The sequence below is a fragment of the Adiantum capillus-veneris genome, chromosome 15 (assembly GCF_014529385.1).
Source record: "Adiantum capillus-veneris isolate H3 chromosome 15, ASM1452938v2, whole genome shotgun sequence".
NCBI lineage: Eukaryota > Viridiplantae > Streptophyta > Polypodiopsida > Polypodiales > Pteridaceae > Adiantum > Adiantum capillus-veneris.
In genome coordinates this window covers 38755264-38827352 of record NC_140945.1, presented here as the reverse complement: position 1 = coordinate 38827352, position 72089 = coordinate 38755264, and the positions used below count along the sequence as shown (strand labels likewise).

The window sequence follows — 72089 nt, the reverse complement described above, 5'->3', positions numbered from 1 at the left end:
ATCTACATGCAGGCACATTGCAAAGGTGTACTTGCTACCAAAAAATCAATTTACTTGATCAATCACTTATGAGCACCAAAAATTTGGCAAGAAGCACAATACACATACAAGATTAGATGAAACAAAAATTGATCACAAGCACATTATCATATAGTTGAAGATTAACTAGAGTGGACAAAAATGTAATGAACCAAGAGTGCTTTCTATTCAAGTAGTTTCATTACAAAGTTTGTAGCTTGTCTACAATAATAGCTTGGGATGTTATGTACTGGATCAAATACATTGAATGGAATATAGACTGAGGCAATTGCTATGCTCTTAGCAAGGCTTGTCTCATCATTGATAACTCCATGGACCTCCATATCCACAAGTATACACACCAAATAAAAACTGTTTAGAATGAGGTTTTGATTGGAGAAGTCGCACTTTCCACTTGACACCAAACCAAGTTGAGCCCAAGCATCCACTACAATAACATCCTGTAATACAACAAATATGGTTTTAGCTACTATATTTTAAATTAGTATACATTGTTGAGTTATATGGATTAGTTCTTATCTATAGCATGCACAACCATAAAGGTACTCGAGAGGCATTCAAGCGGTTGCTTTGCAAGTAAGCTGGATAAAAAAATACGTTCACAAATACCGTTGTCAAAAAATATGAACACATGCAAATTAAAGAGGACATATCCATAAGATGACTTAGGATTAGACTTACAATGAGGTGCAAATTGGTTTGAAGCTCTCTGCAAGTGGATCTCACGTACACTATACGCATGTTGAGTGATGGTCACCATTCCAGATTTTGTTTTGAAAGCCATCAGTCTTCACTTCCAATGGCGTTCCAGTATGCCTCGACATTGTACTCCATGAGGACCAACACTGAACGGTTGCATGTAGACCCATGAGCCTTGCTAAATACCTGTGGAATCCATTCCACCTTCGAGCTCTTTGTGTTGTGCAGTATGACCTTTTGTATCTCCAACTTGGGCCGTCTATGCGTGGTATGGGTGGACATGCTTGAGAAGAGGTCGGGTGGCCACACAGTAGAGAGAGATTGGGAAGGGGGAGGGGGGTGAGGGTTGGAGAGAAGGATAGTGAGGTCTACACAGTAGAGAGAGAATGAAGGGGAGAAAGGGAGAGATAGAGAGGATGGAGGGTGAGCTTTTGGCTATGGTGGGATAGTGATGAGCTTTGGGCTATGGTGAGCTGCATTGTGGAGAATGGAGGGGTGAGGGGAGGGAGAGATAGAGAGGATGGAGAGAGCATTTGGCTATGGTGGGGTTGACTGTAGAGAGAGTGAGGAGAGGGAGGGGGGACAACTGAAGAGGAGGATAGTGATGAGCTTTGGGCTATGGTGGGCTGCACAGCACAGAGAGAATGGAGGGGGGAGGGGAGGGAGAGCTAGAGAAGGAGAGTGAGATTTTGGCTATGGTGGGGCTGACTGCAGAGAGGAAGTGAGGGGAGGGGAGGGGAGGGGGCAGGGGAGAGAAGATTGTGGGAGAGAGGGAATTTGGAGAGAAAAAGTGACTTTTTGATGTTTGGTTATGTTTTGGGCAATTTTGGAAGGGAAACGGTCATTTTTGAGACTTTTCAAAAATTTCAAATTTTTAGGGTTTTTTGACCTGCGCAATTTTTCTTTTGGGGTCCCTTTTTGTCAAGGGTCCCTCTCTAAGCTTTATGACACCTCTTTCCCCCTTTTTACCCCCCCCCCCCCCCCCCCCCCCCCCCCCCAGTCCACCTCCCCTTTCTCTCTAGGAATCAAGCATTGAAGAGGGGGACAAATAGGCTACCCCCCTATCTCTCCTTAGGCTATAGGTGATATCCCAAGAGCCCTCTCATTGGTCCGCCACTAACCCTTCCCTAATCAAAAGGGCCCTAGGAGAGTCCATATTTTTCCTAATGGCATTATCGCTATTTACCAAAATAAATCTCAACCAAAGATTAGCTTGGCTTGTGTGCCAACACACAAAAACCTTGCAAATATGTTCACAAAGGCATTACCTTGTGATAAGTTGAAGATTTTCACAAAGCTTTGGGCTTGTTTCCCTTGAAGGTTGATCATGTCCATAGGGCATGGCACTTCCCTATACTCTATGTGCCAGCTCTCATTCACCACATCACTCCCACTGGCGATTTGTTACCATGTATGTATATGGTAGGCAACCTATTGTGACCATCTCTAGTTGTAAGGCCGAGTATAGGGCATCTTTCATGGCTATGGTTGAGTGTGTGACTCTGGATGATTTGGGAGCTGGCACTGTAATCTACACTTTCAATCAAAGTGCATTGGCAATTACGAGGGACCAGTCTTTCGTGCTCACACAAAGCACATTAAGGTGCATTATCGCTATGTACCAAAATAAATCTCAACCAAAGATTAGCTTGGCTTGTGTGCCAACACACGAAAACCTTGCAAATATGTTCATAAAGGCATTACCTTGTGATAAGTTGAAGATTTTCACAAAGCTTTGGGCTTGTTTCCCTTGAAGGTTGATCATGTCCATAGGGCATGGCACTTCCCTATACTCTATGTGCCAGCTCTCATTCACCACATCACTCCCACGGGCGATTTGTTACCATGTATGTATATGGTAGTGATATGTGTGAACATACTTAAAACTATCGAGACATTTTTTTCCTCGCTAGGAAGATTTTTCTCCCTCGTGCTTTGTATATATGCCCATCACTCTAGGGTTATCTTATCTTCTATTTGCACACCAAGTAATACATCCTCTGTTGTGTGCCTTCAACTTCTTCTCCATCTCCAAGCTATGTGTATTCCTGCAACCCTTACTCGAACATGATACTCATGAAAAAATCTAATATCTACATGTGGCATGCATAGATTCCTCACATAAGAAATTTTAAGTGTATGCGTTGAAGAAAATGAAAAACCTAATCGTCAGCAATAGAGCTTCCATCATGGTCCAAAGCACCTTTGTTCATCTTAGTACTCTGATTTCTCATGGAAAAGAGTTGATCAAAAGTAAAAGGTTGTATAGTTTATTTTCTACTTTTAGAAGGCTTTCGATATTGGTTCCTGAAGAGAAAATTTATAGACACATGGAGAACTTCAGGTACCAAGTTAGTACATGTATGACATTTCATGTATATATAAAGAAGTACATGTGGGAATTGTCCTTGAAAAAGTTTCTTATGTAGTTGTTTGATGTTGAATGCCCAAAGCAAAAGTTAGGTTTGTGAAAAGTCTTCGCCAAGGAGGAACCAAACATTGTGTGTAATGAAGAGCTATTTGAAGTAATTGAAAGTTTCAAGCACCTTGGTCTTGAGGTTCCACATGAAATGGTATGAATGGTCTATGCATTGCCTTGAATGTGGAAAGGAAGCATACGATCGTTTGAAATATCTCAAGACCACACATGTCCATGCATGCTTTAGCCTATCCCTTTATCTAGAAGTTGCAAAATGAAGTGGAAATGTAGCTTAGCTCCCACTCTTTCTAGTGTGAGACAAGGAATTGGGGCACTAGGGAATTTTCCTTATGCTTATGTATACTATCATCTCTGCCCCTTGCAAGTTCAAGAATCCAAGATCATACCCTACTTGAGGTCACTATTTTCTCTCAAATACCCATCCAATCTTTGACTTGTAACAGCTTTAGATTTAAATTCTTATTGAAAATTTTCACCACCAGTTGGAGTCTCTAAAAACATATAATTAGAAAGGTGATGTGTTTATATATCTCAAGAGGTCATATTGGCCTTTGAAGACAACAATACTCTCTCTCTCTCTCTCTCTCTCTCTCTCTCTCTCTCTCTCTCTCTCTCTCTCTCTCTCAAATTTGAACACACCCACTGACATCTGCAAGACGCAATACTCAACTTAATGGGCACGCTCATGCCCTCAATTTAAGTAAGGCTTTTGCAACCATTTGTACATAGTCCATCCAAGGAATTTTTTTCGAGTGCCAATCTTGTCCAAGAGTAGTTATCACAAACCACAAAGTCATGGTTAAAAATTCTTAAAGATATGCTCCATGACACAACTTTATATAGTAAACTTGTGCTATGAGAACTACTAACCCATCAAGATAGAAATGGAAGGAGGAAATTGTGATAAGACACCTTGAGAGGCATGCTAGGTAAGAAATTTGTTAAAAAGAAAAGAAATTCTAGGATCTTATATTTTGTATAGGAGGAGAGTTACTCGTGGTAAGTGCACACAAGCTTTGAGCTTTCCTTCATGACACAATCTAATAACTTGAATCATGACCACTCTTCTCTTGTAATATTCTCAAAATGAGTTAGAAGGGGATGGGGAAGCTTTATAGATGAGCAAATTATTGTAGCTTTATTAGCCTCGTGGGCTCTCTTTAGATTGCAACATGAATGTGGCAAATGGTTCCTGTATAATAAAACAAAAAATCTCAAATAAAATCTTATAAATATGGGAAAGGATGTATGACCTTATAATTTTGTTACTATATAGATAGATTTTAACATTGATCATCACTCATTGATTGTGATTCTAAAAGTCGAACGTGAGAAATCTTGAGCCAATGCAGATAGTAATGATAGCCAACAAGCCAGGATGCAATAAGAAAATTGTCGGAGAAAAATCATGGTAAAATGGACAAGGACACATGGCTAGCCCTAGGTATTTTTCCTTCCATTCCTTGTAAATTGAAACTTTTGTTTGGTAGCTCTTTTGTTTCAAATAAAAATATGAACACAAAAAAAAAAAAATTCCATAGACTGTATACAAAATGAAAGAGTAGCCATCTAATAATGATATTGCAAAAGAAACATAACACGAAAAATCTCAAATAAAATCTTATAAATATGGGAAAGGATGTATGACCTTATAATTTTGTTACTATATAGATAGATTTTAACATTGATCATCACTCATTGATTGTGATTCTAAAAGTCGAACATGAGAAATCTTGAGCCAATGAAGATAGTACCGGTAGCCAATCCAGGATGCAATAAGAAATTGTCGGAGAAAAATCATGGTAAAATGGACAAGGACACATGGCTAGCCCTAGGTATTTTTCCTTCCATTCCTTGTAAATTGAAACTTTTGTTTGGTAGCTCTTTTGTTTCAAATAAAAATATGAACACAAAAAAAATATCCATAGACTGTATACAAAATGAAAGAGTAGCCATCTACTAATGATATTGCAAAAGAAACATAACTTCTGGCACAAGGGTCAGTCTGGTTTCATAATAGGGAGATCCATATTTCACAATATTTTGTCGGTCCAATTGGCTTTTGATTATGCTAAGAGATCTAAACAGGATATTGTTATGCTACAGCTGGATTATGAGAAAGCTTTTGACAACATTAACTAGGATTTTATATCCCTTGTCATGAAACATATGGGATTTGGGCCAAAGATGACCAACTGCATATACCTCCTAGGTGAGGGGGCATGTTCTAGATTATCGTTGAACAATATACTTTTTGAGTTTATACATATTTGTAAATCTGTGAGGCAGGGGTGTCCCTTGACCCCTCCTTTTTTTGTTGTAGCAACACATCCTCTGTTTACTTTTCTATACTCCTAAACTGGGTAATAACCTTGGTCTGAAGATGAATGGTATAGAGCTGTTAGGTTTGGAATTTGTAGGCGATACTGCCATGTTTTCTAAAGCAACAAATGCCAACTTGTTTAAATGCTTGTCATACTTGAATCTATTCTCTTTAGCCGCTAGTCTTAACTTAAATCTGACCAAATCCACAATGATAGATTGTACAACTGAACACTTTAATAAACTAATTTGGCATGGGCAAATTCCTCAAAGGGACGTGTATTCAAATATCTAGGCTTTCCACTGGGGGTTGATGTACATAACAAACAACTGATATCTTGGGTTATGAATAAACTACATACGAATGGCCTTTGCATGTTAGACTCAAGATAATACAATCAATATTTAATCCTTATTTGATGTACAATTTGTTATTATGAAGTTTTATTGGGCTGTAAAAGGGAGTGTGCTTTTGTTATTTGGAACTTAATGGCCATGCCGAGAGAAAAACAAGGCTTGGGCATATTACAATGCACACTCATGCTATGGCTAGAAGATGTACTCTGCTGAAACCCTTTGTCGATGGTGGTTGTTTTTTGTCGAAATGCATTTGGGAGCTAATAAGGGATATTGTGGTCTATTATCATGGTTCTTAGGATATTTAAAAGTTTCTTTTTTAATAGCTCAACTATTAATATTGATGTTTGGAAAAGAGTTGGTGCATTACTTGAATGGGATGGAAGGCAACGGACAATGGACATTCTTTAGTTCCTGAATTATTTTCTTGGAGCCCTTGCATTTATAAATCCTCGTACTTTTGATGTTAAAAAAACAGGGAGTTCTCATGTTTAGGAAAGGCATTAGAAGTATTCAACCTTTTTCGGACTCTCAAGGAGTTATTATCCTTTTCTGCAACTAGGAGACTCTACAAGTTGTCCATGGGATACAGGATTGCTTGGCATACACTAGGAGTTGTCGTCCAAAATGTGTAGATGTCGTTGGTGGTGAACACAAAGTAGAGACTTAGGGACCAGAAGCTACCAGGTTGTCAGGGTCTGTGGTGCAGAACTATTGTTACTATATACATGTGGTAGTGATGTGTGTGAACACATTAGGACCACCGGGGCATTTTTCCCTCTTTAGGAGGTTTTTTCCCCCGAGCATTGTATATACGCCCATCACTCTAGGGCTATCCTTTTTTCCATTGCACACTAAGTAACACACTCTCTATTGTGTGCCTTGAGCTTCCTTCATCTTCTCCAAGCTGTGTGTGTCTCTCTGCAACCCTAATTCCAACAATTGGTATCATAGCAAGTTGCGTCCTCCCGGGCTTACTCGTCGGCTGCTCCAGCACACGCCTGCTCACATTCTCCGATTTCAGTGAGCTTTGGCAAGCGTTCGTTGGTCGTCAAATTCTTCGAGTAAGCTCATAGAGCCTTGTCTGCTCATATTTCTGATTCGGGCTCATTTCGGCCTCCGTTTCCACTACAGGCAAGTCTGCACAGGCAATTTCGTCATTTTGTGCAGAATTTCTGTCAATGCCATTTTCTGCATAACAGGTGCCTTACAGTCTTCTACGATTTGTGCTATATAGCACGTGTTGTTCCCGCTCCATTTCACATATTTTCGAGTAGTTTTCACATCATGTGCAACATTTACCATGGCTGACAACAACAACACAGATGTGTTCAAGATGTTTGCTGCTGAGCACAGGTTGATGGGGACAATTACCCTATGTGGGCTTATATGATGCAACACGTTCTTGTGTCAAAGGGCGTCTGGAATATTGTGCAGGGCATTGATGTACATCCTGTTCTGAGGATGCAGGCGATGTTGAGGATGTTGCAGGTCTTGTCGCAAGGATTGCTGCTATTAGAGTTGTTTTGCCTACGGTAGAACAAGCTCGTTGGGATGTAAAGGATGCGCAGGCTCATGCATTGATTGCGTTGTCTGTGAAGCGCAGCATTGTTCCTCACATCCATTCAGTGGAATTTGCAAAACAGGCTTGGGATATTCTAGCAGGTCTTTATGCAAGCCGCAATGAGGATAAAATTGCTTTGATGTGTAAAGAGCTAGAGTCGAAGATTATGCATAAGGAAGATGATATGGACACTTTTCTTGCTAGTGTCAACGATATCAATGAGCAACTTATTTCTAAAGGTGAAGTTTGTTCAGACAGTTCCCTTGTGCAGACTGTTCTTGATGCCTTACCAGATTCCTACCAGACTTTTGCTAGTACTTGGAGACTGATGACCCAAGGAAATCCTGAAGTTGTCAAGTTTGATGCATTATGCACGTTGCTGTTGCAAGACTCACTTTCCAAAAAAAATAAGACTAGGCAGCGTGCAGTTGAACAAGTTTTTATTGCTTCTCAAAGAAAGGGTGGTAACAACAATGCAGCCACTTCTTATGGTTCTGCTACGAGTGGCAAAAATTCTATTCCTAATGCTTCTGTTGGCAGCACTTCGTCTGGAAATTCTGGTGATAAGGGCAAAAAGAAGATGCGTTGCCATTATTGTAAAGCTAATGACCACTTGATCAACTCGTGTCCTAAGTTGAAGGCCAAAGAGGCTAAGAAGAAAGAGGGTGGTTCCACTACAAATGCAGCCATTGTTGAGTCTTCTGTGAAAAGAGACTGTGATGCTGATGTTGATGCAGAATGGGCTTTTAGTGCAGAGTGCACTTACAATCCTGTTGTCCATGATGCATGCTTGTCAGTTGTTGCTGCAGATTCACATGTGTGGTATTTCAACAGTGGTGGTACAAAGCACATTACCTCACATCGTGAATTGTTTACCTCTCTCGAGTCTGTCCCTCATGGGAATTCAATCACTTGTGCCAACAATGCCTCTTATCCAGCTCAGGGAGTTGGAAAGATTGTCCTTACTGCTGCTAATGGCAGTTCTTTCACACTTGTTGATGCACTTTATGTACCTGAGATCAAGAAGAATCCCTTGTCTGTATCCGCACTTGCTAGACTTGGACTTGTAGTCAAATTTGTGGATGACAGATGTACAGTTCATGATCTCAGTTTTGGTGATGAAATTGTTGCATCTGGGCTTTTGTGCCGTGGGCTGTATAAGCTCACTTTGTATGACAAGTGTGGACAAAATTTTGCAAATGCTGTTGCAGATTCATGGGCTATTTCAGATGCAAAACTTTAGCATGTACGTTTTGGTTATCTGAATTTTACCAGTTTGGTGAGTTTGCAGAAATCTGATATAGTTGCTTCTTTGCCGCCTCTTGAAGCACCCGTCAAACATGTTTGTGAAGGCTGTATTTTGGGTAAGATGCAGCGTTCTAAGTTTCCAAAGGATGGTTCATTTCAGGCCACATGCAGGTTGCAGCTTGTGCATAGTGATGTTTGTGGGCCCATGCAAACTCCGTCCTTGGGCAATTACCTGTACTTCGTGACTTTCATTGATGATTACTCCAAGCATGCATGGGAATTTTCGCTTAAAGCGAAGTCCGAAGTTTTTATGTGCTTCAAACAGTTTCTGGCTATGGCTGAAAATGTCTCGAAATGTACTATGGGCACCCTCCGTTCCGATCGAGGGGGGGAGTATATGTCTCATGAATTTAATGCATTTCTGGCTAGTCGTGGGATAAAACACCAATGTACAGTGTCTTATACACCTCTGCAAAATGGTGTTGTTGAGAGGAAAAACAGGTCACTTACGAAAATGGCACGATGTATGGTCAAAAGTCAAGCTTTGCCGCATTCTTTTTGCCTTGAGGCCATCATGTGTGTCACTTATGTACTTAATAGGTGTCCTACGAAAGCTTTGCAGTCTATTACTTTATATGAAGCATGGCATGATAGAAAGCCTGTTAAGTATGGAGCCTGATTTACCATTGTAATTTTCTGTGGTAAAAGCGCACATTTGTAAGGCCCCCATTATGAGGAGAAGCCATCGTGCGTGAAGGAAAATCACTCACCGGAAACCAAAATTTTCACGGACAAGAATCAGGGGCAACTTTAAAGGCCTCGAGGGCGGAGGCCCCCGAGACTTTTTTTTTGCCGGAATATTATGGCCGGACGACGGCCGGAAAGTGGTCGGAAAACAACCGATCGGTTGGCCGGTGGCCGGTAGTCAATGGCCGATGGCCGGTGGTCGGAAGTCAATGGCCGGTGGCCGGTGGCCGAATTCAAAAGCGAACTTGTCTTCTCAAGGGCGGCCACACATGGGCGGATTGGAGGGTCCGATTTGGACTTATTCGCACAAGGGCGGTTACACATGGCTGTCTCTCATAAGAGAGGGCAGCCCTTTTGGCCTATAAAAGGAGGCCATTTCTACACACATTTCATAGTGTGAAGTTGATGCAACAAGGTGAGTGTGAGGTGGTGAGAGTGAAGCAAGGCGGGAGCTCCATTAAGGGTATAATCCCTTTGTAAACTACTTTTTGTTTTGAAGTACTAAAGCCATTGAGTGGCTGCTTTCCCGTGGACGTAGCCCACATTGGGTGAACCACGTATATCGTGTGTACTCTCTCTCTCTCTCTCTCTCTCTCTCTCTCTACTCTATAATCTCGTGTATATAAATCTGTCTCTCTCTATTAAGTAATCTACTCAATTATCTATTTAGCTACGTCTTATTTCCTAACAACTAAAAAATTATCTCAAGGAAAGGATTCCTTGAATTGAGTGGGAGTTATGACGGAGGAAGGGAAGCTCAAGATTGAGAAGTTCAACGGCAAAAACTACCAACATTGGAAGATGCAGATTGAAGATGCTTTGGTGCCACAAACACAGCGCAAAAAATTGGATGATAATGCTGTCAAATGTATTTTTGTTGGTTATAGTGCTGAAAGCAAAGGTTACAGGTTGTATCATCCGCAAACAAAACGTATTCTGGTTTCACGGGATGTAGTATTTGTAAAAGATTCTGTTCAACCCTTGTTGTCATGTACTAGAGACATTAATGTAAGCTCACAAGACATTTATGACACTTTCTTGCCTCTTTTCAGTGGTGGAAATACGAATGTAAGTTCCAATGAGGCAAATGTACAGCGTATGGGGGTTTTTGAAAATGTTACAGATCAACCTATTACTGATGCAGATGTACATGATGTACTTGATGAGGAAAGGACTGAAAATAAGCAGGCTAGAGGTATGTCAAAATGGCTGGTGCACACTTTGCGTGACAGTAAATTGGATGCACCTTTGTCTAGTCATACTCGTTCAGGCTCTCGCCATGCATCTTATGCATCAGATTGTTATGCTTTAGCTGTGTCTAGCTTACATGTTGTTAAGGAGCCTCTGTCTTTTGATGAAGCACAAAATTCTAAAAATTGGATGGTTGCCATGCAATCAGAATACGATGCACTTATAGAAAATGACACATGGACTTTATGTGATTTGCCTCCTGGCAAAAAGGCCATTCGTACGAAAGTGGATTTACAAGTTGAAACGCAAGCCGAATGGTGAGATCAATCGCCATAAGGCTCGACTTGTTGCAAAGGGTTGTGCACAACAAAAAGGCATAGATTATGAAGAGACTTTTGCTCCCACTTGTCGTATGACTATTGTGCGTTTTCTATGTGCATTGACAGCTCATTTTGGTTGGGATGTACATCAATTAGACATTGTTATTGCTTTCTTGAATGGTGATATATTTGAGGAAGTTTATGTAATGCAATCTCGCGGTTTTGTCATAAAAGGACAAGTGGACAAAGTGTGTAGATGTAAGAAGGCTTTGTATGGGTTGAAGCAATCTCCTCGTGCTTGGTATAAGAAAGCTGACACTCATTTGGTTAAACGAGGCTTTCGTAACAGTCCAACAGAAAGCACATTGTATGTAAAGCGTGAGGGTGATGTACTTCTCATTATGGTTCTTTATGTCGATGATTTGCTAATCACTGGACCAAATGAGAGACATATTGCTGAATTTAAGGCTGATTTGAATGCTACTTTCAAGATGAAAAATTTGGGACTGTTGCATCATTACTTGGGTATACAGTTTAAGCAGTGTGATGGTGGTATTGCCTTGTGTCAAAAAAGTTACATAGAGACATTGCTATGTAAGTTTGGACTTGAGGATTGCAAACCTATTGCCACTCCCATACAAACAGGTTTGAAGTTGAGTCTACATGATGCTGGTGATCCTGCTGATGTCACTCTTTACCAAACTATTGTTGGCTGCCTCATTTATGTATGCAACACGAGGCCGGATATTCAGTTTGCAATCTCACAGGTCAACAGATTTATGCATAGCCCAGGGTCTAAGCATGGCAGGCTGTCAAGAGGATTTTCCGCTACCTTAGTGGCACTTTACACCTTGGCTTGTTTTATCCCAAGGGGGGATCATTGCCACCAGACTTGCATGCTTTTTCGGACTCAAATTGGACTGATTGTTTTGACACGCGAGTGTCCACAAGTGGTTTTTGTTTCATGCTTGGCAGTTCATGTATATCATGGTTGAGCAAGAAGCAACCTACTGTGGCCACTTTGAGGTGTGAGGCTGAGTATAGGACAGTCTTCACAACTACGGTTGAGTGTGTATGGCTCAGACGCCTTATGGCTGATTTGGGTGTTGGACAGGACACTGCCAACACTATCTACACTGACAGTCAGAGCGCATTGACAGTTGCGAGGAACCCAGTTTTTCATGCTCGCACAAAGCACATTGAGGTGCATTACCACTATGTCAGGGAGAGGCTCTCAGCAGGAGAGATCAACTTGGCTTATTTGCCAACACAGGACAACCTTGCAACCTTGCAGATCTTTTCACAAAGGCATTGTCTGGTGAGAAGCTTGAAGCTTTCCACAAAGCTTTGGGCTTACTCCTCTTTGTGGACTGATCATGTCCTCAAGGCATGGCACTTCCCTTTACTCATATGTCAACTCTCGTTCACCGCATCACTCCAGGGGGGATTTGTTACCATATACATGTGGTAGTGATGCGTGTGAACACATTAGGACCACCGGGGCATTATTTCCCCCGAGCATTGTATATACGCCCATCACTCTAGGGCTATCCTTTTTTCCATTGCACACTAACACACTCTCTATTGTGTGCCTTGAGCTTCCTTCGTCTTCTCCAAGCTGTGTGTCTCTCTGCAACCCTAATTCCAACAACTACCTCCAAAGAGTAATACCTGCATACAATCAAATGTATATGTTACATGTAATAAAACCTAGACTAACAAGAGATGGAACTAGGTGGTGCAAGATTCTTGTTAATATATGGTCAATATCCTGCTCTTTTAAGAGTGTTCTTATGGAGAGTTGTAGTGGGTGCATTACCTTTGGGGTGCTTGTTATATAAAAAGAAGATATCAATGTGCTAGAGGTGGGAAACTGGAGAGCTTTAGGCATGCCTTTTGGTGCTGTGGTGATGTCAAATCTGGTGGAAATATAAGCTGCCCATTTTGCAGGACCTGACACAGGCCAAGCTAACCATGTATTCAATTACTTTTGCCACTTAAGATTGAGGACCCAATATGCTCTTTTGTTATCTCATCATTTAGATGCTGGTTTCTAAGGTTGATTTGGTCAGTTAGAAACCAAGCATTTGATGGTGTTAGCAGGTACAAAGTCACAGTGCCTCGGTCTCGCATCAAAATTAAAATGCTGGAGGATGCTGTTTCTTTGAGAGGGACGGAGATGAGGCAGTCCACCTCATCCTAAGCTTTTAAAACATTTCCCGAGAGAGAGAGAGAGAGAGAGAGAGAGAAGGGGGGGGGGGGGGGGGGGGGGGGGGGTCGGGCAACAAGTGAAACTCATAGGCTCTGTTGCTTGCATTTCAATAAGGGACATGCCATATCAATTATGTAAATAGAATTTACAACAAAAAATGTGGCGATCCACTGTTGCATGTGAAAACAACCAGTATTATGATGTGCTACCACTTGCCTTTACCCTTGCGCTTCTTCTTGCTGGGCTTTCCCCGAGTACCGGCCTTTGCATCCGATTGATCAGATGGAGCTTCGTTCATCTCACTGAACATGCCAGAAGCCATGGCATTCTCCAACCACTTTATAAACTCCTCTTCTGTCATATTCTCATTCATGTGTGCAAATGGAAAACTATCCGCACTGTTGCCAGCACCAGAGAAGGCCTTATTTGACCTTGGACCCCTGGTTGGGCTCTTGAAGATGCCGGCCGTGCTCACATGAAAAGAAGGCTTGTGTGTGTTTGGTACGCACTTCATTCCCTGATAGTCATAAATGTGCATATAAGCTTGCCAACCAAAGAGACGACTCCCTCGCTTTAACACAAACATGCTCGAGTTACCTGGCACTGGACCCACTCAGTAACCTCAAAAATTTTGCTATCTGCACAAGCATAAGCCTTGGGCATATCCACCTGAAGAATGCCAAAGATGAGATGTAGCATGCACAGTGCTAGCTCATATGCAGCCTCACCAACAAAAGCAAAAGCCATGCACGCGATATTTAAGAGAACTGATCGCACTAGTTGGGAAACCATGCTTCATCAAGATATGCTATAAAGAGTTCACAAAAGCATGCAAGAGTCAAGACATGAAACAATTTATGAGGAGTTTAAAGGAGCAAACAATTTCTGTTAGTACCCTAGAAAAGCGTGAGATCACATTAGTTTTAAGTGTATTAGTCAGCATAAAAGTAAGAAAAGCTGATTGGACTTGACGATGGGCTATATTTGTAATCATGCATAACATATTATATATAACCAAAAAGCTCTCAAAAGAAGGAATCTAAATCTTAAAGCTCCGGCGTATTGATATGCAAAACTTTTACCGCGCGCCCTGTTTGTAAGCGTAAGACTGCTATCAACCATGAATAACATTAAGGGTTTATGTGCTGCTAGCCAAAGGCAAAAGTATTCTATTCGTTACCTTTTGAAACATCCCAAAAAACAAAGCATGCCCTTTCTGTTCAATCCATCCATCACCATCTTTAGCTTGGTGGTGATCTTGGCATTCCTGTGAAGTACATAAATACTATTTTTAAGTATTTTCTACATCAAGCAAGAACCTGTTCATAGACTTTCACGTCATTAAAAAGATGATCACCTGACACCATCGAGCCTGTAATTTGTTTCTGTCCGTGCAGATCCAGCGATGTGTGTTATTGCACTTTTTGCATACTATCCTTCTGGTGGCTATATCTTCATCGTGCTCATCATCAGAGTGTGGGAACCAATTATCTGAAGTTCCCGCCCTACCATTCTGCCAAACCAATAAATTGGCTTCATCAAGCTGCTAAGTTTTTAGATTCGACCAGTCAAACATCCCATTCAAACTAGCAAACCGGCTTCATGATCACTTCGTTAATTAAAACATTCATAGTGTTCACTCATGTCGATTGCTACAAGTAAAGGAGGTTTCCATTGACATAGTAAGCTCTTTTGAACTTCTGATTGCTCGCTAAACTATTTCTTTGCAAGCGTTTTCTTGTATTGTCTATGGATATTAAAGATACTAATGACAAGAACATTAACCTCAAGATAACAATCAATGAGGTCCTGTTTTGTTATAGCGTGCGTGTATGTTTGATTCAGCATCATAATTGTTCCCACCTTTTCGCTTCCATTTGATGAGGGAAAAAAACAATCACTTGGAACAAGTCAAAATGTTAGAACAAGAAGCAGCAATCCAGCTGCAGCACAAAGAACTATGCACAAGAGAAGTACGACAAGCCCAAAAATATACCAAAGATTCCCAATATGGAGCCAACGGTAGTACAGATGAATCCATGTAGAATAAGCCCAAATTTTCCATTAAAAGGTGTCACAAAGTGATGACATGGCATGACAACCCAAACTGAGTAGAGGCCAACCATGACCGCAACGCTCACCATACAACAGCTTTGGGCAAAACATGGAGGTTACGCTCATTGCCAACAAGTGGAGCGATACGAGGAGGAGATCCCATTCATGGCCTTGTCGCATACTCGAGTGGCTCTCATGATGCCACCGAGAGTGGCAAGTCCGCCCATGTCCTCGCGGCAGAGTGGATAGCAGCCATAGAGACGATCGGACAGCAACATGTGGTGGGTTTTAAGTTTTGTCACTAATGGGGAGGCATCAAACAGGGCAACAGGAGCTATTGTAGAGGGCCACTTTCCGTGTGTCATGGTGTGCTTTTGCATGGCACATTGCTTGAACAACCTTTTGAAAGACATCGGTAAGCTAAAATGAATCGCACTAATCATATGCAAATACAATGAAGATTGTGACCTTCATAAACAATCACAATTTCATTCGGTCCGAGTACCTCGAGGTCGGGCGGCAAGGTGCTCCTCAAGTATTTAGCCACCCCCTTCACCTTCAACTTTCTCTTCGTGCGTAGGTTGCCTAAATGTCAAAATGCAGTTCGACAGGTTTTCATTTAGTGATGAGTTCACCACCTCCTCCTATGCAAGGACTACTGCAAGGATTGAGTGCAAGGAGAAGGATGAGGATTTAGAGTTTTGGAAGGAACACAAGAGTCTAGTCGCACACGTTAGACTGCTGATTCATTTGCTTCGGGTTGTGGATGGCATGGAATGCAAGGTTTATGATTATGAGGCCATGGATCACATGATCGAGGCTCCAGCCAGATGTAGATCCATATGAAGAGATCATCGTGCTTTGCAAGAAGAGGTGGAATTCATCTGTCTCTCCTTTACATGGGGCAACATACAGGGTGGATCCAGAGTTCCAAGGTGAAGGGTAAGAGATAGATAAAGAAGTCATGAATCAGTTTACAGAGATCTTGAACAAAATGGTCCTAGACAAAGATGGGCGACGCATCGTTAGGGACAGCTGAGACATTATAGAGAGATGCGGGGATCATTTGGCACTCTAGATGCTGAGATTGATCGCAAGAAGTTAGATTCAATGCTATGGTGAAAGGACTATGGCTATAATGGCCCTCAGCTTCAGAGACTGGCGATCCGTGTTCTCAGCCAATCAGTCAGTACCTCATGCTTGGAGCATTTGTGGAGTACCTTTAGCCACATTTCTTCCAAGAAAGAAATCGGCTTGAAGTAGAGAAGCCAAATGATCTTCTCTTTGTTAGCGCAAACTTAAAAATGCTTTGCAAGAGTGAGACTAGACAAGCAAATCCTTCTACACCGTGGGAGATGGAGCAAGAGGCTCCTCGGGTAGGTGGAGATACAAAGGCACAGACACCAGGTACTTCCTCCATGGCCGAGATTGAGCCACCAGAGCTCGATGATGAGGCATGAGAGGATGTGCATGACATGCAACCGACTACTACTGACTGGGAAGCTACTCAGGCTAGTGGCTCTTGAGACTTTAGGACTTCCATACCTTTTTGCATTGCCCCCTTTCTAATCTCTTTATGCTATATGCCACCTTTGGTTTTCTTGTATTGTAGTACATTACACTTTAGTCTTGAGTCTTTTGGGCCTTGGCTTTCTAGAGTCTAGACTTCTCTATTCTCGAGTTTTATCTTTTTTGTAGCGCCTTGGCGGGCTTTGTTAGCAAAAATTAATGGAAAACTAAATTTTGCTCAATGTTATGGCTCAAGTCTTGACTCTTAACTTCTACTCTTGCAGTTATTTGAGAACTTTAATTTGTAATCGCATGTGTATGAGCATTGTGTCTGTTGTGTATGACCGACGACCCCAAATCACCATCAAGTCAAATAAAGTTGAATGGTCTTCAAAGTGTGTTTTTTGTGAATATTAGAGTCAAAGGACTCTAATACTACTTGTATTCAATCATATTGAGCTAAAAATTGCATTATTTTGGTGTTTTTTATGCCTCCTGTTCCGCGCCATTCCATTTTCGACCCCTCAGCCGTTCCTCCATTCCGTCGGGGTCCCGTCGCCGTTGTCATTCCGTGTTCAAGGTAACTCTGGTCAATTGGTTCCCTTGGTTCTTTCTTCTTTCGAAGATATACGCCTGCTCACCACAACCCATAACACTTGCCCTTTTTGAAGTACTCAGCACGCTGCTCTTCTGTCAATTTGGGCCATATGGATTTCTTCTCCTGATTCGTGTCCTTCTTTTCCTTGGAAGACTCCCTTCACGTTGCCTTGGACATTGGCTTGTTCGTCAGATAGGTCAAAGAGCCAAAATGTATGTCAAAGCCTTCCTTGGCGTATTTCACAAGCCTCTGAATGGATTATGACTTTTGCTTCAAGAAATACCACCGAATCTCCTTCGGAAGCCACAAAAAAACCGCTCTACCTGCGCCTTGAAGGTGATCTTCCAAAAAGAAGCTACTGGCAAAGATGTATCCAAAAACCTCTCTTGTGATAAGCAACCAAAGTGTCTTCCTTTGTCATCCTCATATGATGCCAAGCCGTGATGATATCCTCTTCATACTCTTAAATTAACCATGCCCAAATGAAGATTCGTTTGAATTCGATCCACTTCTTAGATGCTTCTTTGTGCAACAACAAGGTCAACCACCATGTCTATGTATTTCCTATCAGAAAAGACACTACCTTTGTACCTTGGAAGCTTCCGAGAACCAACCTCCCAAAAAAGCAATGTAAACAGTTGTATAAATGCAAGGGCTCGATGGGTATCCTTGAAGCCTGAAAACGTGTCAAACTTGGCTCATTGACCACTATCCTTCAACTCCCTTTTTCTTACTCTTTTTCTCATTGTCTGAACTGTCAGAAGAGGACGAGGTCTCCTCCTCTAAATTGCTAGATTGCTCTCTTGACTTTTTCTTGGATCTCCTTTTCTTGCTTTTTTTTGGTCGTTCTCCACTTCTTCTGCTTTTTCTCATCCTCGCTACCACGTCATCAGTTCCACAAATTTCGGGTCTACCGTACAGTTGCCACGTCAACAGCAGATTCAGAGTTGTTTAATTTTTGGGTTTTAACACCCCCCCCCCCTTGCCACAACTTCAAGTTGGTTCCAAGTTCCATAGGTTTAGGGTTTTAAAACCCTCGCCCCTCTTGTCCTTGATGTATGCCACGTCACAAATTTGTGACACACGTTGAGGCTCATAATGACGACAGCCAACCAAGGCAGTCCCAGGCATAGCATAATTCAATTGATGTGGAAAAAGTCAAGTTTTGTCACAATCGGTTAACCTGATGACAAGGGAGTGCAGTGACTCCCCTCGATGCAAGAGGGTCTACATCACACTCAACAGCTAAATTTGCCTGGACTCTTGGAATAATAGGCTCCAAGCCAAAAGCTTCACGATAGAGATCCAACAATTTAAAATAATATGCCAAATCACCCTTCTCCAACCACTTGGCATCCAAAGCAAGGTAATTTTTGAATTTGACCAAGTACCTTTGATAAATATTACCTTTTACCTTCTTTTCCTTATGTGCAAGAACTTGTTCTGCTTGAAGGATTTCTTCCATTTTTTCAACTTCTAGTTGTTGATCATCAATCAAAACCTCTAGTACTTTCTCTTGTAAAGTATCCACCATAGCATGCAACCTATAACACCATGGGATACCCAATAGCACATCACAGCCCTCAAGATGCATATTATGAAATTCTTCTGCATCCACATAACTTTGAATGTGCAAACGAAGTTTCCCCAAAATGGGAATAACACACTCTGAATGACCTGGGCATGCCAAACCTGCTTCACCTGCCATACCCATCTCTTCTGCACAAATGCCCAACTTTAATGCCAATTTTGTTAATATGAAATTTGCACCGACTCCTGGATCAAAGAAAACCAATAATGTCTGGTCTCTAACTTTGCTCCAAGCTCTGCACAATTCTGTGGCATCTATGTTTGGCTGGTCACCAACCAAATCTGGGACATGTCCTGCACAGGGCTTTGGCTTCTTTCCTTTATACTCTGACTTGTTCATCCTTATCCTATGACTTCTTTTGTTGGCATTCATTCGCAAAATGTCCCTCCTCTTCACAAATGAAGCATTTCTTGGCTTCTCTTAGAGCTTTCTTTCTTCAAAAGATTTGCCAAGAAAAAATGCCTTTTATGTCCTTATCCTCGCCTAGAAGAAGGTTTAAACTGGTTCTTGGACGTGTCAGCTTCATCAGTGGAGGGTTTCTTTGTGGGAGGCACAAAAGACTTTGCTGCAACATTGCCCTTGGTTGACAACTGGGACCCTCTCTTGTTGCTATTAAATCCATCGGAATCTCCTTTCGACAAATTGCTGGCCACTCTCGCATTCTCAATCAGCTGCCTCATATTCATGACAGTAGTCATTGTGCGGTAGTCCCTGATTTTCTTGGGAGATCCACAACAGTACTTCTCAATCTGTTCTGACAATGGCACAAACCTATACGAGGTTACTGGCAACAGTGCAGCCCAGAGTTGTTTATTGTACTTTCCAAGATTCGCACAGTGTTTAGCATTCAAATAGTGCCATTCTATCATCACATCCACTTCAAAAGTGTTTGTAAGCCATGCCAGGTGCAAAAAGCTCTTTGAACCACCTTGTAGGGGCTTTGATTCAACAATGCAGTCGACCATTGAAGCGCATTTCTTTTCAAGAAAGTGACAGCCTTGCGTATCTTCGAAGACTCTGTAAGTTTCCTCCAGCATAAGCTGCATCAAACTACTGTATGAAGGTCAAAGCCTTCAGTTGATCCTAGTTTCAAACTTCACTCCCTACCCACCTTCCTTGTAATCCTCAAAGGAGTCAAATTGTCATAAACAGGTGCCCGTAAAAGTGGTGCTCCAGGATTGACCATTCTAGCACTCCCATCACCTGTTTTACCTGTCATATCTGCATTTTTGGTATAACCAACCATACCAAACTGTGTTCCAGGCACTCTAAATTGACCATAGGCACCCTCAAAACCTAGTTGGACACCCATGTTCCCGTACATAAGGTTAACCATGCCTGGTTACATTGTCGCAGTAGGAGCCTGTAAAAACTCCTGCATCCTTGGATTGTTGGCCGACTACTGAAACATTTCTATGCAACTACGCAGTTGAGCTCTAAACAACATGTCCTCTTCTTGAAGAGTTGAAGGAACTTTCGCTGTGCCATGTGAGGAAGATCCCTCTTCAGGTACTTGGTCTCTCTTCTCTACCATAATGATAAGCTTTGTGTTGCTTTCACCCACAATAATCCACGCTGCACTTTTTGAAGAAAAAGTGACTATCTCGTCGATGGAATCATATAACCGGTCTGTACATAGTAGAGAGTGGTACTAATTCAATTACTTGTTAGCTTCACACAGAGCCCTGAGAAGAAAAGAGAGCACAGATGCGTCCAACACAACTAGATAGTCACTGTGCACACAAAGACCGACACCCTATAGGCCCCAAAGACTGGCGCCCCTTTCGATATTTCTTTATTCAATTGAAAATAGACGATTCCAACACTTGGATCAAACTCTCACCAAGCTGTTCAAACCTGGTTGAGATCACACGTTTTCCGACTTGATTTCGGCAACATAACAGCACCAAAACCCCTGTAGGTCAAAAGTACAGCTCTAGGACCGATTCCCTCACATTTTAGAAGCTTTACGGTGAGCTGTATCAAAATTTCAGTGTGCTGTAATTCCCTGTTTTGTCGCTGCCTGGTGCCCAAAGCCCTGTCTACAAGGCCTTCCCGAGGCTCACCTGGTGATTTCTTGCAGTTTAAGTGTGAAACCCTAAACCTGCAAAAAAAACAGCAGGCTATAATTCTCTGTTTTGAATTGTTTTGAGTGGAACGAACACGTCTACGCATGTCCTAGGAGCTCCCACACGCAACGGGACAGTCCCCTATGATTTGGACAAGTTCTCACGCAAAATCACTCTCCAAATTTGTAACCTTTCGCGATCGAATTGTGCAATTAGCTAATCCGGTTCCTATTCAGAAGGCTCTTGCCTTGGCAAACACGCATAAAACCCATAGAATTGTACACGATTATCTGAGTAGCCCAAGTAGTGGATCATTACCATATGTGCAAAGGGGAGAGAGAGATGCACGAGAGGAAATCATCGCGCTACATGAGACAAGGGAGGCAAGCTTTCCATTAGAGCTGCAGAACCTGAAAATCCACCACAAAACTGAAAATGCAGCCTTTTCCTCTCATATTGGGGGCCCCTCTCTTGGGATGAGACTTCTGGAGGGTGTGTTGGCCAACAGGTTCACCTCCTACTGACATGTTCCAATTTGCCCCTTTGGTTCAGTTCCTACTTCCCACTAACTTGTTAATGACTTGCCGAGTAGCCCAAATTTCATTTTGGCGCTCACAAGCTTCCATACTCATCATAATTCGGTGCTAACTGGCCCAACCAATTCCTGACTAACCGACCTAGATTCCCAATGTGAGAAACGCGTTCGACCGGAGCCGTTTCACATTGGCCATGCAATGTCCACTTGCACCTTTTCAAGGGTTTCAGGGAAAACAAGTAAAAATAAAATAAATAAAAATATTTAGTACATATTTAAAGAAGGCAAGAGGAAAAATACACCTCCTGGTGACAGGTTTTCTCCGATTCTTGTGCTTGTAAAAAGATTCTCCCTAATAAAGATTCTCTTTAAGGGGGCGGACCAGCCCATCTTATGTCCCCCATACTATGTCGATCTTCTCCCTCGTCTCCTTTGGTTGAAAGTTTATTTATTTCAGCTCTCCGGATTAGGACAAACGAATTTCCAAGAGCAAGAGCCAAGAAAAATAACTCTCTCTGTTGAACGAAAGCAAGGATGTCTCTTTCTCTTCTCCAGCATACTCTCCTGATTATACTACTACTTCTACTTCTCATACAATATCTCACAAAGCTAATCCTCTTGATCTTATTCACTCCGATGTATGCACTATGCCTGTTAAGTCTTTTGGTGGTGCATTGTATTTTGTTACGTTCATTGATGACTATACTAGGAAACGATGGGTGTATTTGTTGAAAAGTAAGAGTGAGACTTTTAATGCTTTTAAGAAGTTTCATGCTTTTGTCACTACACAAAAGAGTACTAAGCTTAATGTCTCAAATCTGATAACGGAGAAGAGTATGTATGCTGAATTTCAGCGTTTTTGTGATGAAAATGGGATTAAAAGGGAGTTGACAGCCCCTTATAATCCGTCTTCTAAAGGTGTGGCTGAGAGGTATAATCGTACTTTATGCGAGAGAGTGCATTGCATGTTGTCCACCGCTAATCTTTCCCAAAAGTTTTGGGGAAAGGCATTGAAAATTGCAGTTCATATTTGCAATCGCTCTCCTAATAGTAGGTTGAAAAATGACATTCCAGAGGAGGTTTGGTCTGGCAAACCTCCCTCTTATGATGATTTGAGAGTATTTGGCTGCAAAGCTTTTGTTCACGTACGCAATGACTTGAGAACAAAGCTTGATATGAAGTCCATTAAGGGAGTCTTCCTAGGTTATGGGGAAGAAGGTGAAATGGGCTATAGAGTGTGGTTACCACAGTTTAGAAAGGTAATACGCAGCCGAGATGTAGTGTTCCAAGAATGCTACAAAATTTGATGCTGACAAGAAAACAGTCAGATTTCAGCCTTCCGTGACACCCATTGATGTTGAAAAGAGCCTCATGATGCATTACCGCAAGCTGAAATTGATAATCAGCCGATTAACCTTTAGCCAAAAGAGGTAGGACATGATATTGATGCTCCTAATGAGGATGGACAGCCACCTGAATTGGCTGAAAATGATTTTCAGCAGCATGATAGAGCTAAAAATGAGTTGCCTTATGATGTAGAACCGTTGCCTGAGAATGTAGATCATTGGGTACGTAGGTCAACTCGTTTGAGAAGGAAACCGCAAAGATTTAACCCCTCTTTGAATCATGTAATGTTGACAGATGACGGTGAACCTCTTCCATATAAAGAGGCCAAATCATGTCAGTCAGGCAGTAAGTGGGAGCTTGCAATGCAAGAGGAAATGAAATCCTTGTATGCAAATGATACTTGGGATCTTGTGCCATTGCCTAGAGGGAGAAAGGCTCTTCCTAAACAAATGCATGTACAAAATTAAGATTGTGGATGAAAAACCCAAGTACAAGGCAAGATTGGTTGCAAAAGGATATACACAAAAAGAAGGAATTGATTTTCAAGAAATCTTTTCCCCTGTTGTAAAGCTTACAACTTTACGTATCCTTTTTGCTCTTGTTGCGGTGCTTGATTTGGAATTGAATCAAATGGATATAAAGGCAGCGTTTTTGCATGGTGACATTGAAGAGGACATATACATAACCTGAAGGTTTTGTAGTTCCTACATGTGAGGAACTTGTATGCAAATTGAAAAGGGCTCTGTATGGTTTGAGACAATCATCACAACAGTGGTATAAGAAGTTTGACACTTTTATGCTGTCTCAAAGCTTTAAACGCAGCCATGCAGATCATTGTTTGTATATGAAAAGGGAAGAAGATGGTAGTCCCGTCATACTTGTTCTTTATGTTGATGACATGCTGCTTGCCGAGAAACATAAGACTAGTCTTGATGCTCTGAAACGTAAGCTAAATTCAGCATTTGCTATGAAGGATTTGAATGATGCAAAGCATATCATGGACATGCGTATTAAAAGAGATAGAAAGCTGAAATTGTTGTTTTTATCTCAAGAAAGGTACCTTGCAAAAGTACTTGACAAATTTAATATGGCTGATGCTAAGCCTCTTGGAGTACCTTTACCTCCATACACTAATCTTAGCAAGGCAAATTGCCCAAAGGAAGAGGTGGCATTGAAAGCAATGAAGGGAATCCGTTATGCATCAGCTTGTGGTTCTCTTATATATGCTATGGTTGCCACTGGTCCCGACATTGCTTATGCAGTGGGAGTTGTTAGTCGATACATGTCGAATCCTAGTAAAGCGCATTGGGAAGTTGTCTAATGTATTCTGAGATATTGAAAGGTACACAATCAAAGTGTATTTGTTATGGCCCCAAAAACGTGAGCTCTCTCACTCTCTCTGTTTTCGATTGCTAGCGCTTCTTCTGTGTTGCACTGTGTCTCCTTCTTCTTGCCCCAATCCTGCACTACATCGCGACACGCACCTACCGGAACCCTTCGCTTCGCGCTTTCACAAACATCGATGACTTGAACTCTGACACAGAGATTCAAGCATCGATGACTTGAACTCCGGCACATGGGTCCAAATCAAGTATCCAGAGCACCAATTGCCCCTCTTTGTCGCTCATGTGCCTCTCTCTAGCTGAAGCATGTTGTGGCAATCTCTACCAGGCTGGAAACTGAGATCCAAGGCCATTGTGGCTGCCGCCGAGTGAACCATGCCAATTTCTTGAGTAAAATCAATGTCTCTGCCGTCGTCGTCAAGCTTGCCTTTGCCTCTGTCCTTTTCTATGCTCTTCCATTTGCCTTTGACTTTCCAATTCCGAGACCAATGGATACATCATATACCTCCCTCGAGCACTTCGACCAAGGCAGCTAACTAAGTGCTAGTCCAACCACTTTCCATAGCTGATAGTTGATCAAAGATTACCTTTAGGTTTAAACACACCTCATTGGCCTTTCCCTCTACCGAGTCGGGGCACTCCATGCATTTGCTGCTCACTACCCCCAACCACCGCATTCCTCCCCACATGCCACCGTTTCAAAAAGCAACTCGGGGAGGGGGGAAAATGACCAGTCCAATAGGCGTTTCAAAACGCTAGAGCACAAACACAACCACCAGTCCTCTCGCTAGAGCACAACTTGCAGGCTAGACAAGCCGTTCTTTCCAATGTGTTTCAAAGCACTATGGAAACAGCAGCCACTAGCAGGCCTTCTTTACTGCTTCGCAAAATGCAGGCAGATCTCCCCCCCCCCCCCCCCCCCCCCCGAGGTCTCCAAGTTCACAATGTATCGAAACGCAACACAAAGGGCTCAATGCAGATTGGAGGAAATTGGGCATTAGCCAATCGAGAGGAAGCGTCTTAAAGTCTGGGCCACTCCGGAGAAATGCACCTGCTACAACCAAAAACGCTATTTCTACGCATTGTTCTACCAAGGGGTAAAACAAAGGAGAAAAAGAAAGAAAGCAAAGAAGGGCAGAGACTCAAGAACTTGAGTAAGAGAAAAGCCTTCTTAGACGTAGATTGCAAGTTAAGAACCTCAAGAACCCCAAGTACCCAAGAACTCAGTGCATGGTCATCACCCGAAGCGGCATGGATACTTTGCGTGAAGGTGATGAGAGTGGACTTGGAAAAGAAGAAGTTTCTACACCCCACTCCACAATTTGATTCGTATGAGGAGGAGGACTGTTCCCCGATCCTTTCCCATCCCCATCTACGCCACGGATTGTACCAAATCCTATGGAGGCTTTGGTCAAGACGATGATGCTACAGCAAGAGACTCAACGTGCCGCCATCGATCATGATCGCGAAGAAAGAAGGGCAGCTATAGAGCACGAGCGTGAGCAAGCACGTGAAGCTCAACGCATAGTGGCCGAAGAGAAGCGCGCGGCTATGGAGATAAGAGCAAGAGACGCAAAGAGATCAACCCATGAAGGAGTTGGTCCTACAGGTACTCTCCTCGAAGTTCGAGCCCCTCAAGGAGGTGGGTGAGTCATCAGGTAGCACAAGTAGAAACGCGGATTCCAACAACCTAGTCGCTAAGAAGTTGACATTCAGTAAGTATGATGGTAAGATGGATGCTTCTGTGATTCATTCTTGGTTGCATCAATTTAATGCTTACTTTGCGACGATCAAGAAAACAAGTAATAGTAAATTTTGATTACTGCCATGCACCTAGTAGGTGATGCCATTAATTGGTATCAAGCTTGGCAAGAGTCGCAGATGGTTGAGCACCTTGAGCATGCCGAGGACGGTGTACCCCTCTCTTTCAGTTGGGTCGACTTCCGAGACAAGCTCAAGGCTCGCTTCATGCCACCACAGTACCTAGATCGGTTAAAGGAAGAATGGTGTGGTCTCAAGCAAAATGGATCTCCTGTCCTGTCCTTTTCTAACCGTATTTTGCAAATTGGCATCCAATTGCGCAAATCGGGTGCCGAACGAAAGGAGGCTTTCCTTTTTCGGTTAGACGAGTACATCAAGTTTGATATGCAAGTCCTTAGCCCTACGGTTTACAACATGGCAGTGGCGATTGCTCTCGCCCAAGAAATGAAGCACAACAAAGGCAAGCCTAAGGAGGCCAAGTCGTCTTAAAGTACCTCTCAGAATCCTCACAACCCAACTAATGGTTGTCACGATTGTGACTATGTTAACAGCAATACATCTACTCCTAGTTGGAGATACGCGAAGTGCCATGCCAAGGAGGACCCCTGCGCTTGGATGGTCACACCCCTTCGCCAAAGGACATGTCTCTTCGCCAAATGCCACACTCCTTCGATGACTGGTCACACCCCTTTGCTCTACGGGTGCAACTCTTCGCCCAATGGTTGCAGCTCTTCGCCGAAAGGATGTGTCTTTACGTCTAAAGTCGCGTCTCTTCACCATGAGACGTGTCTTTTCATTTTTGTCTCTTCGTCTCCTATATAAGGAGCCCTTGTATCACACATTCAATCAATCAAGCACAGAGTCTTCTAAGTCTTGTCTCGAGTACAGTTCAAGTTTCTTAAGTCTTAATCATGAGTTTAAGTACTTAATAAAGGATTAGTACCTAGAATCCTCACAGTGGTGTCAGAGCAAATTTTTTCCGGGACCCGAAGGTTGTGAGCCTCTCACCCTCACCGCTACCCTCTTCCCCCCCCCCCCCCTCTTGGAGTTGCATGGAAGCAGAAGAAAGATGGTACGCATGTGCATACAAGCATGAGGTAACATGAATTTTTCTGTTCCAATTCTATAAATAAAGACAGAACACAGATGTGTGTGCGTAGCGTACCCAGAGAGCCTCGTGTACCTTTGCTCGGGTTGTACTCCTTCTAACCGGCCCTCGCACTCCTTCCCGCGAACGGGCACACGACAAACAACATGCCCCTTTTTCTCCGTGCTTGCACCTTTTCCAAGGGTTGTGCCCGTTTGAAGTTTGTGCACCCTTTCCCCAAATCATGCGCTGCTGCGCTGGCTGAATGAAGGGCTGAATCGCTGGCGTGCTGGCTGGGCTGAAACGCTGCATGCTCTTCACGCACCCCTTCCCCAGGCACCCCTTGGCACACCCTCATGCTGAAACGCTGAAATGCTGAAACGCTTCCATGCTGACACGCTGAAACGAATTCTGGAAACGCTGGGCAGATTTCTACGCTGCTGAATTTCTTATGCTGGGCAGTTTTTTTTACGTTGGCAGCTTGTCCAATTCAACGCAAGGGTTTTTATTAAAAACACCCGGCCATGCACTTGATTTGAGTTGGCCGCCCAGAACTAATTTTTTTAAACACATGTGAAAACACCCAAATTTTTTAAGCCAATGTGAATACACTTATACTTTTTTTTAAAAAAAAACTCCCATGAGCCTACATTAAAAAAGTTTAAAAAAAACTTACGCTAAAACCGGGCCGTGGTGGGGCGGTAGGCGTTTGGCTGTCACCCGAAATTCTTTACTTTACTGTAGACACACAGAGGAACTTCACGAATAAGCCTGTGACTGGAATTCGACACTTCAAGACAAACCACGGCCTGGCAGCTAGAGCGCCACCAAGCAGACAACAACACCCTCTTGGCTGCTCCAAAGCAGGCACCGGTAAGGGTCATAACCTCACCAGTACAGGTGCGTTTTCAGCGCTGTGTATGCGCTGTAAATTGACTGTTTTTCAGCCATACAGTCGCTAGAACCATTGGGAATAGTGCCCCACTGGCAAAGGACAGTTAGGGGACTGTTTGGGGCTGAAAACAGGGCAAAAACCAGTAAATACAGCGTGCTGAATTTACTGTTCGTGGGAAGGAATCAGAGGGTTTATGCCAGTGGAAGTGAGTTCCAGCAGGGAAATTGGTTTCGCGCAAGTTTTTGGACAGTTATGCTGCCGAAATTTGGCCAAATCAGGTAGCATCTAGTTTGATACAGGTAAAGGATTCCCAGGACCTTACTTTGTAATTTACCCTCTCAAAGAATAAAGAAATACCGAAAGGGGCGCAAATTTTGGGGCCTACAGGTTGTCGACGTCTACTAGGGGCATTCTAGCTTCCGAGCCGTGTGTGTATTCAAGTGTTAATTCCCGTCGCAGGTTCCCTTTGTAAAGTGCTCTGTGTGTGTGTCTAAAGTAAAGAATTTCGGGTGAAAGCCAACGCCTACCGCCCCACGGGCCGGTTTCATACGCTGCCTCTCCCTTGTTCTGCTCTATGCGCGCCTTCTCGATGCGAACCAGTACACGAAATTCCTCGCTGAAATTCTGTGGGTGAATTTCTCTACTCAAAGCCGGAAGTGATAATTAGTCCCGATTTCCCGACTCCAGAGCGCGAACTTATTCTAGAGGCATTTTCCGCTTACGGAGCACCAGTCCCAGAACCTGTTCCCGACCTAGAACTTGCACCTGTTCATGTTCCTTTTGAGACGTAACCATGCCAAATTCCCAGGATGGAGGTAGTCAATCTGACGATGCCCTTACTCTTATCAAGCAGCAGATGGCCACATTTTCCATAAGCCTCGCATCATTTCACACTCGCTTGGATGAGATGCACACGGAAAACACTTCTCGAAGTCGACCTATTGTTTCTCGAACTACTAATGCAGCATCTTCAACACCTTCTTCTGAAGCTTCAGTGGACGAACCAAACGAACCAGATCCAACTGAAGAGGTAGACAATCGCGAACTTCAATTACTTTATAAAATTTTTAATGTTACACAGAAGAAGAAGCTTGATGTTAAACTGCCGGAACCGTATAATGGTCGCCGCGACAAGCGCGTGCTGGACCAATGGCAGTTCAAAATGGAGGTTTACTTATCAAACACAGATTTGATCGAGAGTAACAAAGTTGTACTTGCTAGTTCTCTGCTCAAGGACACAGCATTTGTTTGGTGGCAACGACGGGTTGCTGATGGTAAACACACACCTTCTTGGGATAAATTCCGGCGTGCTATTGCAAGGCGTTCGAACCTGCCAATGCGGATTTTCATGCCGGGTCCTCTCTTCGCCGCCTGAGCCAGACAGGTTCCTTGGCCGCGTACATCACAGAGTTCCAAAGGCTAACTCTGGAGATAGAGTGTCACAAAGCAGGCACCACGTGCCAATAGAAAAGAACAGACTGAACAAACTCTTCACACTTCAATAACAATTGAACTGAGAGAGAGAGAGAGAGAGAGAGAGACGACACGCGACACGGAGTGGCGGAATTCCACCCCAGAGAGTATTGGCCCCAAACCTTGGCGCCCCTTTCGGTATTTCTTTATATTGCATCATCAAAGTACAAGCCGGTACTCCAGACTCTGCACCTTCGTACTGAAGCATGCCAGAGAATGAGCCCTAGCCTCATATTTAAAGGCCCTTGGCCTGAAAAGCAGTTATAGTAAAAAGCCTTTAAAACTCAAAAGCTTCTGGTCCAAAAAGCAGTTTACATGAAAAACTTTCAAACTCAAAAGCTTATGGTCCAAAAAGCAATGCCAAAAGCTGCCAGCGTAATTTACGGAAATCCGTACACCCTGCCACGTCATCATGTCAGCGCAATTTTCGGAATTTGTCTGCTGCCTTAGGGTTAGGGTTAGGGTTTCTAGCAGAAATTAGGGTTTGCAGGTTTTAGGGTTAGGGTTTTCAGAATTAGGGTTTGCAGCAATTAGGGTTTCTGGCAGAAATTAGGGTTTGCAGGTTTTAGGGTTAGGGTTTCCAGAATTAGGGTTTCTGGCAGAAATTAGGGTTAGGGTTTTTTTTGCACTCGGGCAACCACGTCATCACTCTGTGACACTTCCTCTGTTGCTTGTTCTTCTTAGGGTTTAGGCCCCTCAGCCGGTAGCTCCGTTCTTTAGTAGGTCGACACGTCAGCAATTTGTCACATCTCCCCTTCTTGAAAGAGAGTAATCGTCCGGGATTAGAGCATATCTGCAAAACAACTCAAGTTAGTTCAAAAATTTCCGAGGGTCATTCCGAGGGACAATCAATTTGCTCTTTTTATTAAGGAGTTAGCTTCTCCTTTCTGCTCTTTTGATCAAGGAGTTAGCTGCTCCTATCGGCTGTTTTGATCAAGGAGTTAGCTTCTCCTTTCGTCCAGATCGAAACTCTTGATATTCCAGCGTAGTAAAATTAGCCATCACACCCAGACCGTACTGATCTTCCTCGGGTGTCTTGATGCACAAAAATTACATACCCAAGCAATCTCATCCAATTAGGAATATTCAGTGGTTGGCACATCACAATGCAACACAAATGCTCACATATGCATGTTACAAGACATAGAAACATAAAGCCGCCGATGAACACTCCTCCCGCATAACCTAACAAGGTCCGGGCCGGGAGATATTCAACGACTCCCTCATCACTCCTCCCGCATAACCTAAAAAGGTCCAGGCCGGGAGATATAGAGGCCTTTTACAACCAAACGCCCCCCAGACCGCAGCCTGCGTCGTTTGGAGGTGCTGAGAGTAACCACTGCTCAGACTTCTTAATACTCCTCCCGCATAACCATCCAGGTCCGGGCCGGGAGTCACACCGACAATTACTTTACAAGCATACAACCAAACGCTCCCCAGGCATCGGTCTGCGTCGTTCGGAGGTTTTCAAACATACAACGAAACGCTCCCCAGGCATCGGCCTGCGTCGTTCCGAGGTTCAAACAATACCAAAACAGTATTTCTCACTTCTCCACCCAGGAGTAAAATCACCAATCATTGAAACCAGTATCAAACCAGAGTCAAACAATTCAAATCGGCACCAAAACAGTTTCAAAACAGATGCCATCCATTTCAAACAAATTCCAAACAGGATCACCAAACAAGCTCAAACAAAACTCAAACTTAAAAAGCAATCTCGACATCAATCGAGCTCGAAAAGTCGACTGACTTTCCATCCTGAAACCTGCACCAAAAATTAGGGTTAGGTTCATTCCATAAGGTCATAGCCGAGCACAGCATGGTCCATCAGCTCTTGGACAAACAGTGTTTCTTTGGCGGCGATAGTAGTCCCAAGATAGCAATCGCACTCGGTCTCCAAGTTCATCTGCTCGTGAAGAGACATCTACTGGGAGATGTCGAGAAACTTCAAGTTATAATCTGCTAGGGTTTCCATGGCAAGCATTTCAAGATACCCCACTCTGCCAAAAGTTGCACTCCGAAGGAAGATGTCAGAAACCATATAACTTCGGGCAAAAAATTTCTTGAAAGCTTGCCAAGTATTTGGAGTATGCTGCTTGGTAGCTATAAAAATCACCATCTGCATGGCACTGCTTCTGAAAAAACAGTGACTTGAAACAAATCTGGATCCTTCTCTTGCAAGTGATCTTAATTGGCTTATGCCCTGTAAGACACTACGGTGAAGACGGGAGCGCGCCTGATGCGCGATGAAGTAAGGGTGGGAATGGCTGATATGTCCGGGTGGGAGTGCGCAGATATCCTCGAATAAAGCTCTGTCTGCTCTTTAATAAGTCCGGGTTGGAGGGCGAAGATATCCTCGAATAAAGCTCTGTCTGCTCTTTTGTAGGACCGGTATGCTTTCAAAAAAGCACACGCCTGATGCTCTGATACCACTGTCACAAAGCGGGCACCACGTGCCAATAGAAAAGAACACATTGAACAAACTCTTCGCACTTCAATAACAACTGAACTGAGAGAGAGAGAGAGAGACGACACGCGACACGGAGTGGCGGAATTCCACCCCAGAGAGTATTGGCCCCAAACCTTGGCGCCCCTTTAGGTATTTCTTTATATTGCATCATCAAAGTACAAGCCGGTACTCCAGACTCTGCACCTTCGTACTCAAGCATGCCAGAGAATGAGCCCTAGCCTCATATTTAAAGGCCCTTGGCCTGAAAAGCAGTTGTAGTAAAAAGCCTTTAAAACTCAAAAGCTTCTGGTCCAAAAAGCAGTTTACATGAAAAATTTTCAAACTCAAAAGCTTGTGGTCCAAAAAACAATGCCAAAAGCTGCCAGCGTAATTTACGGAAATCCGTACAGTCTGCCACGTCATCATGTCAACGCAATTTTTGGAATTTGTATGCTGCCTTAGGGTTAGGGTTAGGGTTTCTGGCAGAAATTAGGGTTTGCAGGTTTTAGGGTTAGGGTTTTCAGAATTAGGGTTTGCAGCAATTAGGGTTTCTGGCAGAAATTAGGGTTTGCAGGTTTTAGGGTTAGGGTTTCCAGAAGTAGGGTTTCAGCAATTAGGGTTTCTGGCAAAAATTAGGGTTAGGGTTTTTTCTGCACTCGGGCAACCACGTCATCACTCTGTGACACTTCCTCTGTTGCTTGTTCTTCTTAGGGTTTAGGCCCCTCAGCCGGTAGCTCCGTTCTTTAGTAGGTCGACACATCAGCAATTTGTCACATAGAGACTCTTAGTCCCTCTCATAAACTTCACAGCTTTATCGACGGACTTGAACCCAACTTGAAGGATGATGTGCACAAATACAACCCTACCACCTTGGATGCTGCAATTGCCTATGTGGAGCGTCTTGGCGATAATCGGCGCCCTACACGGAATTTTCTCCCCGGTGACAGATCTTCAAACAGCGCTCGCTTTTCACAGCGCAATCGCAGAGACAGCTATAGCCAAAGTCAGCAACATCAGTCTCAATTCAGACAGCAAGCAACGCAACCTTATTCAACTTCAAGGTTCTATTCTCAAGATCAACAATCTCAAAGCAGATCTTCTTCACATGTTCCTCCACTTGATCGTGGTAAAGGACACGATTTTTCTCAAGATCGGCATTCCAATACTCAGCAAGGCTCTTTGTCAAATGGATCTTCGACTTCAAAGAAGGAAGGATTATGTACAATTTGCAATGGTAACCATATACCTAGATGAATCCAGGATAAGCCCATATTCACCCATAAAGGAAAGTGCAAGGTATAGACCCATGGTAGTCACCCACAAGACAATATAACCATCAGCTCCATCATGCATAGTATTGACTAAATACCACGACATCCCCACTAACGTCATCAGTGCCCAATAGTGGATGTAGAACTAGGTACTAACATATGCTCCCAAACACAACACCACACACACACGCGTGCGCGCGAGCATACATCAACACAAAGTTCAACGTACTGAGTTTCTGTCATGACTCCAGAGATCAAGGGCGAACTCAGCCATAATGAAGCCTAGCACTAAAAGAAATCATTTCTCATGTGCAGACTAAGCGTGAGTTACGACGAGGAGCTCAAGCGGCATTCATCTATGCCACTCAAGTGACACAGGACCTCAAGACCCCAAAAAGATACTCAGGTTTGTTTAACAAGTATGAGCATCTTTTCTTGCAGGATGATCTTCCACCCCATCTCCCTCCCAAGCGTCCGGAGGATCATCGCATCCAATTTATGGAGTGGGCACAGCCCATCAGTAAGGCTCCCTACCAACTGAACAAGTCTCAAGAAGCAGAGTTAAGAGCGGCAACTCACCGAGTTAGTGGCCAGGGGTTTCATACGCCCTAGTGTAAGTCTTTTTGTTGCTCCCATTTTGTTTGTTCGCAAGAAAAATGGGTCATCTTGTTTGTGTGTAGATTACAGGGCACTCAACAAGATGATCGTGCAGAACAAGTTTTCAATGCCTCGCATTGAGTTTATCCTCGATAGGCTCAATGGCACGAAGGTGTTTAGCAAAGTCGATCTCAAAAGTGGGTACCATCAAGTAAGGTATTTAAGGGCGACATCCATAAGACGGCTTTCTGCACCAAGCGGGGGCAATGGGTGTATGTCGTGATGCCTTCGGATTGACACGTGACATGGGTATATTTAACCGTCTCATGGTAGGTCGTTTTGGTGAAATTGGCGTGTGTGTTTTTATTTTTCTAGCTGACATTCTCATTTCTTCTGCCTCATGGGAACAGCATGAACAGGATGTAGAAAGGGTTTTAGCCTGGTTAGATGAGTGTCGACTGTACATTGCAGCTAAGGAATCATAATTTTTTCTTACTGAAGTTACTTACTTGGGCTATATCATTTCTGCACACGGTGTCAAGTTGGACCCCTCTCTAAGGTAGAACAAGTTCGCAATTGGGATTTGCCCCAAACTGCATATGATGTGCAATCTTTTCTTGGTTTCTGTCGAGCATATAATTCGCATATAAAGAATTTTGCATGCATTGCCGCACCCATGACAGATGTTTTGAAAGGGGTAAAAACTCGCCAACAGCTCGTTGTTTTACCCGAGGCAGCCATTGAGGCTTTTGAAGCTCTCAAAGTTGCAGTGATTGAGGCTCCGTGTCTCATCCTTGCCCTCTTGGGATAACCCCTTTGAGGTATGGACGGATGCAAGCAACATTGCCATAGGGGCTGTGCTCCAACAGCATGACCGTTCGGTTGCATTTCTTAGTAGGAAGTTGAATAGTGTTGAAAAAAAATTATTCTATGTATGATAAAGAACTTCTCTCTGTCATTCATTCTCTCAAGCATTGGAAGCATTTTTTGTATGGTAGAGAGTTTATTGTGAAACTAATCATCAAGCCCTCATATGGCTTCAGTCTATGCCTAGTGCACATTGGAGTGACCGCCAAGCACGGTGGTCACAATTCTTTGAGCAATTTGGAGGTTTGATTGAGTATATTCCAAGTAAAGCTAGCCCTGTTGGCAGATGCGTTAAGTCGCAAAGGACAAATTTTGGCTCTAGAGACAAGTTTAGCCGTCTCTATTCAGGGAGTCTCTTTTGACAGCATGAATAACAAGTATGCAGATTCCGAGTTTGGTAAGCAATGGTTGCAGGCTCTGGCTTCCCAAGGGCCTAGCAACTATTTCATTCGTGAGTCTCTAGTATTTTCCCCACCGTCTATGTGTGTTGGCTCCACTTAGGCAAGCCATATTGCACGATGCACATGATTGTGAGAGTGCGCGTGTGCGGAAGCGTGAGAGGGGGGAGAGAGAGAGATAGTAGACACAAACGCAAGAGATGGTGAAGAGGGGGCGATCAGCCCCCCAATGACTACCAGAGCAAAAGACCCAATACAATCAGATGTGTGATCTCTGTGAGATGAGAGATGTGAGATGTGGAAGTGGGTACCCCCCTGCCCCTATATATAGGTGCCCAAGGGGAGGTAGGGCAAGGCCTGATAAAAATCCCCACGACCCAACAGAAAAATGATATATGGAAATATGTGGGCGCCCGGCGGACATGAGTGGGCGGTCGGCCCCAAACTTGTACGGCCAGACCAGGAGCAACCTAGGCTAGGTAGCCAGCCAGGAGACATACTAGCCGTACAAGTAATGCCCTAGACCTGTGAAGCAACAGAGTTGTGTAAGTCTAACACCCCCACCGGATGGTGTCCTGTCAGTAGGTAGGGTAATCCAAGATGAGGGGAAAGCCAGACTCAACAGTCTGCGCTGTGGAGGGCCTCTGAGAAGAGGTGTGGTCAGACCAAGCTGTCTGCGCCGTAATCATCCTGTATGAAGAAGGGAAGCCAGATTGAGCAGTCTACACTGTGAAAAACCTTTGAGAAGAGGAAAGGCCAGACCAATCTGTCTGCGCCATCTTGTCTGTATCTCCTGCCTCCAATCCTCTAGTGTCAACCAAAACAGAATCCACGCCAACAATGCCACCAAACCGCAACTCGGTGTGGCTCTCAATGTGAATGAGCTGGGAGTGGCCTACTTCCCAAGTCGGCGGATAAGTCGGTTGTAAGGTTATCGAGGTGAGTGTAAGCAACTCTAAAGGTAGCAATCCAAATGATCAGGAGTGTAGAAGAGCAACTGCACTACCATCCAAGCCAAGCTCCGGGTGACTCCGGATGTAGTCGCGGGATGCCTGATCTCCCACATCTCGCGGGTAAACTCTCCAAGAGAGTCCATAGCATTGAAGTCCCACTCCAGTCTGTAGATCCAAGCAATGAACCTGTACAGGAAGAGATCCAAGATCCTCTCCCTAAGTCCATGTAGATGCTCCTGTGTAAGCAAGTGATCTGACATATCGAGGTCAAGTGGTAAGTGTATGTCCACCCAAGATGGTGGTGTCCTCTCTGGGAAAGTCGGAATCCCATATGCCATGAGCATGGCCATATCTCATGTGAACTCCTCTCATGAGTGCATAGGTGTGTCCATAGCAAACCACAAGTCACCACCCCCTCTGGAGTGCGCAACCGCCGAATGATGGCTGGAATGAATGGATCTCCCAAGGATCGTATGCCCGTAGATGATCAAGCCGATGTCGAGGATACCGTGTATTGCAGCAGTCACTGAGAGACCGCATGGACCACCATCGGATGGTGTCCTGGCAGGAGGTAACTTCATCCTCTATAAAAATCTCAAACCATGTGGCTGTTGTCCACCCAAAAACACAACTGCGAGGTGATGAAAACGCTGCTGTCCAGTGATTTCAGCGTGCTCATACGCTCCCAATAGGATCCGGAGTGCTGCAGATGGTGTAGGAAAGGGTGGTGAATTACTGTCACTGCCCAGATGGGCTGAAAACAGAGAGAATAGCAAGGGGTAATGGCTGAAATCTGATGAAGACGGAGAGGATACTCACCGACAATGCACCAAATGCAAAGCCAGGTAGGTGGTGGCGAGATCCGGGGTTCAGAAGCTGAGCGCTGTCTTCCTACTGCAAAAATGCAGGTCAATTTGCAGTCCACTTTTCCTGCACTTGTTAGCACCAAAAACCTTCTGTTTGCTTAAAAAACAAAGGCTTGATGGGTACCCTAGGTGCCCAGCAACTTGTGGAAGGTGTCAACAACACAAAGTGACCAATAAAACCGCTGAAAATGGGCTGAAAACCCAAAAACGCAGATCTGGCTGACAAATGCAGATGGAGCAGAGGAGGTTTCCGGCAATGTAATGATCCCAGAAGTGAAGCGCTAGTAGCCTGATGCAAAAACACTGACTTGATCTGCGAAAACGCAGCTGGAGGGCGATCCTCCGCGACGAAAAACACAGATCTCATCGTGCGCCTGGTTGTTTGCAAAACGCTGCCAGAATTTGCATGAAAACGCTGATTATGCTGATCTTGGGAGGAGAACCTGATGCAAAGATGCGCTGTCCAAGGCCATGGAAAGCCTAAGGTGCTCATACCATGTCCTGGCGACTGATACCATGTGAGAGTGCGCGTGTGCGGAAGCGTGAGAGAGGAGAGAGAGAGAGAGACAGTAGACACAAACACAAGAGATGGTGAAGAGGGGGCGTTCAGCCCCCCACTAACTACCAGCGCAGAAGAACCAATACAATCAGATGTGTGATCTCTGTGAGATGAGAGATATGAGATGTGGAAGTGGGTACCCCCCTGCCCTATATATAGGTGCCCAAGGGGAGGTAGGGCAAGTCCTGATAAAAATCCCCACGACCCAACAGAAAAATAATATATGGAGATATATGTGGGCGCCCGGACAAAAGTGGGCGGCCGGTCCCAAACTTGCGCGGCCGGACCAGGAGCAACCTAGGCTATGGGTGGCCAGCCCGGAGACATACTAGCTGTACAAGTATTCCCTAGACCTATGAAGCAGCACGGCGGTGTAAGTCTAACAATGATACACTCACGGGTGGGCACAGAGGCATGAATACCACTTTAGAAAGGTAGAAAGATTCTTTTTTTGCCCTAAAATATGGAAAGATGTGTTTAAGTATGTCACATAGTGCTCCATTTATGTCAAAAAGTAAAAGCTCCTCGGGGTAAGCAGCAAGGCCTCTTGCTACCGCTGCCTATTCCCAACGGGCCATTTCAAGACATTTCTATGGATTTTGTGACTAACCTTCCACCTAGTTTGCATTCAAGGAACACTCAATGTTTGACAATTGTTGACCATTTCAGCAAATTTTGCATGTTGATTCCTTGTAAGGCCACAGTAACAGCACAAGATGTAGCATGTACGTTCATTAAGCACTGGTATCCCCTTTGTGGTTTGCCAAAGTCAATTGTGTCAAATAGGGATGTTAAGTTCACGTCTAATTTTTAGAAAGCACTTTTTGAAAATTTTGGCACTAAATTGAATTTATCATCCGCATTTCACCCACAGTCTGATGGTCAAAACTGAGATCTACAATCAGTTGGCTTTCAACGTTTTGAAGTCATATGTGCATGATCAGCAATCTCATTGGGAGCAGTATCTCCCTTTAGTGCAAGCAATTTTGAATGACTCATGTGCCATTGGTAGAACTCTGTATGAGGTAGCATTTGGCCGTCCATTTGAGTCCTTGTTGACTCGATCAGTCAATCAATTGCCTGATGCCAATGCTGAGAGCCAATCTTTAGATGATATTGCTGAGAGTGTGAAGCTTCGGCTAAGCAACGCTCAAGAGTCTTATTCTCGTCAGGCTAATAAGTATCGTCAGGATGGTACTATCAAGGAAGGGGATTGGGTCTACCTTAGGATCATGAAGCAACGTCTCAAGCAAGTAGGAAAGAAGTGTCCAAAGTTGTCTTTTTATGTATGGTCCTTTTCTAGTCATTAAAAAGATGAATGAGGTTTCTATGAAATTGCGGTTGCCTAACTCATGGTCAATGCACAACGTTTTCAATGTTTCTTGGTTGAAGTTGTTTCAGGGAGACCCACCAAAGGACATTTCGGAAGAAGAAGAACCAGAGATCATTGATGAAGCAAAGGTCAAGGAGCCGGCACAGATCCTTTTGCATCGGATTCGCCATGGATCAAAGAAGCAAGCACGACAATACATGCTGAAGTTCAAAGATCGAGGAACCAACAAGGCAGTGTGGGTCAACGAAGCATTTTTCATAGACTAACCGAAGTTGTTGGCAGACTACAAGGAAGCCATACAGCTCGGTACCAATACCACAGCTTGAAAAGGGGGGGATGTCACGTCCACACCTAACCCTATGTGCATGTGGACAAGCTAACTCTCAGTTCTAGGGTTTAGGACAGCCTAGGAAGTGTTATGGCACTTTTGTGAGCCTGTTTACGGGCCGTGCATGTCCAAGCACTTGAGAAGTTGCACACCCTCTGATTGCACAACCATGATCATTAGCATGATTACCCAGTACCCAGCATGAGCATAATCCACCGCATGAGCACCCATTTTTTAAAGCATGTGAACCACCTCTTATAACTTCATAAGTGACTTTTACACTTATTAATTATAAACCAAATCGTGGCTGAAGGGGAAATTGATCGACCCAGCTTGGGAGAGCTATATAGGCATGGCCCTGGCGCATGGACAAGGCAGGAGACCAGAAGAGAGCACAGGCATCCGCATGTAGCAGGCACTCTAGCGCTTTCCTCCACAGCGGACCAAGCACCAGCAAGTTGGCAATCTGGAGATTCTCTCCAACAGCGTTTTCAGCCTATCGCCAGCCCACTGCCCCAGCGTTTTTAGCAGACCTGCACCAGCGTTTTCATCAGATCTGCATCAGCGTTTTCAGCAAACCAGCAGCAGTGTTTTCAGCAGGACAGAAGCAGCGTTTTCACTTTCAGATTTCAGCCCTAAAGTCTCGGGACCAGCCCGTATCGGATCAGCCAAGCAGTTGCAGATTCAGGTCGGATCAGCCAGCACTTTTATTCCCTTTCAGTTTTCAGCCATAGCATCGCCGTCGACACCGTCATCGCCATTGTCGTCGGCATAGCCTTCATTTAGCATCATCGCATTCAAAGCATTGTACCAGTCTTTGTGCAATTCAAGAAAGTACCTCTCTAGCCATAGAGAGAGGGGCCCTCAGGGGGGTGGGGGGTTTGGAAAACCCATCTGGTGTCGTATCTTCTCTCTCTCTCTCCTTAGCACTCTCACTCACTTGCACTCTCAGTGTTCATACACTTTGTTTGGTGATTGCACATTCACTCTCTCTCTAGCACGGAAGGCTCTCCCTTCCGCTAGGTTAAAAGGAACCTTGAGCACTTACTGTTCACTCATTCTAAGCCGCACACAATCATTCGCTTCTGCCACACATTACAATAACTCTCGCTAATTAACTCTTGCTGAATCAGTTAGGATCCAACAGGGGTTCAAAGATTCTTCCAAAGTTCATGAATGCTTTGCAAATGGTTTTGAAACAAAAACTAAGCAATTTAGAAAGCTCTATTCAAAGGGTTGTTACATGAAGCAGCTTTAAATCTAGACTCTTGTGGAGTTTTCAAACGAAACACGATAGGATGGCACGTGAAACTGGCAAAAGTCTTCCCCACCTACAATGGTTCACTCTGTAATGCTCTTGAGGAGACAAGATTCATTCGAAGAAAGAAGCCTGTATTTTTTTTTTTTCCCAAAAGAGAAAATCTTTCTATTAAAATCACCTCAAGGGCACAGACCCCAAGGTAGAATTACATCAGAATAATACAGAGAGAACACCATAAATGGTATCACCAAAAAATAAAAACCTAGGGCAATCTAAGATACAAGATTGCCTCAAATCAAGGCTAGATATGGGGGTTAAGTCTTGAAGACCTCCTAGGAGTCTTCAAAGACTCAGTAGACTTCTTAGCAGTTCTGAAGGCATAAATTCAGCTTATGAGCGGCATTTTCCTTCTTTGGTAGAAAGAAGCCTGTATTTAGGCCTAGCACTTTCAGCTAATCAAAAGAAAGAATAAAGCAATTCGTTGTAACTACGTGACCCAAGGCCTCATTCAAGTAAGAAGGAAGGCCAATTTGCAAGGACAATCAATCCTAAAATAAACTAATCTTTCTCATGCTTTCAATTTTCGTCCAACATCACTCTAGTTGAATGCTTTCTGTCCTAAGGTTTTCACATGATTGAAAGCTGCAAGTGGACATTCCATGCTTCTGTAACACAAGGAGGAAAAGCGTCCAAACTTCTTCAGGTACACCCTTGCTTGTTAAGACGAAGGCGAGTAACATTGTCTTTCACATTAAGAATCCTGAAAATTGTAAATTCAAGATAAGTGTTAACAGTAATTAACAATTTGGGCACTGCACCAGGAAGGTCCATTGCATTATTGTACACTGCTTCATGTGCACGAGATCAAGTGCAGGGTTCTTCAAGGAAAGAGAGCCACTTCATGTGCACTTCTTCAATCAAGGGCCACACACGTTGCAACTACATCCCCTTTACCTGGTTATTATCATCAAGTGGCCCTGATTCCTTAAGAAGCATGAAGATATTCCAGCTAGTAAATCCCTAGTATACTGACCAGCTGAATTAAGAGGATCAACAGTAGAGAGGTTTCATTGCGAAGTCTCATTAATTCTATGCAGAAACAAGACACGGCCAGAGGAATTGAGAGGATTGTTAAGAGGTAAGAACCAAAGAGGCCCACTAAAGCAGGCCAAGATCACACTTCGCTAGATCGCCAAGGATTCAACATCTCAACCTCAGTTTATCAAATTTAGACATGAACTTTAATAACCATGACCATACCCGGAGCACTTCTTGTTGAAATCGTTTTAAAGCCAAGAGGACCTCTTCCTTTTTAAGTTCATCATCGTAGCCTTGTTTCTTTGAAGGATCTAGCAGAACCTACAATATAACAAAGGCAGAGTTCCCATAAGCCATAAACATTGTCAAGCCAGTCTAGATACATAAGGTAACCTGACTAATTCACATGCCTCGTATGCATTCTGCAGGCGTTTGAAGGCTTCTTCTGCAACAGAGTTTCCGCGGTTCTTATCTGGATGGACCAACATCGCCTGTTTTTTCCACAGTTTGATATTTAGAAGCGTAGATATTTGATATCTCATTTCACCAACTTGCAAAAATGAACTTCAAAATATCTAAAGCAACTTGACCTTTTTCTTGTACTCTTTCTTCAACATCACAAGATCCACTTCCGCAAAGCGTGACAACTCAAGAACTGCATAATGATCTTTACAGTTCAAAAGGCGTTCGACCTCCTTATCAACAGCACTAGATTCTCCATCCGTGGCATTTACACCCCTTACAGTTCCCGAATCAGTTTGGTAAGAGCTCACAGAGGGATTATCATCAGAAGCTTCAGACCGTTTGCCTCTCCTTGTTCTATAATTGGTTGATTTATTTGAGTGGTCCTCATGTGTCGCCGTGAAATCTTGGGCACTACTATCAGTGTCATTTGAATGCAGCAAGGATATCATCAGACTGCTGAATAGGAATGAGAGATTTAAACACAAGAACAAACTAAGCCATCCTCCCACAACCTTTGCAGAATACATTGAGTATAATAGCCCAACAAGCAATGCCGGCCGTGGCTGGTCCGCATGAAAGAGAATTCCTGGAAACCAAAAAACAATCAAGGCAATAGAAGATTAAAGACTTAAAATGTAAATTCAAAATCAACGAACACCATCTATACTACTTGATTTAATTTTTTTTTAAATGAAGTATTTGTAATTCAATTAGCTCATCTTGGCAGTGTACCAAAAGCTCTTCCATAGCTCTTTTGGCATATTTCAGCTTAATCTATAGTGATTGAAAGTTGCATACTGATGACAAGCAACTATAGGATTAGAGGTTACCACTTGGCAGAACCTTTGTTTTTTTCCTTTTTCTTTTTTTTTTTTGCAAAAGAAGTGGGGCTCAGTACCCTTTTGTATTACGTAATTAGAGTTACAGGCCCGAAAGCATTAGATCTGCCCGCATGCACACAGAATATAACGGATCTGAGTGAAAAAACCCCTGAAATGTCCAGCATCCACAAACTTACAAGTGATACAGAGTTACGAAAGATTGGGTGAAATTACAAAAACTGGGAAAAACTACCAGTGATACAGAGTAACAAAAGATGGGTGAAATTACAAAAGCTAGGAAAAACTACGAGTGATAAGAGTTAAAAAAGATGGGTGAAATTACAAAAGCTGGGAGCAAGTAACAGAGCTGAAGCAGAAACAAGCCACCAGAACTCAATAGGAAGCCGAAAACTCCACCAAAGAATGTCCGAGAGCAGACTCCAAGTCTCCAAGGCCATGAAAACGGCGCATCCAAGCAGAAAAAATATCACCGCTTGGCAGAACCTTTGTTCTACATGCACAATTCTTTTTGGCACGGTGCTCCCCCCACCTTGCATCCAATTGCTGTGGCTGCCCGCTGCAGCACTTCCAAATCTTGTCGCCCATCAGCACCTTATAACTCGCAGGTGGACTCCCAATATCACCGCTTGGCAGAACCTTTGTTCTACATGCACAATTCTTTTTGGCACGGTGCTCCCCCCGCCTTGCATCCCATTGCTGTGGCTGCCCGCTGCAGCACTTCCCAATCTTTTGTCGCCCATCAGCACCTCATAACTTGCAGGTGGACTCCCCCCTGCCCCTTTTATTCTCTTTCCCTTGTTTCCTTCTTCTGTATAGGTTATTACTTTCCTACTTGTTTGTTTTCTCTCTTTTAGAGGAGTTCTGAAAATAATTCAATTCTTGTGTGTTTTCTCCAATGTTTGTTTCAATCCCTGGTGCCTCTGTGTGGATTGGCAAGAGGGGCGGGTCAGGTAAGTGTTATGGGGTGATGATGGCATGGCAATTATGATGTGGCAATCCTGAAGACATGGAAACATTCTGACATAAAAGTGATGATGTGGCAGCCATCCAGTACAACATGGGTGTCAATGCAAAAATATTGGAAAGAGCTTCCAAAAAGCACAAATCGCAGCTAAAAACTTGACAATGTCACTCGTTTCTCCCACCTTGATATTGCAAAAGCACCAAAACATTCTTTTCTTTGAGCACCAGTTGTTTGTAAGAGAGCATAAGCCCTTAGGGCCTATAAAAGAGAGGACTCTAGGCCACTCTGTAATACAGTAGTTTTAAAACTCTCTGAAAAACGTGGCATACTCACCTACTGGGAGTTCCATATATCAGCTTGCAAAACCACGATTTTATTAATAAAGAAAGTAATATTCTAAGGACTGCCAACCTTTGGAACTAAAACTTCCCGAAGAGGAACTAAGCCTCTCTTGTGCTGACTGTTGAAATTCTTCAAGTTGTTATAACTAGTATGTGGGCTGCTTTGAGTGAGATATTGATGTGCTGACAGTATTTTGCTGAATGACTTTATGAGAGAAGTACTTCGACATGGGATCCCCGAAAACGATTACTTGCACACGACAGTGCTTGAGTGGAATGATTGACCAAATGACTGCAGCAATTTGGTCTCAGAATCTATGGACGAGTTTAATCGACATCAGTGAGGTTCGGTGCGGATCTAGATGCGATTGCTAAATACGTCGCCAAGAATCACGGTCCTAGATTCTATGTGATGTGTGATTTGATGTGATGTGACTGTCATCTTTGTACAAATACTGGATGTGTGTTGTCTAGTGCGTCGGTACTTAGAGTCAGTGTCTACTGAATTGGTTTATGGCCTCTATCTGTTTTGCAGGCGTAATCGAGGGCAATTACAATTTTTTTCAAGAGGGGGGTATGTCACAAAATGATGACGTGGCAATACTGCCCAGCCAGACAGTACGAACAAATGACGTGGCAAGTTGTACGGCGTGCTGACGTGGCAGTTGTTCGGACGCCCGTGAAACATGCTGACAAATTGCTGACGAACCTATATGAAATCCCGCTTTTTGGGCTGACTGCTAACGTGGCAACCTGGATTTTCGCAATTTGCGCTGGTGCTTTTGCTGGCAAATTTTGGGAGCAGTTGCTTTTTGGAAGTCTTTGCTTTTGAGTTGGAAGCTTTTGAGTTTCATTGCTTTTGGGGCTCTGATTTTGGCAAAAAGGGCCCAAGGGCCTCACTCTTCAGAGTATCTGAACGCAGAGTCTGAGAGCCGAGGACCCGTGGGAGTTGTATTTTGATCAAGCATAAATATCAAAGAAATACTGAAAGGGGCGCCAGTCTTTGGGGCCAATCTCTCTGGGCACGGAACTACGGCGGGACGTGTCGACCCAATTTTATAGTGTGTTGAAGTTGTGAAGTATTTTAAAGGATTCTCTCGTGTGTCGTGTTGGATTCTCGTCATGGAGGTGACCAACATTGTGATAGTGGTATTAGAGCACGGCCGATTTCTCTTCTATCGGGAAATCCGATCCTTCTTCTCGCGACACACATGGATTCATGCAAGAATCAGACGACAACTCCTACCACCTCGGAAACAGGAGGTGGTACGGAAAATTCAAGTGGATTAGCAGAGAACGAGTACGAGCCACCTCGGCCTAGGCAATATCAACTCATGGAGATGCAACGTCAACAACAGGTTGATGAGTGCGCAAAGCAGATGCTCCAGTTTGTCAAGGACCCATAGTATGCCAAATTTTTGACCCGGCACCCGATGAATGAAGTGCATACTCATTGGTATAAATCCATTGAGTCACCGATAAGACCGGGAATCAAGAAACCTCCTATCCCATGGATGTTTACTGAAGATGAACTCGAGGACATTGTTGAAAAACGAGTCAACCAACTATTTGGGTCAAAGGAGAAGCAAATGAAGAAATGTAACAAGGGAATTGATTTCTCTGATTACTTGGGCTGAAAATCCTCTTTTGAGATAGCACCTGTTGTTTGTAAGAGAGCATAAGCCCTTAGGGCCTATAAAAGAGAGTCCTCTAGGCCACTCTGTAATACAGTAGTCTTAAAACTCTCTGAAAAACGTGGCATACTCACCTACTGGGAGTTCCATTTATCAGCTTGCAAAACCACAACTTTATTAATAAAGAAAGTAATATTCCAAGGACTGCCAACCTTTGGAACTAAAACTTCCCGAAGAGGAACTAAGCCTCTCTTGTGCTGACTGTTGAAATTCTTCAAGTTGTTATAACTAGTATGTGGGCTGGTTTGAGTCTTTTGCAGTTCCCTCTATCTTTCAATGAATGTGTGTCTGTGGTGCTTAAGATCCATGATATGATGATGAAACTACTAAAGCTCCTCCCCTAGAAGTTGATTGTGCTTTTTTTCCCCCCCCAAAGAGACTCTTTTATTGAAACACACTTCTCAAGGGCACAACCTCAAGATAAAAAGTACAAAAAGCCGATACTCTCTATTGTGCATCACCTCCATAACGGTAGGGGGGGAGATGGAACGAGGAGGATTCTTTATGAGAGAGGACTAAAGAATCAATCTAAGAGTGTCCCTACTAGCACGTTATTAGCATAAATGTACAATGTGCCAATGCCACATCATGTCACAAAATGATGACGTGGCAGTACTGCCAGCCAAACAATACGGACAGATGGTGTGGCAGCTGTACGGACGCTCGTGAAACGTGCTTACAAACTGCTAGCGTGGCAGCCAATGCGGAAGCCACCAAAGTGTCAAAGAGCCAGAGCTTCGTCTGAGGCTCCTCAAACTAGACTTGTGAACACATCCTCTCCAATCTACCCAATGCTGCATAGGCTCTGGTCACTCTAGTCTCTGCTGCTCTCCTCGATGAAAATGCCGGTCCACTAAAGACCGCCCCAAGGTAGGTGTAAGCATCTGTATACTCCATTGTCTCATGGCCGTATGTGAATGCGGGTGCTTGACCTCCTGATCCACTCTGGGGTGGTATTAAACACCATAACCTTGGTTTACCAAGGTTGACAGACAAAACAACTTTCATGGGCAAACCTATGCAAAGCATCCAAGTGACGTTGCATCCCCTCCGGAGAGTCGGAGATCAACACAATATCATCAGCATATAACAATAGTGGAATCCATGTCCCTGCCATCTGTGCACCCTCTATCACAATCTCTCTCAATATAATCAGAAACCTCATCCACATACATACCAAACAGAGTGGGAGAGAGCGGACAACCCTGGTTCACTCCAATAGTGGAGTGAACTAATGGTCCCCCAAATCAGTTATGTGGGTGCTCCCATCTCCTATAGTCTGCACATCGATCTAGCTCTGGGTACTGTGTTAAATGCTTTGCGGAAGTCCACAAACCTACAATAGATCCGTCTCCCATGTGATCTGCCCTCCTCAATAATGGCTCTGAGTGTCAAGATGTGGTCAAGAGTGGAAAAACCTCTCCTGAAAGCTGCCTGCCCGGCTACGCGTATACCCTCCCTCTCTGCCCATCTACTCAGCTGTTGCTCAAGAACGGATGCGTACAACCGTGCCAATGTGTGTCCAATCATGATAGTGCGATAATTCCCAAGCTCCATGGGGAATAGGTACAATAGTAGATAAGCTCCAAGTATCAGGCAAGCCCTCACACATGGCACAGTTGAACATAACTGCTAGAAGCTCTGTGAGCAGATCCCTAGCATGTACAAAATGCTCAGCCACTAAGCCATCATGATCATATGCTCTCCCAATCCTCATCATATCAATGGCCTTCTTCACCATCTCAGCGGTGAAAAAAGCACATGTGTGTGGGTATGGATCGGGGGGGTCGGGAAGGGGCGGCTGTCCAAGAACTGTATACAAAGATGATGCGTATTGGCCCCAGGCCTTTGTAGAGGTAATGGCAGGGAATGGGGAGTGCTCATGAAAGAGTCGCCATGCCTCACGTGAGTCCTGACTCAAGAATAGCTGGTATAGATCCTCCTCTAGTCGAGCCAAAAATGCCCTCTTCTTCCTCCGCAACAGGCGTCGGAAGTCAATTCATGACTGGTTGTGAGTGACGTCCCCCAAAAGCACCTCCCTCTGAAGTCTGGCTCTTGTCTCGCGGCATTCCTCGTCATACCAATTGTTCTGGGGCATGCCTCCAAAATGCAGTCTCTGCTCACGCTGGGTGTGTGGGTATGCCTCTGCTGCTGCATCATGCAATGTCTGTGTCAGTATAGTAGTAAGCTCCTCCAGAGGTCATCCTGGCTCCTCAGTCTACAGGCGTCTATAGATCCCATCTATGTATACGGAGTCTGTCTCTCGCATGAAGGTGTAGCGAGTAGGGGCTGCTACACGTGGCCTGTGTGCTACAGTAAACTGGAAAGAGATAATCATCGACACAAGGGCATGATCTACTGCCACACCAACAGGAACCGTGAGATCCTGGATACTAGAGATGAAGCTCGGTTGTGCCATGACGTAATCCACTGTGCTGGCTCCATGTCTGTGCGGAAAGCACGTAAAACCTCCGACAGTGGGAAATCTCTGTAGGCCATTCAAGATGGCCAGTCCATGTGCAGTTTCCATGTCTATCAAGTGTCGTCCATACTCAGTATGCTCCACATCCTGTGATAGTCAACAGGCCCGTCTCTGCAACATCCAGCTCCCTCAGCATCTCGTCTAAAGTATCACTAAATATTGTCTGGTGGTGGGCAGTCCTAGCATCGAAGTCCCCTAGGATGATAATGTCACCATCTCTAGAGAACTCCCATATGTCATCATCCAAAATAGAAAAGGGAAACTGTCCTTTGGGTGGTGCATATATTAACGTACTTGGGGGAAAGTAGCAAAATCATAGCCGTCTCCAAGCTATCACTGCCTTCCGACCTGACAGCCTTGGCTCCCGTTTACAAAAATCTGCTGCTGCTTGCTGTCCACGACCTGTTATCCCCCGTCAACTCTGCACCAACCCTTCAATCATCACCACTCGCCGTAACACCATTACCTTGCCTATTGTTGTCGACCTGCAGAGCGGTCCTCAACTTCACCAAGGGGTCCACCTGCAACAAGGTACCCCTCAACAGCGCCCATCAGATCCTTCACCTTCAACTCAGCAAAGGCCTCTGGGTCATCAACCAAGCCAAGGGAGTATATGGAACCACCGGGGTGGATCTTGAGTCACGCCCCCAAGCACTTGCGGTTGCCGAATGAGTATGTATATGTATGTATGTATGTATGTATGTACACACATGCATGCATGCATACACACACGCGCGCGCGTGTGTGTGTGTGTGTGTGAATACCAGTGCTTCCTCACAACCGGAAAATTTTACTATTTGGACAACACACTACTTGTACAGAATGCTGTGCCATTGAGGACATTTGGAAGCTTCCAAGACCTTAATAATTATAATTTGTGAAGCAACATGAAAACCCAAAAATTGTCACATCTTAACATGCAGACCGGTCGCTAAAAATGAGACTGTATGCTGATACCTATAACCTTACCTCCTGCCAAAAGCAAGCCTCCAGTGAGCCAAAAACTTCCATACAGCCATAGGATGACTCCACTGTAAATGCCAAATATTACTAGTGCATATAAATATCCAGCAAAAAAAGCCACTGCTGCAGAAAAGACCTGTAAGAAAAACAAGTTGAAATTTTGAAAACCAAAAAATTAAATGTTTGAACTTGGTTAAGAAACAGACAGCTTGAAATTTATCACAGTACCCCAGAAAAAATTACAGACTTGCCATATACACAGCTATTGCCTTCCCCACCCGAAAACACCCCCCTAGGCACTCTCAGACCCAACATGCCCTTCCTCTGTCCCCCGCACCACTGGTGCCTTCTCTCCACTGTCTTGCTTATCCTCGATCAGCCTCCCCAATTTTCTTCTACACCCTTTGAATTTGCAAGGAAACTCTCTCAAGTCCTAAAACCAGCTGTGGTCACTAAAAACCCATACCTCATGGTTTATTACATCTTCTTCAGCTCCTACTTGTGGTTTCTTCAAGAAACCCTTTTCTTATCTTATTTAGCACCAGAGAGAACAGGTCAAGACTCGTGAGGCGGTCCAATCTGCACCTCTTGTCACATTAACATGGGCATTAATCACTATGAATACCTTACAACCCATCCATTCCATAAATTTAGTAATTAGCCTACAGACTTGGTTTTGAATTGCGACGTTGTGGAAGCAAATGTTTTGATTGATCACAAAGCAATAGGCATGAACTTCTTGACCTCGTCGCTCCAGCAGACTGAGGATTGGAGTGAAGTGAGAGCAACAGTCACCAATAGAGGCCCACTGCCGCAGCCCAAATCAATTGCAGTTGCCATCAGTTGGTGCAGCAGCCACAGACATGGCAGGTTGCTGCGTAGCAGCATTTCTGCAGCCAGAAGATCACAGCCACAGAGCAGAGTGCAACTGAAACACAATAGCAAAAAGCTAGAGGCAGAGGCGAAGCAGCTCCATAGAGATGCAGCAGATTTGGGAGCGTGGTCCTTTTTAAGGCCTAGTTTTGGAACCTATTAAAGAGAGTCACCTGCCTGAGTTGTATGGTGGCAGCATAGGCTGGATCAGACTACTGTGTGTGCTGATTCCTGAAGCCTTCAGCCAATCTTGCATTCCACTAAAAGTCTCCAAATGCACCGTTTTTTATAATCTTTCGGCTTTTGCTAGTTTCATACCCAGGTGGCTCCAAGAATGGCGCTTAGACACTAGCTTTAACCATTTTTGCACTCGAATCAATTGCTTTGTATACAACACATGTACCTTCTGCAAGAGGGTGAGAAAAACCAGTCATACCAGAGTGTCCAGCACATCAGCTTATTACTACCTTCACCATTCAAAGCAGATGGTAGTTCTCTTTGCCCATTTGAGATCACTTGTTCACTAACATTGGCAATTGCCCTCGAACCTCGTGTGAGTGTGCGTGTGCGGAAGCGTGAGAGAAGAGAGAGGAGATAGAGACAGAGAACACAAACGCTAGATGTGGGGAAGAGGGGGCGATCAGCCGTGTCACAAGACGGGCACCACGTGCCAATAGAAAAGAACAGACTGAACAGACTTTTAGCACTTCAATAACAACTGAACTGAGAGAGAGAGAGAGAGAGAGAGAGAGAGAGAGACGACACGCGACACGGAGTGGCGGAATTCCACCCCAGAGAGTATTGGCCCCAAACCTTGGCGCCCCTTTCGGTATTTCTTTATATTACTGCTGATTCGCAAAGTACAACAGCCGAGGAGCACCTGCTCTGCAATCTGTGCGCTAAAAAGTGCCAGAGAGGGCCCCCAAGGCTCATATTTAAAGGCCCAAAGCCTAAAAGCATCAAATATGAAAAGCTGACCCCAAAAAATCACTTTCCTAAAATTTTGGGATTTCCCTAAAAATCCGCCGCGAATTCCAGAACGTCCGTACAAGTGCCACATCATCATATTTCGATGTGCAAAGTCTTTTGGGCGTGTTCTGCTTTATTTTTAATGCCTTTATGTCACTTGGGGCCCCATCGGACGGGGTCCCCACAAGTTTGTAGGACTTCTTCTTCTGTTACTTGTTCTTCTTAGGGTTTCTAGAATTAGGGTTGGCAGGTTTTAGGGTTAGGGTTTCTAAAATCAGGGTTTGCAGGTCTTAGGGTTAGGATTTCCAAAATTAGGGTTTCAGCAGTTAGGGTTTTTGGCAGAAATTAAGGTTAGGGTTTTTGCTCTCGGGCAGCCACGTCATCTGTAAGTTGGCTCCATTCTTTAGGCTTTGACACGTCAACAGTTTGTTACATCTCCCCTTCTTGAAAGAGAGTAATCGTCTGCGATTACAGCATATCTGCAAAACAACTCAAGTTAGCTCAAAAATTTCCGAGGGATAATCAGCTTGCTCTTTTTATTAAGAAGTTAGCTTCTCCTTTCGGCTGTTTTGATCAAGGAGTTCGCTTCTCCTTTCTGCTCTTTTGATAAAGGAGTTAGCTTCTCCTTTCTGTTGTTTTGATCAAGGAGTTAGCTTCTCCTTTCTGCTCTTTTGATCAAGGAGTTAGCTTCTCCTTTCATCCAGATCGGAACTTTTGATATTCCGGCATAGTAAAATTAGCCATCACACCCAGACCGTACTGATCTTCCACCAGTGTCTTACCCAGGCAATCTCATCCAATTAGGAATATTCAGTAATTGGCACATCACAATGCAACAAAAATGCTTCCATATGCATGTTACAAGACACAACAAACAGCGCCGCTGAGCACTCCCCCGAGACAAACGGTCTGCGCTATGAAGCTACTCAACGACTACCTCGTCACTCCCCCCGCAAATAACCTAAAAAGGTTCGGGCCATGAGCTCAGAGGACTGTACAACCAAACGCTCCCCAGACCGCAATCTGCGTCGCTTGGAGGTTCAAGCATACAACCAAACGCTCCCCAGGCATCGGCCTGCGTCGTTCGGAGGTTTTCTAGCATACAACGAAACGCTCCCCAGGCATCAGCCTGCGTCGTTCCGAGGTTTTCAAACATACAACGAAACGCTCCCCAGGCATCGGCCTGCGTCGTTCCGAGGTTCAAACAATACCAAAACAGTATTTCTCACTTCTCCACCCGAGAGTAAAATCACCAATCATTGAAACCACTATCAAACCAGAGTCAAACAATTCAAATCGGCACCAAAACAGGTTCAAAACAGATACCATCCATTTCAAACAAATTTCCAAACAAGATCACCAAACAAGATCAAACAGAACTCTAACTTACAAAGCAATCTCGACATCAGTCGAGCTCGAAAAGTCGACTGACTTTCCATCTTGAAACCTGCACCAAAAATTAGGGTTAGGTTCCTTCCATGAGGTCGTAGCCGAGCACAACATGGTCCGTCAGCTCTTGGACAAACAGTGTTGCTTTGGCGGCGATGGTAGTCCCAAGATAGCAATCGCACTGAACCTCCAAGGTCATCTGCTCGTGAAGAGACATCTACTGAGAGATGTCGAGAAATTTCAAGATATAATCTGCTAGGATTTCCATGACAAGCATTTCAGGATACCCCACTCTGCCAGAAGTTGCACTCCTAAGGAAGATGTCAGAAACCATATAACTTCGGACAAAAAATTTTCTTGAAAGCTTGCCAAATACTTTGAGTATGTTGCTTGGTAGCTATCAATACCTGCATGGCACTGCCTCTGAGAAAAACAGTGACTCGAAACAAATATTGGATCCTTCTTTTGCAAGTGATCTTAATGGCTTATGCCCTGTAAGACATGAGTAGCGCGCCCGATGCGCGATGAAGTAAGGGTGGGAGTGGCTAACAAGGTTCCTCAAATAAAATTCCAATGATCCCTCAAAGAAAATTCCAATAGCTCTGTCTGCTCTTTTGTAGGACCGGTATGCTTTCAGAAAAGCACACGCCTGATGCTCTGATACCACTGTCACAAGACGGGCACCACGTGCCAATAGAAAAGAACAGACTTTTAGCACTTCAATAACAACTGAACTGAGAGAGAGAGAGAGAGAGAGTCGACACGCAACACGGAGTGGCGGAATTCCACCCCAGAGAGTATTGGCCCCAAACCTTGGCGCCCCTTTCGGTATTTCTTTATATTACTGCTGATTCGCAAAGTACAACAGCCCGGGAGCACTTGCTCTGCAATCTGTGCGCTAAAAAGTGCCAGAGAGGGCCCCCAAGGCTCATATTTAAAGGCCCAAAGCCTAAAAGCATCAAATATGAAAAGCTGACCCCAAAAAAACCGCTTTCCTAAAATTTCAGGATTTCCCTAAAAATCCGCCGCGAATTCCGGAACGTCCGTACAGGTGCCACATCATCATATTTTGATGTGCAAAGTCTTTTGGGCGTGTTATGCTTTATTTTTAATGCCTTTATGTCACTTGGGGCCCCATCGGATGGGGTCCCAATAAGTTTGTAGGACTTCTTCTTCTGTTACTTGTTCTTCTTAGGGTTTCTAGAATTAGGGTTGGCAAGTTTTAGGGTTAGGGTATCAGGGTTTGCAGGTCTTAAGGTTAGGGTTTCCAAAATTAGGATTTCAACAGTTACGATTTTTGGCAGAAATTAGGGTTAGGGTTTTTGCTCTCGGGTAGCCACGTCATCTGTAAGTTGGCTCCATTCTTTAGGCTTTGACACGTCAACAGTTTGTTACAAGCCGCCAGAGAGACCTACAATACAACCATATGTGAGAATATGATTGTGGATACCCCCCTGCCCCCATATATAGGTGCCCAAGGGGGAGGTAGGGCAAAGCATGGGAAAACCCCACAACCAAGCATAAAATGATATATAGGTGTCACAAGACGGGCACCACATGCCAATAGTCTTCTCGACGAGCTTCACGACATTCTTTCGCGGCATCCTCAGCAGAATCTTCCGATGCTGCAAAGTTTTCAACAATTTTTGAATTACATGTTACCCCCTCTGATGCCCCAAGTGGTACCTGCTACTCTGGCACCAGAAAGTAGGAGAGCTTCCAACCGGCAACCTTCTCGGAGTTTGTTCCGATCAGGGGAGTCTTCAGGAATATGGTGCAGTGTTGCCAAATTGGCTTTATCTGACAGAAAAATAATTATAAATGAATTATTGGATTTATAAGTGAGGGTTTTCTTGCTTGGAACACCAAGGGAATTATTGGAATTTTAAGTGAGAGGGTTTTTCTCACTGGAGACATCCGAGTACAGAATATTCCTAGTACGTCATTCAGAGTAATGACGGGAGCACTCTGAAAGGGAATATCTGTAAGGCCACCAAGAACGGGTACTTCTGATGCGTCACATCGGATGGGTGACAGGGAGCATCGGGAAGAAGTATCCGACCATCTAGGAACGGACATCTTTGATGCGTCATAGGATGGGTGTCATAGAGCATCGTGAAGGAGATTGTACCGTAAGTTCGGTAGGAAAGGACCAGGTGATGGGTATTCCTGATGCGTCACAAGGTGGGTGACGGGTGCATCTGAAAGGGAACATCCATAGTCGGGAGGATTTCCGAACTGTGTTGGAATTGTGCACAAGAAAAAGCAAGCACTTGAATGAAGATGGGTTCAGAGGAAACTTTGAGAAAAAACAGATGCTTCTGAGAAAGCGGGTTGCTTTTCGGGAAAGCAGATGCTTTCCCGCGAGGAAGTCTATGTCTGCATTGCAACTGTGCATGTCATTGCATCTAGGGACGCCTCGGAAGTGCTCTGAAAGCATTATTTTTAACTTATAAGGTTTTATTGAGTTTTTGGGCAGGTTCAGACTATTTTTAAAATACACCGGCCGCCCACTTAATAAGTGGGCAACCATCTGTTAAATAAGGCAACAGATCAGCCAGCGTTTTCTCTCTCTCTTTTTCTGGCCGCACAGGAAAAAAAAAAATGAAAAAACAAATATTTATTTTTATTTTTTTAAAAGGCTGCGATCTCTACGCGAGCAGCTATTCGTGCCTGTGGCTAGGAGCTATAAAAGCATCACATGCCCTCATTCAGAGGGGAAGACCAATCTTTGCAAGGAGGACATGTTGCTTGCAGATTTTAGCCGTAAAGAAGACGTTGCCGGTGATGCCCATGGCTGCCCCAAGTGTACCAGATGTCGCCAAGACCCAGTGCGCGAGTTCCCTCACGAAGAAGTGCCTACGGAGCGTGTTTCCATCGCGAGAAGTTGCTGGTTTTCTCTTTTTGCAGCCAATAAACATCGTAGACGGGATTGATCTACGAGAAGGAACCCGAGAACACACCTCTTCTGTGTGTAAGATTGGAAGAGAGGATTTTCTATGTAGAGATCTCTTCCGGGGAATTCTTTTTCGAGAACCGAGTTGCGTTTCGAGCATCGAGACTTTGAAGGTAACGTTTTCATGTTACGATCTCTCAGTATTTGATTGCAGGTGTACTTCCTCTTCGTGAGGGAGTAGGAGCAGAGGAAGGCATGAGCCTCTGCACGAGAAAAGCGCTCTGAGGAACTAGAGCCAGATCAGCCCAAGGGTTTCGTACCCAAGTTTGGGAAGCAGATCCACGGATCGAAGAGAGGTACACTCTCGAGATGTAATCCAAAAGTTGAAATTCCCAATGGAAGGACTTCGTGTCCAGGAAAGCGGAGTTAATCTGCAGGAAGAGGACTCTGAAAACAGAGTTAAAAAAGAGTTGCAGGGATGTCTGTTGCTAAATTGGCTTTATCTAACAGAAAAATAATTCTAAATGAATTATTGGATTTATAAGTGAGAGGGTTTTCTCGCTTGGAACAACAGGAAAAATAATTCTAAATGAATTATTCGGATTTTAAGTGAGAGGGTTTTTCTCACTAGAGACATCCGAGTACAGAGTATTCCTGGTGCGTCATTCAAAGTAATGACGGGAGCACTGTGAATGGGAATATCTGTAAGGCCACCAAGAACGGGTACTTCTGATGCGTCACATCGGATGGGTGACAGAGAGCATCGGGAAGAAGTATCCGACCATCCGGGAATGGACATCTCTGATGCATCATAGGTGGGTGACATAGAGCATCGTGAAGGGGATTGTACCGTAAGTTCGGTAGGAAAGGACTAGGTGATGGGTATTCTTGATGCGTCACAAGGTGGGTGACGGGTGCATCGGAAAGGGGATATCCATAGTCGAGAGGAAATCCAAACTGGAAAGAGGAATACGCGTAAAGACGCAAGCACAAGAATAAAGATGGGTTCTAATAAGCTTTTCTTAAAAAGCAGAAAATTTGAAAGAGTTTTCCAGGAAGAGCAAACACTTTCCCGCGAGGAATCTATGTTTGCATTGCATTCGTGCATGTGGTTGCATCCAGCGACGCCTGGGAAGTGCTGTGAAAGCATTGTTTTTAACTTATAAGGTTTTATTGAGTTTTTGGGCAGGTTTAGACCAATTTTAAAAATAGGCCGGCCGTCCACTTAATAAGTGGACAGCCACTTAGAAAATAAAGCAACAAAACCAGCCAGCGAATTCTCTCTCCCTATTTCGGGTAGAACAGAAAAAAAAAAAAAAGCAGCGATCTCTCCGCGAGCAGCTATTCGTGCCATGGTGAAGGAGCTATAAAAGCACCACATGCCCTCATTGAAGGGAGGTTGCCAGCACCAGCAAGAGAAGACTCTGCCGCCAAAAGACGCGAGAGATCGCGAGACTACGAAGCACGGAAGTCGCTTTTCTCGTGCAAGAGCGACAGGTACCTATTGTGGATTCACCATACGAATTGTTGTCGTGTGTTTGCGTGTGTGTTTGCAGGTACTTCATCGCGAAGGAGAAGCGAGAAAGCTTCGGCCTACGCTTGGAAATTCCGAAAACGGAATTCGGAAATTGTCTGTGGAGTCTCGACTCCGAGTACAGACGGAAAAAGGATTGAGAGCTCGTCTCTCAGATTTCCCTTACGGGAAGGAACGACCATCGAGTCAGAGATTTAGAACAGAGGGGTTTTCTCCGTCTTGTGCTTGTAAAAAGATTCTCCCTAATAAAGAATTCTCTTTAAGGGGGGGGGGGGCAGCCCATCTTCTGGTCCCCAGTACTGTGTCGATCTTCTCACGCTCTCTCTCTCTATTTATTTCTCTCTATATCCTTTGGCTTCAGTATTAAGTGATAAATTCTATTTATCCGAGTATATTTTATATTGTTATGCGCTCCCGTTTGTGACAGTGGTATCAGAGCATGGTCTCCTCTCTTTCTCTGTAAAGAAGGACGACTCTTGGGAAGATACGAAAGAAGCCATGACAAGCCAAGAGAGAAGTAAGCAGGCAGAACCCTAAGTCATGCAAGGAAAAGCTCGCAGAGTTTTTTTTCTCTCTGCAAGAAGTCGACACAAGGCTTGGGATTCTCTGAGAAGGCGACGAGAGCATGATGCTCAAGAACCTAGAGAATCCAAGGAGCGGAATGCTCGAGATTCTTCAGAATCCAAAAAATATCCATGAACGTCAATCCAGAACTATAGCCATGAAATCCCGTCATTCCGGGAAGGATATGAAGAAGGTCTCTAGACCTAGGAACACTTCCAGTCAAGTTTGATACTTTTGACGGAAGAGAAGATGCCCCGAAAGCTACCGCTTTGATTTGACAAGTTTGAAGTTGCCTTTGCAAACGGCAATTTTTGAAAAAGCGTCGAAGATGAGGCATGTGATTAAACACCTCAAGGGGATTGCAAGTACTTGGTGGTATACCAAAGCTCTGCAAGGAACTTACAACAAGACTTGGATTCAATTCAAGGCTGAATCTTTCGACAAATTTTTTTCCTCTACACTTTGAGGAAGGCATCCAAGAAGATTGGGATGGGTTTGCCCAATAGGAACACGAGTGAGTCAAAGCAAGTAGTGGTTCACTCTTGCCAAGGTAGCTTCGCTCTCGATCCTCTCTGAGGAAGGAAAGATGAAGAAATTCAACAAAGGACTTTTGCCCGAATTTTGTAGACGCATCTGCAAAATACTTTGCAGCAGATGGTAGAGTCAGCAATAAAAGTTGAAAGTGTACATCTTAGTATACATAGAATCCAATCCCCGTAGTGGGACGGGAATCATTGAACACAGAAAGTTAGGAGTAAGGGAATTCAATCTAACTCCTGAGTTCCAATCTAACTCCTGAGTTCTTGAATAGAAGACCCTCGAACTTTAAGTGAGAGGGCAAGTTTTCAATCAAAGTTACATCTTTGAGGAAATCATAAAGTGCATTGTGCTTGTTTGCTCTTTTGCACAAGATATGGTTATGTCTAACCGGGACTACCACTCTCGAGTGTTTATGAGAGCAGGATCAAACTGAAACATTGTTTTCTGAGATGAATTGGTTTGCTTAACTAGCCGGAAGGTCAACTATTGATCTGGTATCCGGTAATTCTCGAACAGATTACCTGCTACTGCGGGTAGGAAATTATGAAGGAACCATTCTGAGCTTTCAAGCAAAGAAAAGCTTTCATGAAGCTTGAGTACTCTTTAAGCCCACACCCCCTACCCGGTAAGAGAAGAAGATATGGTAGTGCTTTTCACACAAGTGAATGAACACTCTCTTTACGACGGAAGGAACAAGCGACGACTATGGCCTGTGCTCGAGGAATCCAAGGATTGAAATCCTAGATTATTTGATGAGCAGGTTTTGCTCTAAGGTCGAGCCAAGGGATCGTCAAGTTGAGCGTCTTCGCTCTAAGGATCTTACGAAGGGAAGGTAATTTCCCAGGTTCACCGAAACTCTAACACAGCTTAAGAATTATGTACACTTTTGAGTACATGGGATAACACACGAAGATGCAGACCTATGCCAAGGAACTGGATGAGAGTTTGTTATACTCTCTTAAGCGCCTTTTTGCGCGCAAGGATATTCCGACACGAGAATCTCTATTTGAGATGTGTTCGGTAGAAGGAATTTGAGTTTCTCTACGGAGAAGAGGTTTTCTTATGGTCGTTGATCATTGAGTACGCTATGTGCTTTTACCATTACAGTAGCAACTTTTGGTTGCGGTATATGTTTCTCCATGAGCAGGTCAAGTAGCATTTACACGCTGCTGGAATAAATTCGAACTATTCTGTTCGTAAGAATATAATTTGCCAACCGTTTCAAAATGGTAAGAATTACATACGGACGTCCACGAATGGCAACTGTACAGACGCCTACGTTTTACGCTGCTGACGTTGTAGGCCGTGCGGATTTCCACAAAACACGTTGACAGCTCCTAGGGCTAGCTTTTGAGCCAAGATGCTTTTGAACCTAATGCTTTTCGAGGTCTGCTTTTGAGCATCCCTTGTACTGATTATAAGGACCCTTGGGGCCTCACTCTACTGAGCATTTGGACGCAGAGTCTGTGAGCACAGGACCCTCGGGAGTTGTACTTTGTAGTGATCAATAATAAAGAAATACTGAAAGGAGCGCCAGTCTTTGGGGCCAATCTCTCTACGCGCGGCCGTGTCGTCTCTCTTTCTCACTTTTGTTCAGTTTGTTGAATAGTTTCAATTTTCTCTCACGTGTGTTGCATCAAGAGTTCCATAGGATGAGGTGGCTAGATTGAATGATTGAAACACAAGTGCTCAGTGTGAACTAAGTGTGTGATTTGTGAATTGCATGCTATGAGGATGTATTGTCTTGTGGGGATGGTCATACGCATGGTTTGTTTGATTGAAATGTGAAATGAAAAGATATGATAGTAACAAGATTTGGTCAATCCCGACATTCACTAAAGATTAGTGAGATATGGATGTGATTGCTAAATTCGTTACGATGATCATGATTCTCATTCAAGATCTCGACAGGGATAGTGATGTGAATGTTCACTGATTGTCGTCTTTGTGCAAGTATTGGATATGTGTTGTCTAGTGCGTCGGTACTTAAGAGTCAGTGTCTACTGAACTGATTTCTAGCTTATGTTGGTTTTGCAGGCGTAATCGAGAGCGATTCCATTTCTTTCAAGAGGGGGGTATTGTTAGATTTACACCACTCTGCTGCTTCACTCAAGTCTAGGGCATACATGTACGGCTAGTATGTCTCCTTGGGCACTCATATATATGGGGCCAAGGGGGTACCCATCTCATTATCAGGTAAGTATTGCGTCTTCTGCTCATGGTAGTCAATGAGGGGGCTGATCGCCCCTTCTTCCACACACAGCGTTTGTGGTCTACTCTCTCTCTCTCTCTCTCTCTCTCTCTCTCTCTCTCTCTCTCTCTCTCTCGCACGCGCACTCACATGGTATCAGAGCTCAGGCTCTCCATGGTCTGTGCACCTTCTACATCAGGTTCTCCCTCCCAAGAAGAAGATCAGACAGCGTTTTTGCAAGGAGAGGCCAGCTCTCAACCTACAGCAGCGTTCCATCGCGAAGAACCTGCGTTTTCAGCCCATCTGCGTTTTGGGCAGCAGAAAACCCTGGCGTTTTTGGAGGTTGCTGTGTTCTTTTGCTCTCCCGTGGCCATCACAAGATCTGGCAGCCAGCACCACCCTTCTCAGGCTCTTTTCTCGCCGGAAAACCCCTCCCTCCACCTGCGTTTTCAGCCCTCATCTGCGTTTTTGGGAGCATCTGCGTTTTCAGCCAGCAGCTGCGTTTTTGGCAGGCTGCTGCGTTTTCCGCAGAGAAGGGGAGCGCTTGGCCACAACCTCTACGGATCTTGCCTTTGCCCCACCGGCTTGGCATCAGGTGCCTTGCCGGGGCACATCCTCTCCATTGTACCCAGGTGGGGTGAAGACAGAGGAAACAGCATATGAACCTGGCTGTAAACAGTGGTTGTGACCTTGATTCACCACCCTCCCCAGACCCTCTGCACCGCTCCGGACCATGCCGGGAGCGGGAGCATACAAGCGCGCTGAAAATCGCTGGACAGCAGCGTTTCCATCACCTCGCAGTTGCGTTTTTGGGTGGACAGCGGCCACATGGTTTGAGTTTTTCATGGAAAATGAAGTTACCTCCTACCAGGACACCATCCGGTGGTGGTCCATGCAGTATCTCAATGACGGTTGCAATACAAGGTATCTTCAACATCAGCTTGATCATCTACAGGCGTACGATCCTTGGGAAATCCATTCATTCTAGCCATCATTCGGCGGTTGCGCACTCCAAAGGGGGTGGTGACTTGTGGTTTGCTATGGACACACCTATGCACTCATCAAAGGGGTTCACACAAGATATGGCCATGCTCATGACATATGGGATTCCGACATTCCCAGAGAAGACACCACCATCTTGGGTGAACAGACACTTGACCTCGACACGTCAGATCACTTGCTTACACGGGAGCATCTACATGGACTTAGGGAGAGGATCTTGGATCTCTTCTTGGACGGGTTCATTGCTTGGATCTACTGGAGTGGGACTTCAGTTCTTTAGACTTTCTTGGAGAGTTTACCCACGAGATGCGGGAGATTAGACATCATTACGCAACTACATCCGGAGTCACCCAAAGCTTGGCTTGATGGTAGAGCAGTTGCTCTTCTACACTCCTGATCATTTGGATTGCTACCTTCAGAGTTGCTTACACTCACCCTCGGTAACCTTACATCATACTTATCCCCCGACCTAGGCAGTAGGCCACTCCAAGCTCAATCACATTGAGAGCCACACCGAGTTGCGGTTTGGTGGCGTTGTTGGCATGGACTTTGTTTTGGTTGACACCGGAGGATTGGAGGCAGGAGATACAAGCAAGACAGCGCAGACAGATTGGTCTAGCCTTTCTCTTCTTAGAGATTATTCACAACGTAGACTGCTCAGTCTGGCTTCCCATCTTCATAAAGGATGATTACAGACAGATTGGTCTGACCACACCTCTTCTCAGAGGCCCTTCACAGCGCAGATTGTTGAGTCTGACTTTCCTTGTTTCGGAGGACATTTACAGCACAAATTGCTACATCTGGCCTTCCTGGGAGTTTTTCAAAGCTTAGCCACCTGGCCACGCTGGGTTGCAGGTTCATGCATTGACAAGCTTCCGGTCATTCTCATGACGATTCTTGGGCTTCCCCATTTTCTCCAGTCGTTTTGACTACAGACACAACAGATCCTATTGGGCAGGACACTTGCAGGTCTACTGGCACTTCTTCTACAACAAGGAGTTGTTCTCACCCTCAATTCGGGACCTTCACGCAATACCTTCACACTGCATTCGTGGAGTACAACAGTTTGCTACATTGCTTGTGACAACATCACATCATGGAGATTTCGCGAAGCTTGGGACACCCCAAACTGCTGCAGACATTGTAGTAGACATCTTCATCCTTTGCCTCACATCTTCTCCTTCATGTGGTTTGTTTAGCATCTGGTGCTGAGGGGGTGTTAGATTTACACCACGTTGCTGCTTCACTCAGTCTAGGGCTGTCACAAAGTGATGACGTGGCAGACAGCAGAAACCCTAAATTCTGCCAGAAACCCTAAAATTCCTGCAAACCCTAATTTTTGCCAAAAACCCTAAATTCCGCAAATCGCGGAGGCGGATTATTATAAAAAAAAAAAAAATTTGGAAAACGATGAGCGACGCGCATTTTGCTTTTGCTTTTTTTTATTAAAAAAAGAGAAAAGACTCTCTAAGAGAGAGAAAGAACTGATGCTTTTGATTTTTAAAGCTTTTGGGGCTCTGCTTTTGGGCATCCCTTGTAACCTTTCAATTAGTGGTGAGGGCCTCACTTCTCAGAGCATCTGGACGCAGAGTGTGAGAGTGAAACCCTAATCGCTCTCTTGTACTTTGATGATTGATTAATACAAAAAGAAATACCGAAAGGGGCGCCAGTCTTTGGGGCCAATATCTCTAGGCACGGAACTCCGCCGGGCCAGTGCAAATCTATTGTGATCTGTGAATTGTTTTGAAGTGGTTATTTGGTGCTGTCGCGGTTGATTCTTGACTTGGAGTGTCCAAGTCTGTTACAGTGGTATCAGAGCACGGCCGATTTCTCTTCTACGGGAAATCCGATCCCCGAATTTTTTTCCGCGGCACCTATGGCTTCAGGCAATGATCAGTCGACTCCCTCTGCATCTGGAGATGCGGGCTGGGATCACAACGAAGATTCAGACAGAGAGTATGGCCCGCCTCGGCCTACTCAGGCGGAGCAAAGAGAGATGGAGCGTCGTCAATTGATTGGCGATGCAACAAAGATGATGCTCAATTTTGCCAAGGACCCGAAGATGGCAAAATATATGAACCAGACCTCTTTGAAAGAGGTACAGATGGAGTGGCAGAGAACCACAACACCACTCCCGAAACCCGCTCTCAAGAAACCTTCTGCCTCCAAGAAATATACGGAGAAGGAACTGGAGAACGTGGTTGATGCACAGATTGCTCAGCTTTTCGACGTGCAAAAGAAGGGACAAAAAGCACGGCAAAAAGCAGAAGAAAGGCACCGACTTCCAGGGATATTTGGGTCGTCGGTTGACATTTGACAAGGCAAAGAAACGGAAGAAGCGTGTTCGATTTGACGGAGTACCCAGTTCTTCTTCTTCTTCTTCTGACAGTTCTTCTAGCTCCTCGGATTAGAGCGAAGAAGACAGAAAAGGCAAAAAGCGAAGCAAGAAACAAAGCTTCGGAAAGGGCAAGAAAATGGCAAAGAAGGCTACATCTCGCCCAGAGACTGACAGTTCTACTGAGGACTCATCTACAGACAGCTCAGATTCCAATGACGGAAAGTTTTATGCGAACAAGAAGAATTTTTTTTACAAAGCCAACCAGTATGACTTTCTCGAAGATAAAAGCAAGAAAGTCCGAGAGTTTAAGGAAGGTGGCCACTCGATCAAGTTTGATACTTTTGAGGATACTCAGATGCTTCGAAGGCTTTGTCTTTTATACAGCAGTTTGACAACGCTTTCGCGGGAGGATGCTATTCAAAGCACTCCAAGATTCGGAGAGCTGCCTCTTACTTTAAGGGGAATGCTCGTACTTGGTGGTCCACGCATCTATTAAGCAAGACTGTGTCAGTTACATGGTTGAAATTCAAGAGGCTTTTTATTTCTTCTTGGTTGACTCAAGAGTTTGAGCCAGATATACGAGCTGCTTGGAACCATCTCCGGATGACCAAGAGCGATACAGTGAATTCTTATTGTGAAAGATTCTGGAGCTCTTTTCTACCCGCCTCTTCATTCAAGAAGATCTCGTTCAGAGAACAGATTGAGCGGTTTACCTTGGGTCTACCTACAGAGATCCGAAATCACTGCTTGGAACAGAAGTCAGCTTCTATTCAGGAGTTGATGAGTCATGCGAAGCGGGGCTTTGCCATTCACTCTTGCAGTCTGACCTACCCCACAGATGAGGCCATGACACAACGAGCCGAACAGACTTCTGGGAATGAAAGTAGAATGAAAAAGAGCAATCCAGAGAAAAAAAAAAGGATGCACGACCCAAGCTTACTCCTGAGGAGAGAGCTTGCTTCATCAGAGAGGGGAAGTGCTTTGGATGCGGGGAACATGGACATATTTCCGCAAAGTGCCCTGATAAGGCACAAAAAGAACAGAATGATAAAGACGACGACAGGTCTGAGAGTTCGAGAGCAGCTGAGGAATGTGGCAGAAAAGGCAGATAGAAAAGCAGAACTGGTACCACATGGCGTGGGACCTGCACCGAATCTAATGAATGAAAGTACAAACTTTGCCGCTTTCGGGGCAAAGCGAAGGATCAGGAAGCTCTTTTGAAGGAGCCAAGGCCAACTTCTTTTCACTTGGAATTGGCGGCTCGATTTGGAACTACGCTCGACAGACTGACGCCACAGGCGGAGGTAGTTCGACTGGCACCCGGATGGGATGTTGCCATTACACCGAGCATTGGCAAACTTCGTTTGCAATGACATGGGTGTTCCGGGCACGTGAGTGACGTTCTACTCGGGATCCCTTGGTACCACAAGAACTACGCCGTGGTTGACTACCGGGCCGAGAAAGCAACTTTGATAAATAAATGAAGGGCTTAGAGATTGTACTTGATGAACTTCAGTTTTCTTACTCATTCTTTTGGGAGAACTGAACGATGGATAAAAGTTGAATATGTTTTGACCTGAAGAAAAGAACGCCAAGATTTTTTTCTCCACGCTCATGCCGATTGCTTTTGAGAGGGCCTGAAGATCATACCATTGATCTGATATCTGGAAGCACGCCACCGAAATCGGCCACCTTATCGTGTGAGCCGAGTACAGAATGAAAAGATTATGAACTCAGTGAAAGACCTCTTGGAAAAGGGTCTTGTCCAGCCTAGTACTTCACCGTATTGCTCTCTAGTGTTGTTGGTTTTGAAGAAAGACGGATCTTGGAGAATGTGCATCGATTATAGCACTCTCAACGAAATCACCATCAAGAACAGATTTCCGATTCCTAGAATCGATGATATACTCGACAGGTTACAGGGATCCTCGTGCTTTAGCAGGATTGACTTGAAGAGTGGATATCATCAGATCTGCTTCAAGTCTTTCAGGCATTACGAGATCACACACTAGTGATTAATGCTAAGAAAAGTGAATTTTTCCTACCATGGATAGACTTTTTGAGACACATTGTGTCAGCAGCACAGCAGGAGTGCAAATGGACCCGGCCAAGATAGAGACTATCCATGATTGGCCCGATTTGAGGAATGTCCATGAAGTTAGAAGCTTCTTGGGACTGTGTTCGTACTACAGGCGGTTCATACGAAAGTTTGCAGAGGTTGCTTCCCCTTTGCATACCTTGACACAGAAAGGAGTACCTTTTTCGTGGGGACCCACAGAGGTGACTGCCTTTCGGACATTGAAAGAGAAATTGAATACGGGACCAGATTTGACTTTGCCGGACTTGCAGAAGTCATTTGAAGTATTTTGTGATGCTTGTGGTCGTAGTCTGGGTGCGGTCTTGATGCAAGAAGGCCATGTCATAGCTTACGAGAGTCGTTTGTTCTCTAGGCCGGAGATGACAGCACAGATTTATGAGAAAGAGCTTTTGGCGGTTATACATGCTCTTACTCAGTGGCGGTATTACCTACTCGAAGCGGATTTTACTGTCTTTACAGACCATCAGAGTTTGCGCTACTTCTTGTCACAGAAGCAGCTTTCGGAGAAGCAGATGCGGTGGGAGAACATCTTGTCACAGTTCCACTTCGAGATTGTCCATGTGCACGGACAGAAGAATGTGGTGGCAGATGCTTTGTCTCGGAAACCGTTGGTTCTGGCTATTTCTGCGATACATCATAGGAGCTTCGAGGATATGGTCGATCAATGTGCCACAGATACAGATTTTGCAGATATTTTCACACGGATACGGGATGGGGAGACAGTAGCTGGATACTCCCTTCGGGAAAGCTACTTGATGAAAAAGACTATGTTGTGTGTTACACAGCCGTTGAGGGAAAAGGTTATGACTGATTGCCACTGTCCACCTTTTACGGGTCACCGCGGCATTGCTACCACCATGAAAGGGGTAGAGAGAGATTTCTTTTGGCGGAGACTGAAGAAGGATGTGGAAGAGTTTGTGCGCAGTTGCTTGGTATGCCAGAAGGTCAAGTTTGACAGGCATAAGGCACAGGGATTGTTACAGCCTTTACCCATACCCGCCCGCCCCTAGGAAAATATTGAAATGGATTTCATTTTTTTTAATCTCCCAAGAATACAGAATGATCACGATGATTTTCCGATTATATGGCACGCCTGAGACGATTGTCTCCGACAGAGACCCCAGATTTATGAGTTTGTTTTGGAAGGCAATTTGGGAGAACATTGGCACGCGGTTGCAGTTCTCGTCATCGTTCCACTTGCAGACTGACGGGCAATCTGAGATTGCCAATTCAGTGATTTTAGATTTATTGAAGTCTTGTATCTCGCATCAGAAGACTCAATGGGAAAAGAACTTACCTTTGGTGGAATTTGCCTACAATAACACGATACACTCTTCGACGGGGAAGACGCCGTGAGAGATTGTTGAAACTGCTGCGAAGGTTCCATCCTTCCTGAGCACGAAAGATTAGAAATTTGAAGCGGATGAATATTCGCGAGACTTCGATACGGCTTTTGCCAAGGTTCGCGAGACTTTGCAGGAGTCTCAAGAACGACAGAAAAAGGCAGCGGATCGCCATCGTCACGACTGGAAACTGAAGGAGGATGATTGGGTGCTCTTACTTTTGAGAAGGCACGCCTAAGAAAGAAAAAGGGAAAGGAGAGGCTTTTTTCCAAAGCTTAGTATGTGATACTACGGACCTTTCCAGATCACTGACAAGATAAATGATGTCTCCTTCCGATTGAAACTGCCAGATACTTGGAGGATTCACAATGCATTGCATGTGAGTCTCTTGAAACCTGTTAAGGGTGATGTGCCTGATGATGGGGAGCCTGATGAGCAACCCAAAGTGGAAGAAAACGAGGAGATCCTTGTTCCTGAACAGATTTTGGCACATAATGATACGAAGAAAGGTAAAGTCCGAAGGCGGTTCTTGGTTAAGTTCAAGAACTTTCCTGCATTTGATGCGAAGTGGATGGAGGAGGAGGACCTAGCAGATACTCCTCGGATTGTGAAACTTTACCTCGATGTTTTGGTTTAGCATAGTCTACTCCAAACGGAACCCAGAATTCAGCTTGGCCGGAGATCTGGTGCAGTGGGATGCACAAGAGGGGAGTCACTCCACTCCTTTGTCAACAGATGCCTCCATTTTGATACTAAAGTCACTGATGTCTCTTTGAGCTTCAGGGATACTGAGAGCTGACAGTATTCTGCTGGATGACTTTATGAAATGGAATTCCTGATTATGATACTGATTTGTTCTTGACTTCTTGTGAGTGCAGGAACTGATAGACGAAATGACTGCAGCATTTTGGTCTACTTGATCTCGAATAGACATGGTTGCAATAGGGGTTAGTCAATCGGACATCGATGAGGTCCCGATTGGACCTAGATGTGATTGCTAGCTACATTGCCGATAAATCATGGTCTAAGATCCAAATGAATGTTGAATGTCATGTGATGTCCTGTGATGTCTGGTGATGTCCTGTGATGTCGTGTGATGTGACTGTCGATTTTGTACATGTGCTAGATGTGTGTTCCTAGTACGTAGGTACTAACAGTCAGTGTCTGCTAAGACGGTTTACGGCTTTTGTCGGTTTTGCAGGCGTAATCGCGATCGATTACAATGCTTTCAAGAGGGGGGTATGTCACAAAGTGATGACGTGGCGGACAGCAGAAACCCTAAATTCTGCCAGAAACCCTAAAATTCCTGCAAACCCTAATTTTTGCCAAAAACCCTAAATTCCGGAAATCGCGGAGGCGGATTATTATATTAAAAAAAAAAAAAAATTGGAAAACGATGAGCGACGCGAATTTTGCTTTTGTTTTTTTTTATTAAAAAAAGAGAAAAGACTCTCTAAGAGAGAGAGAGAACTGATGCTTTTGATTTTTAAAGCTTTTGGGGCTCTGCTTTTGGGCATCCCTTGTAACCTTTAAATTAGTGGTGAGGGCCTCACTTCTCAGAGCATCTGGACGCAGAGTCTGAGAGTGAAACCCTAACCGCTCTCTTGTACTTTGATGATTGATTAATACAAAAAGAAATACCGAAAGGGGCGCCGGTCTTTGGGGCCAATATCTCTAGGCACGGAACTCCGCCGGGCCAATGCAAATCTATTGTGATCTATGAATTGTTTTGAAGTGGTTATTTGGTGCTGTCGCGGTTGATTCTTGACTTGGAGTGTCCAAGTCTGTTACAAGGGCATACATGTACGGCTAGTATGTCTCCCGGCTGGACACCCATGGATAAGATGCACCATTGTCCGGCCGCCCGGTATGGACTCCCTTGGGCACTCATATATATGGGGCCAGGGGGTTACCCGTTTCATTATCTGGTTGTTGTATTGGGTCTTCCGCTCATGGTAGTCAGTGGGGGGGCTAGTCAGTGGGGGGGCTGATCGCCCCTCTTCCACACATAGCGTTTGTGGTCTACACTCTCTCTCTCTCTCTCTCTCTCTCTCTCTCTCTCTCTCTCTCTCTCTCTCTCTCTCTCTCTCTCTCTCTCTCTCTCCCGCACGCACTCACGGGTATGTCACAAAGCTCCGGACAAAGAGGGGTCAAAACCCTACTAAAAGATGCAGCAGAAGTTGTATCAACTTGCAGAATCAATCCGAGAGGCCAAAAATAAAAGGACACCAATTTTTATAAGTTGTACCAACTCATGGGGTCCTATCCGAGGGGGCCCAAGTGACAAAAGGTTAAAAGAACTACGTGAAGGTTGATGATATGGCAGTTGTACAGACGCCCGCGAATTGCGCTGATGACATGGCAACTGTGCGAAAGTCCGCGTTTTACGTTGCTGACGTGGTAGGCCGTACAGATTTCCACAAAACACGCTCACAACCCCTAGCGCTAGCTTTTGAGCCAAGATTCTTTTGAACCTTATGCTTTTGGGCATCCCTTGTAATGTTTATAAGGACCGTTGGGGCCTCACTCTACTAAGCATATGGACGTAGAGTTTGAGAGCAAAGGCTCGTTGCGAATTGTACTTTGCAGTGATCAATAATAAAGAAATACCAAAAGGGGGGCCGGTCTTTGGGGCCAATCTCTATGGGCACGGAACTTCGTCGTGCCATGCGTCCCTCTTTCTCACTTCTGTTCAAATTGTTGAGTCGTTTCAGTTTTCTCTCACATGTGTTGCATCACATTATTGGCTTGGGGTGCCCAAGTCTATTACACTTCATCACGACAAAAGGGCTGAAAATTGTTCTCTTAGAAGAAGAACATTGTTATCCGGTAGAATTTCAGCCCAAAGCAGCCCTTTAAGAAGTCAATTCACCAAAGGAGACCTTTGGAACACATCCAGGGACAATTGGACCCAGATCAGCTTTTTGAAGCTGTGATAAATAAATTTCAGTAAGAATTCATGCCTAAAATTTGATTGATTTTAATGAACAATTAGTAAGGATTTTTGTTGGGAATGTGAATCCCTTAAAACGGCAGGACTCCAGTCCATAGAATCAATTAAAACATTTGAGCAGAGGATTGGCTTTGCTTTTCTCAGATAGAAAGAGAATCTATTCTCTCTCTCAGGAAGATTAGAATCAGGATGGGTAAGAGTGCGGAAAATTTCCTCTTCCTGGTCTATATGCTTGTCAATGAAGGAACTTATAAAGGTATGCTATAAGATGAGGGACCAACCCATCTGCTAGTCCCCAGGTTGGTGTCAATATCATACTGCATCTCATGAGAAGGTAGGAAACTCTCACAAAGAGAAAGAAACCTCCCGATTACTTCATTTGTACTTAAGAAACGACACTTGTTTGAACATGTAGACGATGGAGTTGAAAATGTGTTCAGCAGTAAGCTCTAGATACTTCCATAAACTTTTGTACTCTTCTTGTGGCTGAACCTTATGACTGTCAGACAAACAATGTCCTAAAGCACATGTGGTGCCTTGTAGCAGGCCCCAAGATTAAATAGGGCCAGGGAGCACACAATGAGCTTCATTTCTGTAATCTGCATTCAATTCTTTATGCAACCACAATTATTAATATACGTCAAATCTGGTTCTTTGTGGCCTTGCAAACACCAGCTTGTCTGGTCCTAGGACATGCAACTTCAAAAGACAGTTCCTGGGTAATGAGCTTAAACATGGCCTTTCAATGCAATTTGATTCTTGAACCTCTTCTGGTGAAATTTTTTTCTTTGAATGTACATGCATGAGGTGTCATTATCATACTCGAATTGAAAGAAAAAGTGCATTTTAGACATGTGAATGAGCATAATGTTATGAGGAATACCAGGCATAGAAAGAGCTTAAAAAAGCCACCAAGCATGCCAAGATTGAGAGCGCTGCAACAGGCAACCATAAAAAAGGCTGCTGATCCCATGCGAGCAAGTGACTTAAAGCCCTGCATGGTGCAATTCAGCCACAGAAGACCAAGTGCTACTGTGATTCCACCCATGATCGTCAATGCATGCCGCACAGGTGGCCAAGCCTGTCGAATAACCGATTGAGCTCGGCTTCTCCACTCCATCATCCTTGAAGCAAAAGCATCCATCAGGGGCTTCTGCTCCACATATAACCTGGCCGACGAAACTCTGCACCATGTTGAGAAGTTATGCAAAGTGTGGCTGGCATAAGCATGAAATACATCTAGATTCCTGCTCGCATATGCTAGGACAGTGTCGAGAATCGGGCTTGCATGGGCCTCACTAGCCATGAGCCTTTCTTCTGCAGAAGCTTCTGAAACCTTCTCTTGCTCTGCATTTTTGGGCCTTTCTGCAGTTGAGAAATCGTCTCTGATTCCAGAGGGAGGTGACGAGTTCCAGGTTTCTGAGGGAATTGAACCTCTGCTTCGATGACCTATCTCTTCTGCATCTTTGCTAGATTTGGGCTGAGTTTTGCTTCCTTTTTTACGAGACTTTCTGTTAGAATTTCCATAGCTAATGGGCTCTGAGGCCAGCGAGGTCGTGGATGATGAGGAACCTTTAGCAGCAGAGCCGCATTCTGGCTGCGAAGCAGATCGTCCCATTAGAGAAGATAAAGGAGAAGGGCTGCTGGTGGATAGAGATGAAGAAATATGTCGACTGTGTACCCTTCATCTCCATCAACTACACTGGAGCAACCATTTCAGAGCTTGTTGTGGGAGAGAGTCTGACGGAGAACAAAGAGAGACGGAGAGAGAATTCGACAGTATAATCTTCCGTTAATTAGTGTTTATTACCTCCATATTTATGCACTAAGTTGTAACTTATGCTATAAATAATTTAGGAAAAATTACAAAAATACTCCTCTAATTTGTGGAAATTCCCAAAATACCCCTTAAATTTCAGAAATTCTCAAAATACCCTTGCATTTGTTTCCTTAAATTTCAGAAATTCTCAAAATACCCTTGCATTTGTTTTGGTTGGATTGTTCAAGATTTTTAATCTTTATTCCTTTTAGACAATTGAGATCCGTTTTAGAGTGCTTAGCATGTAATTTGTCACAAATTACCTCGAAAAAAAAGGCAATTATGTCTAAAATCAATGAAGCAATTCATTTCCAAAGCCTACATAACGAACTCAAATTCTATTTTTAGCATCTTTTATTGATAGACAATCAGTCTTCGTATGAAAAACTACAAATTTTTTTATCTTTGGAGAAATTTAATCTCACAACCAAGGGTATTTTGGAAAATTTGAAGGGCATTTTGGGAATTTTTGACAAAATATTGGGTGTATTTAGGGAAGTTTTGAAA

At 44.2% G+C, this 72089-nt stretch overlaps 1 protein-coding gene across 2 annotated transcripts; it reads right to left on the bottom strand.

The window, feature by feature from the left end:
* Positions 1-13216: 13216 nt before the first annotated feature.
* On the bottom strand, positions 13217-71551 carry LOC147440549 (uncharacterized). 2 transcript variants are annotated; one of them, XM_086530265.1, is made up of 9 exons: positions 70647-71550; positions 49080-49209; positions 41913-42373; positions 41733-41813; positions 41545-41643; positions 14497-14652; positions 14320-14406; positions 13737-13808; positions 13217-13656 (listed from the first exon to the last, which is right to left on the bottom strand). In XM_086530265.1, the coding sequence occupies exons 1-9, from the start codon at positions 71379-71381 to the stop codon at positions 13345-13347; spliced, it is 2133 nt and encodes a 710-aa protein (XP_086386391.1). In that variant the 5' UTR covers positions 71382-71550; the 3' UTR covers positions 13217-13344. The 2 variants fall into 2 exon arrangements, with proteins under 2 accessions (XP_086386391.1, XP_086386392.1); XM_086530266.1 differs by lacking the exons at positions 13217-13656; positions 13737-13808 and adding an exon at positions 13698-13736 and having other exon boundaries at positions 70647-71551.
* Between the last annotated feature and the right edge of the window lie 538 nt (positions 71552-72089).

What these genes read in the sequence shown, in the direction of transcription:
- LOC147440549 (XM_086530265.1), bottom strand. Translation starts at nt 71,381, where the DNA reads ATGGGACGATCTGCTTCGCAGCCAGAATGCGGCTCTGCTGCTAAAGGT. An exon ending in TTCAACAAGAAGTGCTCCGG is followed by an intron (nt 14,653 to 41,544) that starts GTATGGTCATGG and finishes TTGGTTTGGCAG; the next exon opens with AATGGTAGGGCGGGAACTTC. An exon ending in TACAGGCTCGATGGTGTCAG is followed by an intron (nt 14,407 to 14,496) that starts GTGATCATCTTT and finishes TGTACTTCACAG; the next exon opens with GAATGCCAAGATCACCACCA.